Here is a 72,089-nt window from a genome sequence, read left to right on the forward strand (position 1 = left end):
TACACTCAGTCAGTCCAAGAAGTCTTTCCCATACCCCACACCTACAATCCTGGTCAACTTCAGTATTTAATGTTTAAAGCTGTGTCAATTTAATACATAAAAATTATACCTTGTTATTTTAATTTGGACATCTTTGAATATTTGTCATGATAAATATTTTCTTGTTTATTGGTGGTATTTTTTTCTATATTTGAATTATATGAGTGAAATTAATGTGATTTAAAATCCTAAAGACTGTAAGTTGTGCAGCTCTGCACTGATTTTTCAATTCTTTACACTTTTCTAATTTAAACTGTTCTTATTAATGCACACAAGTCAGATCTGCATTGCATGAACATCTTTTTCATTAGAAATAGAGTAGCCATTTCTATCTAACCTTAACTGTTCAGAATCTGTATTTTTTGCTTTAAACATAAAACCACAGGCCAAGTTTCCATTCTCATTTACCACTTCTCTACCTGAGTTGTCAGTTTCACTTCTGGTCTAAACTGAGGGTTAAGTGAGAGGGTACCTCATTAAATCAGTCTTTGGGCAAGGTCTGCATCAATTTATCTACTTTACTTATCTTTTTCAGTTTTTCATTTGAAAATAAATTTAAACCTAATACTGTTCAAAATGTGTTCTGGTATTTAAAAATAATCTTTTAGGATTAACAGTCTTTAAGGACAGTGGAAGAATTTCATTTGGGGATGCCAATGTGAATATTTCTTTAAGGAAATGTGACAATATTTAGGAAATAATCATCCAAATGGCAATTACATGAAATGACCTGTATATGGACTAAATACAGCTTTTCCCTAAACTTTGGAAAGGATTATAGAAAGTGATTTGACTTGTAATTTTCTTTTATCTAATAAGCTCTTTGGTGTTAGTACTTCATTCTTTGATTCAAAAAATATGTAAGTATGGGAGGATTGTAAACTCCATGAAGAAACAAGTTTTATTTCTACCTCTCTAAATCAGAAAGTCTAATAATGCTATATATATATAGTAGTTGATTGTGGGCACAAGCTATTGGTTTAACTTTTTAATCGGAAATTTTATTCTTATTTATATTTTTATTGTAATTGTTCATATATTTACATTTACAAATGCCATTTTATTCTGTATTTCTATTTACTATATTTTGTTTTCTCCTTTCTTGCATTCTGTCAAGTACTGGAGACTGAATATTAACAACAAGATTCAGCAGAAGCTCATTAGCTGCATTTGAACACTGTACTTCTGTATTTCTGTGAGTGTGTGTGTGTGAGAAAGAGAAAGAAATTTGTGAGTGACCGCAATATGCCTGTTTTACAACCCATCAATTACAATAAGGATCTATTAGTTATAATAACAAATATATCTGTCATAGTGCATTGTGTATATTAGACACTGTATATTCACAGTTTGATGTTTGAAATATCAACTGTTTTCAAGGAACTCCACAGGTCTATGACATAAAAGGCATAAATTTAAACCACTGGCCTATGATGGGATGAGGAATGAGTGACTTAACAGGTCAGGCCAAACTCCAGGATTGGTATCTCATTTCTGCTTTATTTTCTATACACCATGAAGTATCTCTGGAGAGGCTATACTTTACTAAATTTATATGGAGTACATTTTATGTTATACCAGAATTTGCAAATTTAGGAATTTGTGTAAATTTTGCAATCAACAGTTTTTAAACACTGTTTATGTTCTATAATGAAAAGAACAGAGTTGCTTGTTGAAGACTTTGGCACAGAAAATTTTTTAAAAATCAAGAATAATTTTCAGTCTGTGTATGATTTTTTGATACATAATATTTTATCTGATCTAAGAAATCATGAGAAAATCTATATTTTCTGCCTTGTATATAATTAAGAACAAATGGAGAGTGCATTTATAAATATAGATCATAAAGTATTCTAGCAAGGAAACCCTTTTTACATTTCATTCTGAACTAATAATAATATGGAAATGAAATCTTTCCAATCAGAATGATAGGAGCTACAGATATAAATGTTAAGTTTCTCATTAATATTAACAAATTAAATGCTCGTAGATGAAACCTAACTCTTGTTAACTAGGGAGTGATAAGAAACTAATTATTAAATCTTGATTAGTAAATAAGAAAAATCACCAAATGTCAGATTGATGATATCCTTTACTAAATCTGCAGAGCATTACAAAAATAATATGAACATTGTATCACAAATCCTTTTAATGGGTCATTTCAACTTAACCACATATGGCCAACACAAAATATCTCCACTGTAATTTTAAAGTGTTTTTGGATCTTAGAAATTTGGTACTCATATACACAAACTAAGAATTTTTTAATTTAATAATGTTTGCCAACAACAGAATATTTGCCCCCACTTGTAGATTAATAAAGGGACATTTTGTGTGAGTTTATATTTCATTCTGATTTAACCTGTCATAAACCTTCATTTTATTAACAATTAAAGCATTGTATATTTAAAGTAGATTTTTTTTCTTTGAATGTTGTGGGATACAATCTTAGGATGCAAGTCCTATTTTTCAAATACATTTAGGAAACATTACTCCACTAAGGCAAATGACAAAGATAACAAGTGACCAGAGTAACTCAGCCCAAGGTAGATTTTTACAGCTGCAATAGAAAATCAGGTCACTGGTATTGCTGTTTCTTCCTGTGCACTTACATGTAAAGTCTACTCATGGTTGTTTATTCATAGACTTGATAAAAACAAAGAATATTGACTCAAAGAAAATAACTTAAAATAATAACAGGCACACCAATCCATAACAATCTCTGTGGAAGACAAAATCCAGTAACCATTTACATGTGTTCTTTTAGTTACAGTTATCCTCCTTCTCTTCTCCAGATGGAACTTCTCTCTCCAATGGGACTGGAGGCCATCAGCTCGGTACCAGGCTACAGCAGTGGCTCTTTTAGAAGCAAATTTCTTTTGATACTGCTTGACTTTTGTGAATGAGCACTGCAGGGAAACTGAGGCTTACTGTTTTCTGCGGCACACACAGTTGACAAGTCATTTCTCACTTCTGAGAGCACCAGGGGGGAAATTGAAGGAGTCAAGATGAATCATTGAGGAAGATTTCTTTCACTCAGCTTCCCATCATACTGTGCATTTCTTCATCTATTTAAAAACTAACTTGTGACTCCTTAGTAATAGTCCACTCTCAGTCACGCACATAGCTTCCCTTTAAGACTGTTAGTCTCACCCACTGGATTCTCACTCAGAGGTGATTTTGGACTTGTTAGAGTGGACAAATTAAAGGATTGCGATGAATATCAGGTTAGTTTTTATCTTCTAATATGGCTCAAATGGAGTAAATGTGTGTTTGCAAATACGTGAGACTTGAGTATATCTATTTTAATTAATTATAAGTTATCAGACATCTTCTTTGCCAGGCTTTAGTGAGGAACTTTTCAGTGATAAGTTTGAGAAAAATTGCTTGAGAAATGCTGAAGAGATGACTATCTTTTGTTATTAAAATCATGGCAATTGCTTAAACAAATGACAACAAATAATACTAACCTGCAGTAATTCCCCTAGACATTTACTCTATTAAATTTTATTTTGTTTCTCTAGGTTTGCATATAACCATCAAATCATAATTGTGTTAAGGTGCCAGAATATTATTCTAGAAACTTGTGGAAGTAAGTGCTGATTTGTTCTATATTGACATTAAATTACCACAAGGTAGCTCTTAAAATAATAAAAATCTTGACAAGTAGTACATTTATGTCTATATTTCTACATGTACTTGTAGCTACATATTTATATAAATAGAATTTTTCCCTATTAAAAATGTGGAAATCCTATGGCTTAAGAATATGAAAAATGAGACACAACCAAATAATTTATAATAAACCTTTTAATGCTATTATAATGTAAATTGCCTTTCATACCAAAGGAATCCATATGTGACATAATAACACACCAACTCAATGAAGTTTTGAAATTTTTTCTACCAGAGTTAGGTTATCTGTAATATGTCTATATTTCCTTCCATCATTGGTACATTATGAGTATAAAATATAGTAAGATAGTCTTAAGGTATAAAGTTAGCATATCTATTTAAAGTTTTAAAAAGTACAATATATCTTTCTTCACTGTTATTTAATCTCAGCAAAAACTTAAGAGATGAAACAGAAGTAGACAGATTCTTAAAATTTGTTAAATTAGAGTGATTGTCATATGATACTCTGTTTAGAAATTTTTAAGCAACATTCAAAAATTAATAGTAGTTTTATATAGTAACCTTTTACTCAATATTTTTAAAAATTCATATTTATTAGTTTTACAATATCCTCGAGAATACTATAGACACAGATATTACCATCTACATTTAGATATAGGAGAGTAACACAATTTGCTCAATGTTCCAACAGTAAAGATGCAGTTAAACCTAATAATTCCGATTTTTCCTCATTTCTTAACAAATACCTTAGCTGATTGATTGGGCTATTTTTTTAAGGCAGCATTTCTCATAGACAATGATTTTCATGACTAGTAATAGTGCTTTATTTGTTTTTAAATTCTGCCTTCTATATTTTGTTTTTATTTAATCTTTAGAGATCTATTTGTTTAAATTCAGTTTTGAAATTTTTCCAATAAATTTTCTCATGATTTACAGTTTTTTTCTTGATCTGATAAATTATTAAAAGGCTGTTAGAATAACAAAACTAATTAATATTAATGTGTTGATAGAAATTAATGCAATATAGAAGAACACTTATATAAGGAAATTATATTTTCATTTAATGAAAGTTTAAAAGAAATAAACTAATTTATTAGCCAAAAGCTTTATTTTCAACTTCTAAATAAATTATAATATAAGAAGATACCCAATATTTGAGATGTCTTTTAATGTGAAAGTTACATAGGATCAACTTGAATTACCTAGTCTATGAAAAGATTCTAAGCTTTCTCTTCCTAATATTTAGAAGTGAAATAATAATAATTCATTTGGGTCAACAGTGGGGGTAAAAAAACAACCCACTTTCGTTTGCATCAAAAGTGTTTACAATAGCATGTTTGCTACTACAAATCCTTTTGTGGTTGCTGCTAATTATATGCTTTCCACTTCAAAGTCTTTCAAAGGAATATAGGTACAAATCAACTCAATAAACATTTATTGGGTGAAGGAATTCAAGAAGGTCTCTGGATTTGGAAAAAATGTATATAAAGTACCACTAAAATCTTCATTATGGATTCTTTTTACTTTAACTGAATACAAAGCACCCTGTCTTTCTATATTATTGGATCAAATCTAGAAATTATATACACAGAGCAAATGATGCTAAAGGGGATGGGTAGCATTAACATTTTAATTAAAATACAAAATGATAGTCCACACAAGCATTTAGCTAAGCATTTGATGACTTCCAATTATATTAGTAGTAACATTTTCATTTGATAACTAGGTAATTGGGTAAGTAAAAAACGTAATTAAAGCGAAGGCCTATCCTAATTTATAATGGCAATGAAAACAGAAAAGCATAGTAAAACACCATTTTAAAGTAGTTATAAACCATTACAATAAGATACATTTTGACCACTGCATATTATAAGGACGTTAAGGTCAAGCCTTGCTTTCTTGTTAAAATGCTCTAGAAGATCAGGTGATAAAGTCCCAAATCATAAACACAAAATGATTTTATCCTCATGAGCTTTTTGCCAGGCCAGCGTCATTGGGAATGGCATAGGGTAAAAGACAATGTTGGAAGGTGGTAAAGAATCACCACAAAAAGTTTTAAGAACCCTACTTCATTACAATCAGTTACAGAGCACAGTTATATTACATTGTTTGCTACCTGCATTGTCACCACATTTCTCACCCAGGGGACATGGGCAGAATCCTTTAAGCATAGTCCCATTCAGAGCCCAGTATGAAGGGTGGTGTGGATCTAGGCAGCCTGGTTCTTGAGAAAAGAAAAAGCTGGAATGTGCATTAATAATCTTGAAGAAAGGAACCGGTCCAGGCAGGGGCCATTGTCTCAGAGTTCAAGGACATGTAGGAGTTATATTTTTCCTGGTGAACATGATTGGCAAGGGTCAAATAAGGCCACTCAGCTAAAAATATAGCACATGGCCTAGTTATATCCGCAAACACTGGGACTTCTCAGTCTCCTCTTTAAAAATTAACTCTTCCTTGTATTTATGAAGAAATACAAATACCATCAGTAGTACTTTTACTCTTTCTTTGTTGTTGACATAAATTAACTTTCCAACCCCCCAAGAGAGCTTGGAACATCACAGTCCCTTTTAGAGTGACACAGACCTCTTCCTCCTTCTGGAAAAATCCTCTGCATGAATGACATTAGAGAGAGCCTTAGTGAGGTGACTATCGGAGGTCTCGGTGCTGCTCCCAAACTCATGGTTCTTCACGCAAGGGCATAAGCAGTGCAGGATGGCCCGGCGGACGTAGCTGTCAAAGATATAGTAAATGAAAGGATTGACACAGCTGTTGGCAAATGCCAAGGGCCCACTCACCTCCATTCCCAGCTGGAGAAAAGCTGAGGAAAAGGCGAGTTCTTGCTGCAACCCAGAGACAACAGCCAGGAGCTTGAAAGTATTAAACGGCAGCCAGGAAAAGACAAAGGCTGCCACCACAATAAAGATGATCTTCATGGATTTCCTCAGTTTTTTGTTATGCTTTCCTGACTGCTGGTAATGGGCACACAGTTTCCTTGTGATGCAACAGTAGCAGGCCATAATGCTCACCAAAGGAACAAAGAAGGTAAAAATTAAGGCCACCAGGGCCCAAGTCAGTTTAGTGGAAGTAGCCCTCTTCTCTGCACAGTATGGCTTACTGTCAATCAGGGTGAGCTCCCTGGACAGAAGAGTAGGCAACCCCAGAAGGCAGGAGATAAACCAGACACTGGCACAGACTCCATATGCACAGTCTTTCCTTCTGAATTTCCTGGATAGGGCTGGACACACAATGGTGACGTAGCGGTCAACACTCATGCAGGTGAGCAAGAAGACACTGCAGTGCATGTTGACTGAGATCATGTAGGAGCTGCCTTTGCACAGGAAAGAGCCTGTCCTCCACAGTCCTAAAGATGCTTCTTTATCCACCCAGAGAGGCAATGTGACAAGGAAAATGAAGTCAGAGGCAGCCAGGTTGATGATGAAGATGTCAATCAGTCTTCCACTGCCCTTTTTGAAGAACAGTGCACTCAGGAGGAGCAGGTTCCCCAACACTCCAATCAGGAACACAGCTGTGTAAAAGATGGGAAGGAAGACAGATGTATAAGGAACATGGGAGTGGGTCTCCTCAATTTCAGGATTTGGGCTTGTAGCATAGAAATAATCCAAATAAACAATGGTTGCTTCTGGATCCATCACTAAGATCAGGTGCCAAATCTGGTAAGTTTTCTTACCAGAAGTTTTTGTGTGAATTTTAGAAATCTCCAGGTGGCTTCTTTTATGTAATGCCTACCTCTTCTCTTCGAGCCTCTTAAAAGATCTTGGGACAAGTATAGGAACAATTAAAAAATGCAGTTTCTACCAATCCTCAGCAAGGGCCCACAAGAAACACCACCCTGATTGGTATTGGGTGGTTGTGGTTGTGGTTTTCTTTATTTGCATTTGCCCAGGAAACTGAGATGCTTTTTGACTTCTTTCTTCAAGATGTTCAGTTTATTTCTTTAAATCCAGAAATTAGGAAATGAATTAACTGTTTCCTCTCATGAACTTCAAAGATATCCTTTGCCTTTCTGACACTGAGAATCCTTTTGCTCTAGGCTGCTGTTTCAGATAGGATACTGTTTGACTTCTACAATTTAAACTGGATGATGACAAACATACACTTTTTATTTACATTGTTGGTGAAATGTGAAGAAAATAGTCTTTCATTGCATAAGGAATGAATTGAAAATTTCCTGAATCAGACTAGCCACACCTACGGCAAACAATGATTTCAAGTAGGGTATGAAATTCTTTCCATTTATTTGGCTCTTTCAGTTCATAAGTGATCCACTCATTCTGTTTAATTCAATAAGTTTTTTTATATGCCCAAACGGCTGGGATCACATGTGCATTTATCATTTTAAAAACTTTTCCATTACAATTAGCCCAGCAACTTGCACATAGTAGGTACTTTGGAAATGTTAGTTTATTTGAGTTGATTAGGGAAACTCTTGTTTCGTGATTCAGTATAATTAGCAAGGATCAATTCGTTGGTATTCAACTGCTGGCATTGTTGTTTATTTGCTTACAGATGCAGGTCTTTAAAAATCACAAACTGCTATTTTTATGCTGTCTGCTATTGTAATTCAACCAATGAAATCCTCTTCTTTATAGTTAACATCCTTGACTAAGGGACTTTCTCCCTATTAACCCTCAAATACCTATCCTTCATCAGACTCTAAATTCCCATTGATCTACCCCTCTGTCTTGCCAATAGATTTCAGCCCTGGGCAAGTTCACTATGGATTCAGTGTGACCAAAGAAAATGACAGCAAAATGTTCTTGGGGTGAAAGGGTTATACTCAATGTTATTTCCAGGTGGCAGGTCAGTCACTAAAATCCCATTCACTCGGAGCAAGTCTGCATGCAGCAAGCTGCTCTCTGCCTCTGGGCCCCTCCGTCCGCACAGCTGTCCTCTGGGCTTCTCAGCACAGCCGTCCTGCACAGCCGTCCTCGGGGTCTCTCTGCTCAGTCATCCCGCACAGCTGTCCTCTGGGCCTCTGTCCTTGGCGCTGCCACCACTCCAGCCTCTGCTCTGCTCTTCTGCAGCCTTGCAGCCCTGCCACTATTTTGCACCCAGAGCACTGGGTGGAGCTCTTTATATAGAGTCAACAGCCATGTATTGCCCACAGGTGTGCATCGAGCTAGTCAACCAGGGCCAATGAGAATCCTGGCTTCAGGAATTCTCATTTTATCCACACCCTCACCTTTATAGCAGTGATTTTTTCAGCCTGTGAGTCGAGTTTTCCTTATGTATGTCCACAAAAGAGTGAACTTCACTCTTGAAATTACTGACCAAGAAACAGACAGGCTTATATTAAATGACATTATAGTGGAGGTGCTAGGATAGGCACTATAAAAGGAAGGTTTGAGGTTCATTCAAAACACTTGAAAAACAGACTAATATTGAAAGGATCCTATCACATTTTTCTCTCATCTGTTCTCTTTTATATTGGGAAAACCATAGTAAAATATAACAAATTCTGTAACTGACTCCATTTATTTCAGTTCTTTACTGGCTTAAGTGGCTCAAGGACTCCTCTCTATTCTTCCCTCCATCTCATTTCACTGTCAAAATTACAGTTTTGGGTTGATATTACTATTGTATAGAACAATGTATGCCTATAGATGAAAACATCATTGTTAAATATCTGAAGTCCTTTCAATGGAATTTATTTCTTCTGTAATTAATATATTGGAAAGAGTAACCCTTCCTGCTATACTGGTTCTTTTCTATTCTTCCTCAGGGTGTTGTATTATCACCTCCATCTCAGGCATTAAGTCTAGGTTCAGGGAGGGATGAAGGACCCCCTGATCCAGGGCAGCCCCAGGAAGTCATTTGGGAATAGATTTATGGGCCTTGATAGGCCTTCTTCTGTGTCCCTTGATGCTCCATATTGTTTATGGGGGGCATATCTTTTGCTAAGCACAGGCTGCAGATGAGGAAACTAATACTTTGACATTGCTGGGATAGAAATCTTTCCAAATGTAGTAAGCCTTCATATTTAAGAGAATAATTCACTTTGTCAAATAGTTTGAAGTAGGACAATATTTACCTCAAAAGAATTGATAGGGTAAACATAGAATATTTAAACACTCTATATAGTGTATGTATCTGTGGATAAAATGAGAGTCCCTGTAGCCAGGATTCTCACCTGGCCCTGGTTGACTAGCTCACTGCACACCTATGGGTAATACATGGCTGTTGACTCCATATAAAGAGCTCCACCCAGTGCTCTGGGCGCAACACAGTGGCAGGGCTGCAAGGCTGCAGGAGAGCATAGCAGAGGCTGGAGTGGTGGCAGTGCCAAGGACAGAGGCCCAGAGGACCGCTGTGCGGGACGACTGTGCAGAGAGGCCCAGAGGATGCCTGTGTAGGTAGAGAGGCCCAGAGGATGGCTGTGCAGACAGAGGGGCCCAGAGGCAGAGACCAGCTTGTTGCATGCAGACTCGCTCTGAGTGAATGGGATTCTAGTGACTAACCTGCCACCTAAAAATAAACTTGGGTATAACCTTTCACCCCAAGAACATTTTGTTGTCAATTTCTTTGGTCACATGGAATCCATAGTGAACTTGCCCAGGGCTGAAACCCATTGGCAAGATAGTATCAATATCCATGTGTGTATTAAAGTACCAAATATGTACACATATATTTGATCATAAAGTATTGTGTATATATATGAGTGTAAAGTGTATATATATATATACATATAATTGTGAAGTAGATATATAATTGTAAAATACACATATATGACTGTAAAGTGTGTATGTATATATATTTATATACATATATATAATCTATTTACCTTTTTTGTAATTGTACTTTAATTGTACTACTGGAATTTTGCATCCTGCCACCAGTTCTTTCAGCATTTGAGAAGGTAAGGTAAATTCTGATCATGAGATATTAAGAATGTCTCAAAAATTTCAAATAAAACTATTATAATATGAAAAAGAATTCATGCTTATACTCTAGAAGAAAACATCTGGCCATGCATTTATTCTGTAAGCCTTAAATTTTCTTTCAGCATTCTAAAGTTGTTGGCATGCTGATGTAAACTATCTCAAATAAATCTGACTTCTTCAGTAAACTTTGAAGCAGCTGTAGACAAAATGATTTGCTTTGTCACACATAGTCACCTTAAAAAATGATGATTAGTGGTAGAATGCTGCAATGTGAATATATCCCTAACGGATCAACAGCATCTTGGTATTCAAGTTAGAAAACAAATTAAGCGTTTTGAGCCAAAAAAGAGAACAAATAGCATAGTACTGGGTTTTCAACAACTCAAAGATTATGAAGCTATTATTAGACAGAATCCACAATAAAAGCTGACTAGATCAAGTATGGGAGGTCATAGTTATAAATAAGCACAGCACAGTGGTTGTCTTTAGTACTTTGTGCTTTTATACAAACATGAGGATGCTGACAATAAAATAACCAATTACATAGACCAAAACACAAAACAATGTGGGGTACCATAAGCATATGGAAAGGCAATCTGAACAGGGTGATGACAGAAAAAGAGCAGAATGTAGATATTAGTAACTGAATGACAGCACGCATGCCACCTCTTATGAATTGTTTTCTTACAAAAAGATACACTCCATTTTTCTCCCACATCCCCAGCAGAGATCACTGCTTGCACCTGTGTTCTCTGAGCGTTTACAATACTGCTTATAAAGTACTCATTTCATTTCACGTTAGTTAGTTGTTTTGGTGTCTGACTTCCTGAGCTGATCGTGAAGGGAGAGACCATTCATTATCTCTTCACCAGTCTCTAGTTTACAGAAGTTATCCAACTAAAGTTCTGGAGTCTCAAAGTTTTGAACCTGTGGATGTCAGGCCACATTACCCGCTTAGACTCACCTGGGGGAGCTTAGTAAACTGTAGCTTCTGAACCTCATCCCCAGAACTATTGAATCAGAATCATTAGGAGTAGAGTCTCAGATTTTATATTTAAAGAGTATTCAAGGTAATTCTTACACCAAAGTATAGACTCAGAGTTCTAATTTATGTATCTTAACTAGCTTTATATGTTATGCTTTGCTATTATTTTGCCTTTTTAAAAAGTTCAGTAATCTTCTCTAAAATTGAGCTTCTTAGAAGTTTTCTAGCCTGTACCTCACAAAATTTTAGGAATTAATTTAGGTTACTAGGCCCTCCCTATTCTGCATCCCAATTCCTGAGATATGTTCGGAATTGGGTCAGATGTTGAAGATGGAGAGGGAGTGAGGTTTTGTCCACTGCGGCATCTGTTTAAGTGAATCTATTACCATCTGTCATATAGTCACAGCCGTGACTTGCAGCAGCTGCTTCACAGATGGGATGACAATTTTCTATGAGAAAAACCACCCCAACTGGCATTATACTAGTTCTGCTTCTTTCCTATCAACCATTCTGGACCCTATGCTAGATAGGGATTCATCAGATTGTGCGTCCGCTGGTAAGTCCCAGAATAAATGGCAAAGATTATAAAGCAAACATTTGTTTTTCATTAATCTTATCAATCAGAATGGTTATATATTCATTAGAAATAAACACTCCCATCCGTTTCTTACTTGAGTAACAAAGTGTATAACATTTAAACAGTCCAGTTTAAGAGAACTGTTCATATACTAAAAGTTAATGATTTTTTTAAAATTCTGACAGCTAGTTGGAGAGTTTAGTGCAATATAATGTAATACATTGTGCCAAATTAAGTGGGCTGTATGTGCTGTTATCAGGGTCCTTCCCCATTTCATTTATTGGATTATTTCCATTGGTACTCCATATTTATACAGACAGCAGTGATGTTACCATTTAAGGTATACTGTAGGTTTCTTCATAATGGTTGATTTAATCTGGACTTAGGTTGTACATTATAAAAATTGTGTTTATTTATATTGGTGTTATTAGTACCTGGAATAGTGTCTGGCATACAATAGGCAGTCAATAAATGTAGATCTGGCCTGAGTTATGCTTGAATTTTGAGTCATTTCCAATGAACAGGGCCTTTTCATAAACTTCTTGGGCAGCTTCTATTTTCCATGATTACTGTTTATCACTGAAACAGCAAAGGTCTGTGTTGCTGTAGCTTTTCTTATCAAAATGCATAGAACCTTCCACCTTTCCCTTTGTCCATCTGTATTTCACACTCTGTCTTCTTGTACACTGTCTAGACCGGAGGTGTAGGATACATGAATTCCTCAGTGTACCTTTAACATTATGGATTTATGACAACCATATTTGGAGTTATATTTTTCTTCTTCGAGCAGAATTATGAATCATAAAATTTTAGAGCTTCAAGTGATAGTGATCATCTAGTACAACCATTTTATGAATGAAGACACTGGGGCTCAGGGGTCATTTAGCAATGACTCATATTGATCATTTTAAAATAAAAGATAATTATATTTAAACTTCTCATCTGCATGTGGTCCATTCAGTCTCCTTCAGAAATATGGACATCTAAACAACTATGGTTTGTTACTCTGTGCAGCATTTCACAGGAAATGCTAAAAGGAAAGAGCCATTTTGGATAAACGTTTTTATCTGCCTTGTCCTTCATTAATTTTCCCTTATTCTTTAGTGAATTGGTGTGAGGAAATTCAATGATCGATACTGTTTTTGAGGATGGTCATTGATTGGAACCCAGAGCATGTATGTTTTCCTATTTTTCTCCTTTTAGTACTCCAGAGTCCATAAGGAAAATACCAGGACAAAACTATGAGAAAACATAATGTAGATATACCTTGCTTAACACAATTTTAAGTTCTTAAAAATGTGCAATTAAAAAATAATATTTAAACACATCATGGCACTTGGTATTGAAATAAATTCTTGCATGAAGTGTTGTTTTGTAAGCACATATAATAAGTTACAATATCTGATATCTAGATTTTCAGTTTTAGGGTTTATTTAAAATGTAATGTAATTATAACAGCTTCCTAATGAAACTAGAACCATCTTTAACAAATGAGGTCAGAGGACGAGTTCCACTAGATTTCATAATCTGTACATGGTGGCACAAAATCATCTTTAACATTTGTGAAATGTCAGGCCAACTACTGTTTCCCAAACAACAGAGTAAGAAATGGAAGAAAATTTAACTCCATTTATTTATTAAGGATTTATTTTGCCTACCCACACAACTATTAAGCAAGCATAGAAAACGCCCAAGATAATGGAGATAAGTTGAAATACGGTTGTGTGCTTGGAGATATGTGTGTGATGAGGTGGTTCAAGTCCTCTTTGCTAAGTGGGCAGGATGATCATAACTTCAAACAGGCAGTTGTCTAATGTCACAAAGCAAGTCAGCTCACCCCAATATTCAAGCTTGATAAGCCAGTTAATCACCCTGGGCTCAGTTCCCTTGTCTGTAAATTGAGGTGGTCTCTTCCTCTCCCTTTTTTCAACTTTCTTTTTAGCTGGGTTTATTTACTATGTGACTTCGCAGGAGAGGCATTTCTGAAGGTAGGGGATTAGCAATCAAAGCCAATGTATTTAGGAGTCATATTGCATAGTAAAAATTTGCCTGTGCACCTCCACCACTTTCTCTAATTGGTGCCTTTGACAAAGTTTTCCTTTACAGGTATTCTACTGGAAATCCAGTCTTTAATATAATATTTGGCTATTACCTTATTTTATTAATGTACTAGATATGGATATCAGTTCACCAACTCTGGCTAATAAATATAACTACAGATAGAAAACAGACATCATTCCTTCAATCTGTCAGGGTGGTAGAAATTTAATTTCAACTTGGGGCTTCACCCTTTCACCTGGGTAGTAGTTATGGTCCAAGGCACTTGGGGATGGGATAGGATTTGAGAGCCCTTATAGTCCTGGGTCTTCTGTCTCTGTAGATACCTCTTGAGAAACCCATTACTTGCTAGTTCCTGACCTTATGCAAGTATCCATACACATCATTGCTAAAATATCCCTGCTTCCTGTCTATGAATTTTTGTGCAATACTTGAGGGCTTAGAATCATTCTGTGTCACAGAGTCATCTGCATTCTCCAAGGCTGTCCATGACCTTTCTTACTTAAGGCAATGTTCTCCAAAATTCAGTCTTTTTCATAAACTTTTTTTTATTCATGTTCTTTGACATATCATCAGTATTATTATTAACTTAATATTTTTATTTAGCTAACTGAAATTTATTTTAAAAGGAAATTTTGCTACAATAAATAAGAAACTAGCATCATTTGCCACAAAGAGAAAGTAGACACAAACATAAATTATATAAAACCCAATGTCATTACATTGTAGATGTAATCAATCAAGTCACATCCTTCTTAGGCTAAACTTAAGCAATAAACCAGAAAGAGTTTCTGCTCCAATGGAAGTGCGGCTGTGAGGAGTGAAATAAATAGGTTAGTATTTCAAAAGTATAATCAGTCTCATTGCTGTTCACATATTTAGAGATAAGTTGGGGAGACAGGGAGAACACTGGACTGGAAGATCTGAGTTACACATGTCACAGTCGGTGACCAGCGGTGACTGGAGACAAGTCGACCTTGTGGACTTTCATACCTTCCACTATAACAGGTAAGAACCCAGAAGCCCAGACTTCAGTTTCGCGCACCGATTGCCCACCGGAGCTGAACTACAACCCCCACAATGCGCCGCGCGGCGCGCCTGGCTGCTTTCCGCCGTCTCCCGCAGTTTTCCCTGTGTCCCTCCTACAACTCCCACAAAGCCCCTCGGTCCGGGGCCTAGGCCCGGCCTTGGGTGGACGCGGAGGCGGAGGCGCGGGAGTTGTGGAGGGGGCAGGCTCTGCAGGGAAGTGCGTCAGAAGAGGCGCGAGCAGAGTAGGGTGCTGTGGTCTGAGCTTGAGGGCGAAGCCGGCGAATTAGGAGGATGGGCGGTGAGTGAGCGGGGTCGCAGTCGTTGGGCAGGGGTCGCATAGCCGTTGGGAGATTCCAGCTGTGTGAAGCGGTACCCGCCCCTTGTACAGCTGCGGCTGGCAGTTCTGAGGGGCGGTCTGCGGAGGGTCTGTTTCTCTCCGCCGAGTGGTCCGGGGAGGGGCCTGGCCGGGTACCTGGGGCTCCAGGCCGAGGGCTGCGCGAGACTGCTTGGCCCCAGTCCGGATTTTCCTCGACGCCCCTCGTTCCCGTGGTGCGTCCAGCGAGGCGACAGCGCCAGGCTCCCGGCCTGTGCGAACATGTTCCCGGTGCCGGGACCTTTTAAGGTCATTGGAGAACACCAGGATGAAAGAGGATTAAAAAGGATAAAAATACAAAAACAACTTCGGGAGTTATTGTTATCACTGTGTAATTGCCCTGATCTCTCCTCAGTCACTTCCCATTTTCCAAACTCGGCAACCCCAGTTTGCGAGTGTTTTCGTGCGCCTTTGTGAGGTGTTTGGCGCCGTCATGGTGTATATTTGCAGTATTTGACTCAGCTTGTTCCGCCTTGAGTCATTTAACCGCGGCCATTTACTATTGCCTTTGAGCCCTGTCCACGCCTTAGAAGTGTACATATTTTGCTTAATTCAGTTTTCATTCTGGTTGAGATGGGATCATTTAATTTGCAGATGAGGAGGTTCAAAAGTATAAGTTAGAGGCAGATTTCTAGCATTATTATGTTATTGTGCTCTTTGCACCTGGATCAGCCTTTCTCTCAGGGTTAACAAACATCGTCAACAATGCCTTCCAAGTAGCTCCTATTAATTTTGTTTTAGAAGGTTTCCCTCTAAAAAGGAAACTGGGAGGAGCTGAGTTCCTCTGCTTCCTTTTTCCTAGGTTCTTTTCACACTCAAACCCAGAACACTAATGCGCTGCAGCTTGTATAAAAATTAAGTCTGTGATTAAAAATTAATGCACAGTATATTGCTGACTCTGGGCATGTCTGTTTGTATCTGTAACGTGTATGTCCATTTCAGTGTTGTCTGTTTTAGTGTGCAGGTGATAGACTAGAGAACAAGACCTCTGTCTCCGTAGCATCCTGGGTATGTGAGCAATCAATAAGTACTTTTGTGATAATGAGTTTTGTTTTGAACTTAAGAATGTGCTTGCTTTTTTTTTTCTTTTTTTCCAATTTCTTTAAAGGGCTAAGGGATGGGAAATAGGGTAAAGGGTGATTTTGATATACTTACTTTCAAAATAATCTATGTTTGTCCTTGAAGTCTAACTTTTCTTATTTCTTCAACTTTAAACAGAGCAGTCTGAATGCCAGAATGGATAACCGTTTTGCTACAGCATTTGTAATTGCTTGTGTGCTGAGCCTCATTTCCACCATCTACATGGCAGCCTCAATTGGTACAGACTTCTGGTATGAATATCGAAGTCCAGTTCAAGAAAATTCCAGTGATTTGAACAAAAGCATCTGGAGCGACTTTGCTAGTGATGAGGCAGATGAAAAGACTTACAATGATGCCCTTTTCAGATATAATGGCACAGTGGGATTGTGGAGACGGTGTATCACTATACCCCAAAACACATATTGGTATAGCCCACCAGAAAGGACAGGTATTTCTCTTATTTTAACTTGTCTCCTTTATCTACTCAATAATAGATAAAGTGATGTGACAATGGTCCCAAGTATTTATAAGCAGATTTCTGGGTTCTTTCTCCCTGTGAAGAAATAAATCTTAATGTGTCTCTTCTCTCCCATCTTGTCTCCCCAGCTTCCATGACTTACTATGGTACTCATTAATATTGTTTTGATGAGTAACTGTCCTTATTTTAGGAAGGCCAATTTAAATCTTTGTTCTTATTTACCCATTCATTAAAATTATTTTTATTAATCTCACATGTCATGAGGAAATAATTAGAAAAGTACATTGGGCCATTTTAAATACATGGTAACTGATAAAAGGACTTGTATCCAAAATCAAGTCAACAGATTTGAATTTATAGTCTATGTGTTAACTGTGTTTTAATAGATAATTTCATTTTCCCCTTGAATCTTAGAAGATATAATTTGACCAGCTCTACATTTAAGTCTGCATATTTGAGGCTGTTACAACAATTTTGATAGAATTTGTAGGTGAAAATACAGAAGCTGAAAAAAAAATAACACACACACACATATATCCATATATGTAGGATTGGCTCAGTTTTATTTTTCAAGCATTTTTGACATTTAAAATTTAAATTTCTAGTTATTAAAATGAAAGTTTTAGAGCTCTTAGGAACAACTTTACAATTTGTTTCTATTTATGACTACTGTTGGGGTTCAGTGGGAAGCACTGTATTCAAATCACAGCACAACAGGGTTGAGTTACATACAGCGAAAGAATGATAGTTGTATTTATATGTGGAGAAAAGTTTGGAAAGGAGGGGGATGTTGGTTAAAATTAATTCTAAAATGTCTAGTTCTACATAGGAAATCCTACACTTGATATTTACATCCTACCAGTCATTTCTCATTCATTCAACAAGTTAATAGCTTGGAGTATATCAGGGAAAAAAATAAGTAAACATCCTTACTCCTAAGGAGCTAACATTCTAAGGGCTGATAGGCAATAAACGGAATAAATTAGTATGGTAGTATAAAACAATGCATAATTACTCAGTATGTTAGAAGATGACATGTGCTATGAAAAAATACAGCAAAATAAAGAGGATTTGGAAATAAGTAGGGAAGGGGATATTGGTGGGCATAATACGTTTGATCAATGTATAAGCAGGATAGGCTTCAACAAGATAAAGACTTGATAAAAGTGAGAGAATTGGCCATATGGGTAATTGCGGAGGCAGGGAGACTCATTTAGGTTGGAAGGCACAACTTTACTGCAAAGACCCTATGGTGGAAGCACACCTGAAATATTCCAAGGCCAGCAAGAAAGCCACTGGGTGAGAATGGAGGAAGATGCGGAGAGTTGGGTATGCTGTCAGAAGTGTACTCTGGAGTGGAAATAGGGCAAGTCTTCTGGGATTCTTGGTATAATGAAGACTGGTTTTTACTCTGAATGTGATGAAGCTATTGAGGAGATTTGAGCAGAGGAGGTATGAGCTAGTTACTTAGGCTGATGTGTTGAAGACAGGTGGTAGGCAAAGGTGGAAGCCAGGAAAGTAGTTAGGGGGCTATTATTCAGGTGAGATGATTGTGACTCAGACCGGATGTAGCACTCAGCAATGACTGGATTCTAGATATATTTTGAAGGTAGAGACTGGTTTATTTCCTGATGTGATGTATATGGGCAAGAATGGCTCTAAAGTTTCTGGTCTGAGAAAGTAGTAGGATGGAATTGTCATTACCTATGAGGAAGATGGCTGGTAGAGTAGTTTTGGGGGAGATCAAAGTTCCTATTTATTTCTGTTTTTGTGCCTTCCTCTTCCTAGTCTTATCTATTCTCATTCATTTCTACCTTTTTTTTTTTTTTTTTTCCTTTCTTATGTCCATGTCTTAAGCCTGCTGCCAAGAACCAACCACTGGGTATTGATAAATACTACATGTCACTCAGAGCCAAAGAGATTGCTGTCTCTTCTGGGCATGTCTTTCTGTATCAGTTTTTATTCAAGAGAATAATTACTTAAAGAGATGTTTGTTAAATGTTTATAATTAAAACAACAAGTCATTGTTATTCTTTTTCCAGAATCATTTGATTTGGTCACAAAATGCATGAGTTTCACGCTAAATGACCAGTTCATGGAGAAATTTGTTGATCCTGGAAACCACAATAGTGGGATTGATCTGCTTCGGACATGTGAGTACTTTTATCCCAGCAGGACAGTTGGAGAAGAAGATAAATAATTTTATTTGTGTTTTGTTGAGCTCTGTTTAACTAATGCATCTGAACAAGATGAATTAGTACATTGTGTCAATTTTAAATAAGATCTCTAATGGTATCCCGATGAACTCTGTTCTGTTGATAACATATTTTAGAAATTGGATATATATTTAACCAGTTAGCCAATAGGAAGTTGAGAGAGGCAGCTAATACATTGGATAGCAGAATCCAAAGAGGAAATTTCATTGGGATAAAAAGTAATCGGGATAAATTCTTATAGTCAGTTGAGTTCAGATAGCGATATGAGAAAAAAAACTTGATTGCAGGCTTTTTATGAGTCAGCAGAGGGTCAGGCCTGCCCAAAGTGTTAATCCAGTCTTAGGTGGTAGTAACAAAAGTGTAGATGTCAAAAACAAATGAAGGTATTTATTAGGAGCATTCTAATCCTTAATGATCAGGCTATCCAAGAAATACTGTCCATAGATTTGGACCTGTTTCCAGGCTATAGGGACTTCCCAGATGTTGCCCATAAGAATAACTGTGTCATGAAAGGAACCCTTAAATAAATGGCACATAGTCAATTTTGTATTGCGAATGCATAGGAAGAAGTTTATTACTAACGGAATTTGAAGGGAAGTTAGCAGAAGACTTTCATGTAGTTCAGAAAGTAAAACCAGCACTAAACAGTAGAATTTGGCCTAGAGTTGATATTAATACATTGCTAATAATTTAAAAATAGAATGGAATGCTTTGTAAAGTTATCAGCTTTCTTCCCATGTTTAAAGGAATTGATGATAGTTAAAACTGCCATTTATTTAGTGCCTGGTATATACCATATCCTCCATTTTGTGCTTAATATTTTTTTAGTAAGTCTCTTAGAATCACTATTCATTTACTTATTATTCATTTCTTGATCTCCTAGAAGGTGTTAGATTTTTTTGTAGGTAGAGACAGAATGTGTTACTTCAAATGCTGGCTCTGCCATTTAACTGATACCACATACAAGTTATTTGTACTTCTTGCCTTAGTTTTCTTGTATACCAAATGGAGATGATAATAGCACCTGCTTCATAGGGATATTGGGAGGATTAGTACACAGCACATGCAGAGTAGTGTCTGACATATGGTGAGCTCTTAGTAACTATTAACTGTTTTGTCCTTTTACTTCTATCAGGACTGAGTTAACATCCTTTTAAACAATGTGCTTTAGAAAATAAACCTCAGTATCACAGTACTACTTCCCTGCTTTTGGGAAAAAGATCCAATTAGAATTTGAGAGAAACTGCCATTGTGAGAAAACTAAATCATGCTAACATTTCTTCTTTCTGTCTGCCTTTTAGATCTTTGGCGTTGCCAGTTCCTTTTACCTTTTGTTAGTGTTGGTTTGATGTGCTTTGGGGCTTTGATTGGACTTTGTGCTTGTATCTGCCGAAGCTTGTATCCCACGATTGCCACAGGCATTCTTCATCTCCTTGCAGGTGGGTCTTGTCATGGTACTTAATTTTATCTTCCTGTCTCCTTAGGAACCAAAGAGTTTTAATTCTTAAGCATTCACATAGTACTGCCCTGCCATGGTGCCTGAAAAGCTCTTGCTGTGCTCTTACCTAGCTGTGTTTTGTTTTCCTCCAAGGTCTGTGTACACTGGGCTCAGTGAGTTGTTATGTTGCTGGAATTGAACTGCTCCATCAGAGACTAGAGCTGCCGGAGAATGTGTCTGGTGAATTTGGATGGTCCTTCTGCTTGGCTTGTGTCTCAGCTCCCTTACAGTTCATGGCTTCTGCTCTCTTCATCTGGGCTGCTCATACCAACCGCAAAGAATACACCTTAATGAAGGCATATCGTGTGGCATGAGTTGGGAGGCTTCCTGCTTTACAATTGCCATTTTTATTATTTTTTAACATTAATATTTTCCCTTGTCTACTCCCAGTTGTTTTTAACTTTTTTTTTTGTGTGTGTGAATATGCCATTTTATCCTGAAAATCCATTTTAGTTTTTCACACAGTTGTTTCTTAATACCACTAAAATTTACATGGATTATTCTCAGTAATTCCATGTTTCAGACAAACTAATGTAGGTTCAGAGTCCAGACAGAAATTTGTAGACACTTGGCACAAATTTGTGAAAGAAAATTGGTAGGGGGAAATTGACCCCAAACAAATTCTGCTGTTTGTTAGACATTTCAATAGAGTAACTTTGTCGTTCAACTGGAAACTCTTTAGTTTCATTGTCAAAAGTTATGTTCACTTTGCTGTTGTAGTTAGCCAGTCAGCCGTGGGTGTTAGTGCTATTTTCAAAGGTTTAAGCTTTATAAAATAGGGAAATTACCTAAGATCTTTTTCCCGAAATGTTGGCATATAGCATTATCTGAGGTGAAATATGGCAGCTGTTTATCTGCATGTGTCTGTCTACAAGAAAGGAAGTGAAAAATACAGCACTTAACTTAAAATTTTAACTTTGAACGGCAAAAAGTCCAATTCAGCAAGACAAGACGATTAACCTTATTTTACTTCTTTTTTTTTAACCTTCTGTGACTAGGACTTTCAATACCACCAAACCATTTTGGATTTTTGTTCCTTCCGTCTTCTTACATCAAGTTTATTAAAAGAATGCTTTTTCTTTCTTTTTAACACTACATCGGGGTCACAGAGTAAAATTCTCCAACTATTTATTCCAGCTAAGTACCATAAAGAAGGTTCCACCAAAATGACCCTCCAGAGCTAGGAAAACTGCCACAAGACCTAAAACTTTGGCTGGTCATTTACTTCCAACTATGGTCTTTATTTCTTGTGGTGAAATGATGTGCCTTTCCTTGCCTAAACCCTTTCCTGGTGTATATCAACATCATTTAACATCTTTCAATTCACTAATTTTTTAAATAAATATGTCTATAAACATTGAACTTAGAAAAATCTTATTTATTTATTCCATTACTGTAGCACTTAGCAGATTTTTTAAAAATGTAACAGTAATTTCTTACAATATCATAAATCTGTCTTTTTTTAAAAAATAAAAAATGAGAAGAGACTCAGAATTGTGTATAGTGTCTGAGTTGATGTAAATTTCCATACCTTAGGATGAAATACAGGATTCTGAATGAGCGTCTCTGTGTTCTCTGTGGAAAATACATTGTTGCCTGGGTTTGTTTTATCTTATAAAAAATGTGGGAGCCCCATGCAAATAAGAGACTCTTATGTTTCCGAGTTTTAAAACATTTTCAAAGTACTGTTGTGATCCCTATGTATCACACAGTATGACTAGTTTTTTCATAAAGTAATGACTGGATGTTTGTGTTCTGTATTAAAGGAAAAGACAAGTTAGCTTGTGACTGAAAGCCAGTGTTACCGTGCAGTCAATTATTGCCTATGAAATGGCTGGTCACTCCATTTTCCACTGTTTCCTAACTATTGAAGGGTCACTGCCTTTCAGCACTTTCTGTGGAAGGTAGGAAAACTAAGTGAATGAACTCAAAACAGTGTCGGGAATGGGATTTAACAATTATTGACCAACATGACATTTTCGTATTGGGAAGTTGTGTATTTTAAACTGTATCCCTGCCTCTTATCACCCCAAAGTTATCTGTGACTGTTCATCTAAGATCAGTTTTTAATGTGTACTGTGGAAACTCAGGATTGGACTTTTTTGTTAGAGCCTCCCCAGTAGCATCCTTAGATATGGAAAGCTAGCGTCCTAAGCCCCAGTGCTGAATTTGTGTTCTAGTTGGTACTTCAGGCACATTTCCAAGTAGCTGAGATTATCCTTTCCAGCAGACTTTTTCTTGGAAATACATACAGCCACATTGTTTCATTTGATGTGAAAATTACAGTGTTCCAGCTGCTTCATGATTCCAATCAGAACCATTTGAATACTATTTGACCATTTTGATTAATACATAAATCAGTGGCAAGTAAAGTCCTATTAATTTCTTTCCACCTAATTTTTGAAAGGAACACCCAAAGTATATTAATTTTCAGACTTCAGAATGAGTTTCATGGTAACTTACAAAGCATGTTTTAGTGTGAGTTAAATTATGTGAGTAAATATCTTCTATATCCTTTTTTAGCAAAAGACTTAAGAGTTTCTTAGGAATAGCCATAAAAACAGTAAAAGTTTATTTTAAAAAGGCACAATCATTCTAGAATTTATTCCATTAACACTGCATACCTACTGTCATGATATGCCAGGGTCTCAAGAATTTAATCTACTGTGTTAAAGGTTTACCTGCTGTGTGTGTGTGTGTTGGGGCGGGGGGGGGGGGTAGAGTAGGTAAGTCACACGTGAACTGATTTAGTCACACCAGTGAGAATGACCATATGACTGATCAATTTAGAGTTTGTTTTTTCATTCCAGAGAAGTCACCAAATTGCAGATCAGCACTTGAAACTCATTATATAGATCCAGTCATCTTCGATTAACTATAAAATATATGTGAGGGGATTTTAAAATTTAACCCTCATGTAAGCTTCCACTAGAAATGAAAACAATCTACCTTTATAGACTTTTAACCTGATTTTGCCAGTTGCCACACTTCCCAAAGTTTCCTAGCAGCTAAAGGAACAGGTAATGGGTGCATTTCTGAAGATGCCAATTATTTTACAAAGTTGGTGCAGCTCTATGCCGGCACAGATGGGTGGAGTTTTTTGTCCTTCTTTCAGCCTTTTATTCATAAGGCAATGATGATTCACACCTTGAAAAGAGAATAAAACGAACACATCTGCGTATACGAATTCTTTTTCTGTTGCTCATCAGATATTCCAACACACTTGTAATGATACATTTTTCCTTTAGATCAAATTATGTGCCAGTGTCCTGCAAATTCACTGTGTGAAAATTCTAAATTGCAAAAAGAATAAATTAGAATGATTATTTGCTCCAAGGAAGTTACCAAAAGAATAATTTAAATCTTCTTCACTGTTAAAATTTCTACCAGCAAATTAGTACATTATTTGATATTAACATTTATACACTTTCAGCAAATTTATATAAAGCAAGATCCAATTTGCATTACTTTCTACCTTTGCAGACTTAAAAATATGAAATCAGGAAAGATAATTCTCTTCCTGTTTTGTCTTTACCTTTTAAAATATTTGAGTTATTGGGTGATGCATCACCTTTCATTTTCTAACTCAGTGTCCTGGATGTGAACTTCACCTCACCTTTCCTGCAATCTTTCTGCCCCTCCCAGTCTTCTAGGCTACTGTTCTTATTTTTCTCTGTTCAGTTTGTATTGTCATTGGTATGTTCAGAAGCAATTTTGACTCCCTTTTCCTGTAAACTCCTATGGCACCTTTCTTTACCAGCCTTAGCCTTATTTTCATAGACTGCTATCCAATGTTCTTATTCTCATTCTCAAGATACCAAGGCTGTTCAAAACTATTAAGTGACTCTGTTTTAAAAACTATACTGTTTGATGTTAGCTGCTTGCCAATTTTAGCAATCTCTTACTGTTGATTTATTACTTCCTACCACACATTTTCCAAATCTCTACAAAAGGTAGTTGTTGGAAACAAACCCTTATTCCTCCTTGACTTCCTGGAAGGAGCTCATGTTCTCTATAAAGAGGCGATATTGGAATGAACCCCCAGATTCTCCATTCTTATTTGCTCCTCCCTACAGAAGATGAATGTATTACCTGATGGGAGAAATTTCTGTGATCATGGATCCAGCAAAAGCAGCAAAGTTATGCATGGTGGTTAAGTATCCAGCTTAGAGAAAAATACTAAATTTGTAATCCCAGGTTTGTCACTTAGCCTTTCTAAGCCCCATTTTTCCCATTGGTGAAATTATCCTACCTGCCTCAGAGAGTTTGCAATGTCGATTATAAATTGTTCAGTATAAAGTATCTCCTCAAAAAATGTTAGTCATGACTGGCTTGATTAAGAGGAGATGGGTTTATTTGTCTTGTTTTTCAGATTCCACATATAAGTAAAAGCATATGGTATCCCCCTTTCTCTGACTTATAAAACAAACAAAATGGAAATAGATTTATACACACAGAGAATGGCCAGTTAGTTATCCATGGGATTGGATGCATGAAATAGGTGAATGTAGAGAGGTACAGGCTTCAAATTATAATTTGGTCACAGGGATGGAAGTATAGCATAGGGGAATGTAGGTCATAATATGGAAATATCTTTGTGTGGTGACAGATGGTAACTATCATGGTGAGCATTTAATGATATATGTAATTGATGAATCACTAAGTTGTTCATCTGAAACCAATATAATATTGTATATAAACTATATTCCAATAAATGAATAAAGAAATAGGGGATGGGGTAACAGAACCTAGAAAGCAGTGACTCTCAGCCTAGGCTGCATGTTGGAATTGCCTGGACAACTTTAAAAGATACTTGTGTCCTAGAGATTCCGATATAGTTGTTCTGGACTGTGGCCAGGTCACTATGATTTTTAAACCTTTCCAAGTGATTCCAGTGGGTAGTTATGTTTGAAAACTATTTTTGAAAGCCACGCTTAAAAGGAAGAAATAGAATTCTCTCTTTTAGGCATATTGTTAGAAAGAGGGCTTTTGGGTAAACAGACCTGGTACACTGCCTTCTTTCTAGAAGCCATTTCTTCATGTGCTGTGCTCTGCTGCTGACTACTGGGTCTTTGAGATGGGTCTCAATCCGTCATCCCAGTGCTGACTGAAGGTAAGGATGAAGGGTCTGCCTGCAGACCCAATGTACTCCAGTGGCTGATCCTAAGGTTCAGATTTGGAGGAGGTAATAGGAAGCATTATTTGTTTTGGCTTCTTTCCAAATTACTTTCTCTAATCTAGGACTTCCAGTTCATAGTGATTAGGCCTTCATAGAGAAAATGAACACTTTGGCCCTTCTGCTTATCAGGTCATTTCATTCCTACTCTTGGTCCTAACCAGGAAGGACAGAGGCATGAGTGATTGACATTAACCTCTATATAAGCCAGAAATGCTTAGAATGAACATATGAAATGAGGATAAAATAGTATCTGCCTTGATAGGTTATTGTGAGGTTTAAATAAGAAGGAACACAGATCCTGAAATATGAGAGCTCAACCAATGTTAGGTATGATTATTTGAAGTCCAAGCCGGCACATGGGAGGAGGCAGCCTTTGCCTGGCCTGTGTGATTGAGCTCAGTACATGCGGCAGCTGGAGAGGTGGTGTGATTGATGCATTTAGAGCTTGTGCTATATTACTGGGGAGAGTCTAGTTTCCAGTCGAGGTTCATTTCAAAATAGACAGAGCCTCATTACATGGTCTTTTTTTCTGTAACTCAAGATGGAAAAATTTTCTGAAACTTGTGTTTTTATCCTTTTTCTTAAACAGGACTACATTAGTGTGGAATTTGGGGTTTTTCAATGATTTGCTAAGCATTAGCTGGTGTTCTAAGATTAGCTGCATCAAAAAACTGTTTTTATCTTATTTAACTTGGATCCAGATCCACAGAGGGAATGGGAAGAACTTGAATTCCTGAGGCTTGTTCTCAGTCTCCTGAAATCCCACATCTGATGCAGTTTGAATGGTTGGTTCAAGTGCTGAAGATGGCAGATTTCAGGCACACACACTATAGGTCCAACTATTGGATAGTATTCATAATTGCTTATGATAAGTTGCAGAGTGGCAACATTTCTTGTTGCCCTGGACTTACAGGAGTATTCAAAGATATGAGAGAGAAGAAATTTTCTAAAAATCTTCTAGAAAGAGTTCACAAACACTTGGGGCTAAAACTTTTCTCAGGAATTATTTAGAACTAGATACAACACTGTTAAGGAAGTTTGATGAAGTTGGTGTATCCCTACATATATTTAAACTATGAAGTAAAGTTCTATAATGAAATCAGGGCATTGTTAGATAAAGTTACAAATTTAATAGACAAATGGAGGGGAGCTTGAATACTTTAATGGTTATCAAAATGAAGATGTCTCTTATTTCAAAGGTGTATTCATTAAGAGGTCACTTTTCATCAAGAGGAAATTTTATCATACATTTCCAGTCAGACCCTGGTCCCAAAGCACTCTGATCAATATTATGTAATTCTCTCTTGATTACTAAGACAGTGTTCATCTTGATTAATATATGTTTAATCAACAATTTATTTCCTTTGAAGGAAATTAGACTCTTAATTCAATGAATAATTTCTATGGTCTCCTACATTATGCCTGATAGTTACTTATTTATCAACCATCTTTTAATTTTGTCCCATTACTTGTAGAATAGTTCCCAAGCTCCTTAAATGGACTTACACTCTCTCCAGCAATTTCTATATTTCCATCTCAGTGACTTCTGAGTTTTTTTCAGTGGCCCATGCCTATAGCAGTTAACTCTATAGTTCATTGCTCATCCTCCTATTGAGAGCTGGGTTCTCTGTCCCCTTCTCTTGAATCTGAGCTGCTTTTATTGCTTTGACCAATAGAGTTTGGATGACGTGATACAGTGAAGTCGCAAAAGGCTGTGTGACTTCAGACCAGTTCTTCTGAAACACTTGATTTTAGAATACTCAGTTTGTGGGATGCTTTCTCTTAGAATCCAGCTGCCATGCTGTGGGTCCCAGGCCACATGAAGAGGTCCTGTGTAGGTGCTACAGTTGAAATCCCAAGCCAAGCTCCCAGCTGACAGCTAAGATCAACTTCCAGCCATGTGCATCAACCATCTTGGATGTCTAGTCCTGTTGCTCCTTCAGATGACTCCAGCCCAACCTCTCTGTGATTATAACCCTGTGACACTACAATTAAGAACCACCTAACTGAGCCCAGTCACCATACAGAACTATAAGAGACAATAATAAATTGTTGTTTTATGTGCTATATTTTGGGGTAATTTTTTACACAGTTATAGTATCAAGGACAATACCCCTTCCAACCATATGCTTTCAGAAGTTGTTTTTTTCTCTTCCTGAATGGCTGTTTTTGATACCTTCCTCCACCACTTAAAAAAAAAAAAATCTAACTCCTGTTTATTTTCTAATCAAAACTTAATATTTACTTCTTCAGCAAAGTTTCCCATGACTGTCTACCTTGGGTTAGTTATCCCTCTAATTTTTTCATAGCAATCTGAAGTTTTTCAATGTGGCAGATATTGAAGTCCAGGCTTGACAGTGACTTTATTTGTCATTACTCCTTTTAAACTCTGTGGATCCATTCTGCCCATACCTTAATAAAATCTAAGGTAGGCTTTCGGGTCACTTTATAATTAACAAAGGGACATGAAATAGTTCAGTAGTTTTTGAGAGGGACATGAAATAGTTCAGTCCGGTCTGAAAATCCCACTGTAGGCCAGTTAGTGAAATATTAAAACTAAAATGCATTCAGAATTAAACTGCCTTCTCTCTGATCTTGGGTATGCCTCTAGCTATGAGGCCTACAATAGGGGAGAAGATTTGGTCAGCTTTTTCCCTCTGTCCCAGTCACTTGCTCCTACATGGATAGTGTCTGTTTCTGACCCCTCTGTGGTCAAACCCTGGGAAAAGTAGATTAGGGAAAAGTACAGTTTTATGTGGCTGGTGCAGTCGTCATCTGCCTTTGGAGCTGCAGAGGGCCCATCCACAACTGCTAGCTCTTTCTTTTGAAGACCATTGTGAGGAGTTTCTTAGAGACCCTCCCTCTGCAGATATTCAGACTTCAGTTCTTTTAACAAGTGAAATCTATGTCTCTCCTTCAGCTGTCTGCTTACTGTTATCCCCTCAATCACTGGGTTCCTGGCAGGCTGGTTCCTATCTGTTGGGATAATATTGCTCTCAAGTTGTTCAGTTCCTTTTAGTAGGACCCCAGCTCAGCTTCTTCTGTGGGGAAAACATTTAGCCCCCAAGAAACAAGAATGGCTAATGGATACCAAGAAACAACAACAGTTAGGTCTCTCCCAACTCCATCTGGGGTGTTGCTGCTTCACTGCTTCAGGCCCAACCAGCCAAGCCCTTTCATCAATAAACTTATCCAGAGTGAATCAGATATTCTCCCACAGGTTTCTCAAACTCCAGTGGGCACATGTCTTAGTGCATTCTGGCTTTGCAGAGTGAGGGAAGGCAAGCCTCCTCTTCCTACAATGTGTGGGACAGAGATGTCTCTCCTGATTCTTCAAACTCTGATTAATCCCCAAGGCCTGTATAGATCCTTAAGGGGAGTGATGAACTAAAAGTCACCAGGTCAGTTTTTCGACCACCTTCTGTAAATCCTGCATAGGGATCTAACATCTCAATTTGGAATGTGGACTTTCTGATAAAACTAAACTGAAACAACAATATAAATTATATTTAAATCCTGTTAAGCATTATTAAATGGTAGTAATTTGTGCTTAAAATCTTCTTCCTCCCCTGGACTACTTAAAACCCATCAGAGCAAAAGTCTTTCCTCTCTCCCTTCCTTCCTCCCTTCTTCCCTTGCTTCCTTGTACTACCACTAGAAACACAGAAACATAAATAATTTTCTTTAATATGGAAGCATAACACATTTCATTTTTGAGTCCATGAATAGTACCCCTTATCAATCAGTCACACTCTAAACTTGCTCATATGGCAGGGAAGATAAAAATCTATTCATCATGTTTGTCTCAACAAGCCAATAGTGGAATATGTCATTGCTATAGAGATGGAGAAAGATTTCAAGTAGGAGAATAGTTTGGAGCACCTTCAATTATATTACTTTGTCTACTCAGTCTACACAGTTATCTTCCAGGGATGAATAAATCAATTTTCCCTGCCCTATTGTCCCCAGTTGTGGTAATCTCAAATAACTCTTTACTTTGTGTTTTCAGATTTATTGCAAACAAGCTAAATGTGTCTCCCCCAGCTCCCTTTGCAGATGACATACCAGTAAGTTCAGGTGCCTGCACTTAGATGCCCTGACCTGCCTACTGTCACAGCCCAAAGGCAGTCCTTTTCTCATGTTCTCTCTCTGGTTATTTGAAGAACTGGTTCCACACAGATGCATATCTCTGTGTGAAACAAAGTTTTAAAAAATTCCCAGTAGTTTTTTCTCCTAACAGAAAGTTTTGGATTTTTATCTGTTTTCCTTCATATTATATGTGTTCTCTTATCCTTCTCTTCTAAAGGGAGTATTGAAGAAAATACCTTTGTAAGTAATATCAGTATATAATGGTTCATCTCTCCCAAATCAGCAAACTAACTTGATAATACACTCTTTGCCACATTAACATTTGGCTATTTGGCTTTCCTTCCTTTGTGAAAGAGGACTGCCTTTCTTGTTAATACATTAAATAGGACTAACTAGTTTTGTTGTCTCTGTCTCCTGGGATTGATATTAATTCACCAACCTAAACAAAACATAAAATTATAATACAAAGAGATAAAGATAATTTAAACTAACTGGAATAGTTCATTGTTAATAAAAGGAAAACATATTTCCTTAATATGAATTATATTGACTGTTCTGCCATATTTCTGTCAAGTTTATTCCTGTATCTCCTGCCCAATAAAACTGAAATAAAATGATTTTTTAAAAAAAGGATGTGCAGCTCAACAGTGAATTATCTACTGAAAAAGATTTGCCTTTTAAAAATGAATATATTTAGCTTACTTATTTACTGTTAGTTCTTTTTGCTTTTTAAATGACCTACTATATATGAGACTATAAATCAAAGAATTAGTAAATTATCCGTCCTGGGCATTTTTGGTCATTTCTCTCCTTTTTAATGTTTTCACTCTAAGTGTGAACTGAGACAGTCAGAAATTGTTCAAATAAGCATATTTTATAGTTTATAGTAGCAACTTGGTAAATGTTTTTACTGCAGGTAAGTATTGAGATATTGATATAGGATGAGAGGCAGTATTAAAATTGCAAGATTACACAATAAAATAAATGTGCAGAGAGGCTGGGCAGGTGATAAAAAGCACTAATTGTTGCCAGACCTCCTAGGTTTTCAAAAGGACTTAAAATTTGCTTTTGTAAATATTCTCCTGATTTTGAAATCTTGGAAATTGATTTTTAAAAAGGGCTATTCTGCACTATATGTGCTAAATAAACAATTCTGTGGAATCCCTGTGATGATCTTTCGTGATGTGAACATTGAGAATGTGGGCTTTGTAATTAGCCTGGGGTTCAGGTCACAAATGCTACTGCAGGACTTTGATTAAGTGACTCAACTGTACTGGGCTACATTTTCTTACCTGTCACATTTAGATAATTGTATCTCTCTCATTTTATTTTGGCTTACTTGGGGGGATAGAAGTTAGAAAACATTTGAGGAGCCCAGACTGCAGAGCCAGAGTCACTTAGAGTTCACTACTTTACTTCTTGTTTTAAAACAGCCATCTTACATTTATCTAGGGCAAAACAAATTTTATAAAGAACAAGTGAGTTAAGCAGTCCTTAACATTTCTCCCTCCAAACTCAGCCCATGAAGTGCCCTCCCTCCTGCCCTATCATCCATCTCAATTCTTCCTAAACTCTTGAAAGTTGTGTAAGTTGTGATGGCCAACACAGTAGACCTCAATCCATATGCTCTTTTTACAGTGTCATGACACCCTTCGCATCAGTCTATGTCTCCTGTCTTTGAATGTGAGTAAAATGTTGTGATTGCCTCAATGAATGAAATATACAGGAAGTGCTGGTATGTGACTTCCAAAACTTGCCCCTTAAAATGCCCTGCCCTGCTGCCTCACTCTCCTGGAGCACTCATTCCTGGAGCTCAGGAACCATGCTGTAAGGAATCTCCTGTGTGTTTGTTTCCTAGGACAGCCATAACAAAATACCACAGAATGGGTGGCTTAAAACAACAGAAACTTATCATCCCACACATCTGGAGGCTAGAAGTTTGAAATTAAGGTGTAAGCAGGGCCATGCTCCCTTTGAAACCTGTACAGAAGAATCACTCCTTGTTTCTTCCTTGCTTCGGGTTATTTGATGGCACTCCTCGACCTTCCTTGGCTTGTAGCTATATTAGTGCAATTCTGTGTCCTCACATGGCATTCTCCCTGTATCTCTCTGTATCGTCCTCATGTCTGTCTCTGTGTCCAAACTCCCCCTTTTTATAAAGGACACCAGTAATATTGGGTAAGGGTCATTCTTTTCTTTTCTTTTCTTTTGGTATCATTAATCTACAATTACAGAAAGAACATTGTTTACTAGGTTCCCCCCTTCACCAAGTCCCACCCCCCATACCTCTTCACAGTCACTGTCCATCTGCTTAGTAAGATGCTGTAAAATCACTACTTGTCTTCTCTGTGTTGCACAGCCCTCCCCGTGTCCCCCAAGCACTATACATGCTAATTGTAATGCCCTCTTTCTTTTTCCCCGCCCTTATCCCTCCCTTCCCACCCATCGTCCCCAGTCCCTTTCCCTTTGGTAACTTTTAGTCCATTATTGGGTTCTGTGATTCTGCTGCTGTTTTGTTCCTTCAGTTTTCCTTTGTTCTTATACTCCACATATGAGTGAAATCATTTGGTACTTGCCCTTCTCTGCTTGGCTTATTTCACTGAGCATAATACCCTCTAGTTCCATCCATGTTGTTGTGAATGGTAGGATCTGTTTTTTTCTTATGGTTGCACAATATTCCATTGTGTATATATACCACATCTTCTTTATCCATTCATCTACTGATGGACATTTAGGTTGCTTCCATATCTTGACTATTGTAAAAAGTGTGGCGATAAACATAGGGGTGCATCTGTCTTTTTCGAACTGGAGTGCTGCATTCTTAGGGTAAATTCCTAGAAGTGGAATTCCTGGGTCAAATGGTATTTCTATTTTGAGCATTTTGAGGAACCTCCATACTGCTTTCCACAATGGTTGAACTAGTTTACATTCCCACCAGCAGTGTAGGAGGGTTACTCTTTCTCCATAACCTCACCAACATTTGTTGTTTGTCTTTTGGATGGCAGCCATCCTTACTGGTGTGAGGTGATATCTCATTGTGGTTTTAATTTGAATTTCTCTGATGATTAGCGATGTGGAGCATCTTTTCATGTGTCTGTTAGCCATCTGGATTTCTTCTTTAGAGAACTATCTATTCAGCTCCTCTGCCCATTTTTTAATTGGATTATTTGTTTTTTGTTTGTTGAGGCATGTGAGCTCTTTATATATTTTGGAAGGGTCATTCTTAATAATCTCATTTAACTTGTTTACCTATTTCCAAATTAGGTCACATTCCGAGGTACTGGGGGTTAGGAATTTTTAGGGGGCACAATTCAACCCATAGCACCAGTTTACAAGGAGACACCACATCTTGTCTGAGATTTCATCTAACAGGAGACTAGTCACACAAGTGAAGAATCCTTTGAGATGACTGCATCCCCAGCCATCATGGGACTCCAGCTACATGATACATACTGAGCAAGAACTGGCCTAGGTGAGAACAGTCAATTCCCCAAACCATGGGGGATAAGAATATAGTGATTGTTGTTGTTTTAAGTCACCAAAATTTTGGGATCATATAGCAATAAATAACCAGAGCATAAGTCATGGTGTGATGGTAAAGAAGTTTTCTTCCCAAGGGGCCATATCTTTTTTTTTTAATTTTTTTATTTTTGCTATCATTAATCTACAATTACATGAACACTATGTTTACCAGGCTCCCCCTGTCATCAAGTACCCCCCACACACCACTACAGTCACTGTCCATCAGCATAGCAAGATGCTGTATAATCACCACCTGTCTTCTCAGTGTTGTACAGCCCTCCCTGTATCCCCCCTACAAAACTATACTTGCTAATCGTAATGCCCTCTTTCTTTTTCCCTGCCCTTATTCCTCCCTTCCCACCCATCATCCCCAGTCCCTTTCCCTTTGGTAACTGTTAGTCCATTCTTGGGTTCTGTGATTATGCTGCTGTTTTGTAAAGTCACAACTATTTTTCAGATTGTATAGCTGAATCAGGCCTGATATACCTCCTGCCTAAGCCAGCTCTGGCATTTTTCAGGATGAACCTCCTCAAGTCTTATCCTTTTCCAATGCCTGCAGTTTCATTTCTTACCTTTTACAATAATTCTCTTATTCCCTGCCTGCAGCCATTAATACGTACCTTTCCTTTAGGTCCTGCCTTGGCATATATGGTGGCTATTCTCTTGCTACTTCTTGTAATTACATACTTTTCTCAAGTTTCTGTTATTTTGATGGACACAGAAGCCAAAAAAAGATTAGAATTTCAAATGTTTGGAACTAACATATCCTTCCTCAAAAATGCTTTGTTTTCTACCATAAGCATTGGAAATGGAAAGGAGCAAAATGCGTAAGTTGACATAATATGTTGTTACAGATGTTTTAACATTTACCTTTTACTTTTATCAAAGTCATTTGTATGTAGAATTTTGGAAATCAGATTATCTTACATGGCTTAAAATGGAAATTAGCATCTGCCTTTCCCAATTCTCAACCATTTTCAATTTCTGTAACTTTTCTCTGGATTTATTTTTATTTATTTATATTTTTGTATTTCCAAACAATATGCTAGCATTGCTATTTTAGTTTTTTGGTTTTATATATTTCTATTAAATGTCTTCCGCATAGGAGGAGTATATAGCTCTCTCATTGTACCATTCCTTCTGCTCAAAACATGCTCTTTCACTATCCTAATCCCTCAGTAAAATTGTATCACTATTTTGATTAGATCAATATGCAATATTTCTATTCACATTAATACATAATTTTCTCTCTCTCTCTCTCAAACTCATTATTTGAATGTTGGAGTTCTTGAATATAACCTGCCTGTCCCTTTTTCCTTAATTTTCAATCTTTTTGTTCTCTAAAATATTAGGTTAGCTTAATCTACTAACTCAAATTGGTTTTTAAAAAATTCTGCTATTTTAATTAAAAATTTTTACAGTCTTTTTGTATTCTGAATGTTCCTTTTACTTAGCTCAAGTCTTATATTTTGGATGCCATACCTTTTTCATTTCTTTGATGATATGAATTATAATTTTTGAAGTTTTCTTTTGTTACCTGATTTTTCTCTTTTTTTTTTAAAGTTCTTTTTTTCCCCTTATTTTCTCAGGAGAACTCTGGAAACTTCTAGATCCAGGGACTTTGTGGGGCTGACCTGTGCTGTCAAGGGTCTGTATTGTGGTGGATCTCTTCCTTTGCCAAATCTTTTTCCCCTCCCACAAGAGTTAGCCCCAAGGGCATCCCCTAAAATCCTGCCCTCTAAACTCCATCTCACAGCATTCTTCTTGGGAAATTCAACCTGGGACAATTAGTTTTGAGAGAGATGGGTTTGGCATAGAGGGGAGGGGACATGTATTTTTCATTCTTGGTCTGGCTCCAGGTCTGTACTGCATTTGGGCCCCTCAAAAGAGGTATGTGAGAGGCAGAAATGAAAGTTTATATGAAGTACCTGGTGAGACAGAGAGCAAAGGCTGAGGGAAAGTGTGCTTAAGGGGTGGCTCAAAGAGATTTTAATGAGAGCACATATAAGAAAAAAATGCTTGCTCATCATACCACTATTGGGATTATTTGTGAAAATATATTAGGATGAAGCATGAATTGTTGATATTCTGCTAGTTTTTGTTCTACAAAAAAAGAATTTCATATGGGTTAACCTAAATTAAGATTACTTCTCAAGAACAAATTCACTCTTTCAAGTTAATGATGGGTTTTTTAAAAAAAATTTTAATTAACATATAGTTGACGTTATAATATATATTAGTTTCAGGTGGACAACATAATGACTCTGCAATTATATACATTACAAAATGCTGACCACAAATGTAGTTACCACCTGTCACCATACAAAGTTATTAAAATTATTGACTATTCTCTATGCTGTGCATTTCATCTGCATGACTTATTTATTTTATAATTGCACCTCTTAATCCCTTTCTCCTATTTTGCCCATCCTTCCCACCCCTTTCCTGCTGGCAACCACCAGTTTGTTCTCTGTGTTTATGAGTCTGTTTTTGTTGGACTTTGTTTGTTTACTTATTTTGTTTTTTAGTCCCATGTACAAGTGAAATCATATGGTATAAAGCCCCTTTGACAAATAGGACCAAGTAGAGTTATAACAATTCAAGAGTGAATAATAAAAGAAAATTCAATAGATAAGAATTTGTACAATAATGATTAAGATGAACCCTTGAGAAAATTGGTGAATCCTTTGGATATTTTACAAATTGTTCTAGTATTATTATTCATTTCTAATTATTTCTTGAATTCAAAAGTCAGTAAAGGTTGTATCTAGTTAAGATACTTTATTCCTCTGGAAAACAATACCAGGTGAAACACTGATACTTGATTGATTCTTTGTATAATTAGTATACATTTGTGATTATAAGAAAATCTTAGCTAGATTTGAGATAAAATATTTATGTCCCTAAGTTTTAGTTTTAGTTTTCAAAGTAAAGTCTTAAATCTCTTTTTTCCACTTCCATGAAGTATTGGTCAAAATTTTAAAAGGATTCATTTTAACAGATTTTTTTTCTCCCTATACTGTATGAAGCCTGTGTATAATTTTGTTTTTCTCAGTCACCATATCTGGTGCATTTCAGACAGCAACTTGTGCAGTTCAGATTTATTGCTTGAAGAGAGGGAGACCAGAGCACAATATCAATTTCACATAATTTTTTTCCCTAAACATATCTTTGAAAATCCAGAAAATAAATTGAAGAAGTCTCTCTTTTGAGGACTGTTCCAAAGTCAAAATTTATTCCTTATATAGTCGATTTGGGAAGTATTTACAATGATGTAAGGGCTAGGTATCACCTGAGAAATAAAGATTTAGTGAGTTGGGGGAAAAAGAGAGAAAGAAGGGAATAATTGGTGTTTGCTGAGATGGGGTTCTGTGACTTAAACTCCCAGGGGGTGTCCTGGGAATCAGATGGGAGGCAATCAAATGCCTATAGAAGTTTGGAGATCTATGGATGAAAGGCACCTCCCAATGGAACACATGAAAGCTTTTGACTCCTTCACTGAACCAGTACACTGTGCATCAGAAGTGCAGAAATGGTGCCCTTCAGATTTCTCTGGACTTTTTCTTCAACCAAGTACTGTGATATATCAGTTACCAAATACTGGTTTTTCTATCTCTTACATATTCTAGAAGGGGAGTCAAGAGGATTTACTCAGAATTTAGGAGAGAAAGAGCAAGAGGGACCAAGCCAGCAGACTTTAAACCTTGTGGACTTGACAAGTAGATGTCTTAGCAGAAATCATGTTTCCGTATCTAGTCTGGGGAGTAGACGTGAACACAGAAAGCAAAGTCTGATGAAGAGATAGATATCCAGAGGGTCAGACAAGATCAACCATCTTAGATGATGACTGTAACATGACATCTGCCTCTAATATCATAATATCAATCAAGTACCTACATGTTTAGATTCAACCAAGGAAGGATGGAGGTGGGGTTAGGCAAATCCTAAATTAATGGGGTTCAATTTTGAAACAACCAAGGAAATCTTGAAATGTCTCAATTTCAAATCTTGAAATGTTTGATTACATAAAATGAGCTAGATTAGATTTTTTATGGAGCTTACAAATAGAAACTAAGTGGTTAGGATTTTGTATTCATAAGTCAGGGAATTGGAAATACTGCACCTGTGTTCCCACTGCTTTTTCCAAGTAGATGCAACATGTTGATTTTCCATGTGAAGTCAGCCTCCACTGGCTGCAATCTGACAATCGTCTTCTGAGAATTTAGATGTGACCTCAGAACATCAAGAGAAGAAGTTGAAGAGGGAATTGTTCTTTTACCTGAGATGGTCCTCCTTTATCTAGAAGTTGTTGTTAAAATTATGGCAGTGTTCAATTGTTTAAGAAGATGGAAAATCTGGCATTTTGGGAACTGATACATCCCAGCACCTAGAGCAATGCTTCTACCTCAAATCTGTTTTGAATGAATAATTGGGGAATAATTCTTTCATTATGTTACATGAAATTATTCAGTTCTATTTAGGTTCCACAACTTCAGGTTTTGCAATGGTGAAAAGAAAAAAAAATAAATTATTCTAGAGAACCTACATACACAGTTCAATAATCATACTTTTTTTCATGTCTACATATAATATGGCAGTGCCCCCATTGTTGAACCCCTTCTTCACCTCTCAGAAAGGGAGATAGAGAAGTTAAGCCTAGCTCACAGACAACAAAGACTTTTCAAATCCTACATGATGTTTGACTACTTACCTGGAACTTTCTAGTATGGCATCTTTATTCATACTCATGCAGGAGTAAGATAACTACTCTTGAAAATTGACGTTCTTTGTTTAATTATTCTACTCTTTAGGAACTTCACCTTGGAAATATAATATTTATGATATTTCCTTTTATTTGACACTTTCATTTCCTTCACTACCTTTCTCCTAACTGCAATAATGTCCCCCCAAATGCTATTAAAACTGCCTCTTCAACATTTGCTTGCTTCAACTGTGTTGTTCACGGCTGTGAATGATTTCATTGTTGAAACGTTGTTAGCTTAACTAAAAGTTAAGCTCAAGACTGTTAAAGTGGGCTGGCTATAAATTTTAATAGAATTCTCCTTTATATTTTTAGTTGCTCGTTTGGTGTTTTTCTTTTGGGTGCTGATAACCCATGATGCTGATAGTCCTTGAGCTTGGCAAGATATTAAGTTGTTTCCTGAATGAATTCAAAGTTTGGTTTTGATTTCTATTATTTTGGGTAAAGGTTTAGCACAGTTTACTCCTATATATTTTTCTCCAAGACATATTGCTGCTTAAATTGATTGTACTGTGATATATTTTAGTATTTTACATATGATTTGTGCATTTCCCTTGTTCAGTTTCACTTGGAAGTTTTTTCTGCATTTAAATCACTTAGCTACAGTAGATGTAATTTGTTTCCAACTTTCTTGAGATTTTTTTTTCTTTAGAATTTTTCTCAGGACAGTTATTACTTCCTTATTTCGCAGGCTATAAATAAAAGGATTTAGTAAGGGAACTACTATTGTAAACAAAACAGCTGCTGGTATATCTTTATCCCCTTCTTCAAGCAAATTTGGTCTAATGTACATGAAAAAAAGAGATCCATAGAATAATGAAACAGACAAAAAGTGGGATGCACAGGTAGAAAAGGCTTTAACTCTTCCCTCTTTGGACTTCATTTTGAAAATAGTAAACAGAATATAGAGATAAGATATTAAGACACTGCCTATGGTAAAGACTTGAATTGAGCCTGAAAAAATAAATAGTACTAGTTCATTGAGATAAGGGTCAACATAGGAGAGTCTGTATAAAGGAAGGATATCACAATAGAAGTGGTTGATGTGATTGGATCCACAGAATGTTAACCTAAATAGAAGCCCTACATGAATCATGGAATGCAGGTTTCCAGCTATGTACGCCCCTGTGGTCATCTGAACACAGAGTTTCTTTGACATCATGGTGTGGTACTGCAGTGGACTGCATATGGCCACATAGCGGTCATAGGCCATTGCAGCCAGAAGAAAGCAATCTGCAGTTTCAACAGTGCAGAGAAAATAAAACTGTGCCATGCATTCATAGAGGGAGACCACTCTGTTCTCAGAAACGAAATTCTCTAACATTTTAGGAGTAATGGCACTGGCACAGCAAGAATCCACCAGAGCAAGATTGCCCAGGAAGATGTACATTGGTGTGTGAAGATGATGTGCTTTTGAAATCAACATTACCAGGCCGAGATTCCCCACCATGGTGATCAGATAGATGGTGAAGAATGCCACAAATAGAAAGGTCTTCAGCTCTGGGTGATCTGTAAATCCTGTGAGGATAAACTCATTTTTCATGGTATGATTTTCTTCAGCCATTCCTGACTTCTCTGTTGAGAAAAAAATTTTGGAGAACTGAAGTACTAATTTATAATATGCCCAATTCAACTCCTGAGCTCTCTCTGGCCTAGAAGGAGGAGGAATACCTTCCATAATGCTTTCATATGTTATGTGGATGTTTGTACGTGCTCAGTTCTGGGTAAAAATCAATCTCCTGAAGCTATTGCCTTTTCAGCTACTCATTTAACTCATTTTCAGCATATTTTCAAGAAAGACATCAGATTGAATGAATAAAGATGACTTTTGAAATCTTGAGAGGAATAGTCAAGGAATATTCAACTTCTCTATCTGAGTTACATAAAGGTGATTCATAATTTAAGTGTCAGCAATTGTCAAATAATTTCAATGACTGTATATGAAATGATTAATAATGATGCTTAAGAGACTATTTTCATTTGGATACTCTTAGCGGTTTACTATCTCCAGTGTTAGTGGAATATACTGTTGAAAATAAAATACTTTAGGCAAAAGGAGGGCTATTGGTCTTTATACCTCTGGGGATTGGGGAGGGAAAGTGATACAGATGGAAGCAGGGAAGAGAGAGAGAAAGGAGGGGAAAGAAAAAAAAGTCTATATTAAAAACCTCCCAGGTCATTTACAATGTCATTTATGTATGCAATGTAAAGTTATTCATGTGTGTACTTGCATAAAGAAATTTAAAAGAATTTAACGCTATCAAAATAAATTGGAGAAGTCTTAAGTGTTAAAAATTGATAAATTCAATTGTATAACTATACATCAAATACATCATGAGTAAAATCAAATGTCAAACATGAACTAGGAAATTACTGCAATAAATATGATGTTTCTATAGTTTTATTCTATGAACAGCTTATATAAACCAGGAGATATAATCTCTAAAAAATAAAGGACAGGAGCAGAAAAATCTCAAAAGAAATACAATCTAACAAATTAAAAATATTTGACTTCATTACTAATCAGAGAGATGTCGTTTGAAACAGTTATGTAGGCATATTTATTTTTTCTATCAAAATAGCAAGATTTTTTAAAGAAGGAAATGATCATAGTTCCTGAAATACAGTGAAATGGGGTGCTTGTTGTATTTCTGATACAGGTATAAATTTGTGTAATTATTGAAAAATAATTTGGTAACAGATTAAGAGAACTCTTAAATATTTATACTTAAGACTAGTAACCATGAATATAGCAGAAAGAAATAATTAGAGCCTCAGGTGAAGATTTACATGTAATCACGCCCATTGTAATGTTATTTATAATGGAAAAATTCAAAACACTTCAAAGGTAAACATTTGGCTAATATGATTAAGCAAATGTGAATTATCCATTCAATATTGTGCAATCATTAAAAAGGATGTTTACTTAAAATATTTAATGTAATGATAAAAGAATAATAAAAATTATGTAAGAAGTAAACTATAAAGTTTTGTGTACAGCATAAGCCTAATTTTGCAAATAAATACTTAAATACACATGTAAAGAAAAGGCAGCACAGCAACAACATCAAAATGTTAACACTAGTTTTCTCTGCGCAATGGAAATTTGAAGTCACTTCTTTCTTCTTTATAGTTTCCTCTATTTCAAAATCTCATAAATAATACATTTTTAAGCAATGCAATTTTTTTATTAGATAAATAAAATGACAAACTCTTAGGTCTGTTATGTTTTCTAACTTGATTGCATCACAATAATCATTGAGATCCAACTAATGTTTTCTGCAATTCACAATTCTATAGTAGATGACATCACAATAGATATACTGAGGAAGTAAATATCTACTCCATCCCAATGATAATGACACTCACAGTTATAAATAATAACAGTTTTCTGACAATATTGCATATACCTCAAACCATTTAAGAATGTATTCTCATCTTATGATAATACAGGTCTTTCGCATGTCAAGTGTTTCCATGATACTCTAAAATTCTATCATACTCGCATTTACTAAACTTTCAGTATACTTTAAACATTTCAATTATCTATCCTTTAGATTTTTTTCTATAGACCAAGAGTTCCAATGTGTTGGAGAATGCTTTATTTTAAACTACCTTCATTTATTTTAGTTAATTAAAGAATCATTTATTCAATGACCGGGTATTTATTAAATTCCTGCTCTGTGCTACATACTTTCCTAGGAGATCAGCTGATCTTCCCGGACATTTCCACATTGATAGTTTTCTGGATATTCATTGGCCATAACTACACTCTGTTTTCCAGGAACAGAGGGAAATCATTTTGGAGAGATGTAGGAAGATCTCTTTCCTTATGGTTTCCAGAAATTATTACTAACTTAAATCTCTGACAATTTTGGACTGATCCCTTTACAAACAATATTTTTAAATGAGCACCTGAAATCTATATAATTTGAATTATTATTTTCATTGAATGCCTGACTCTTGGCAACCTAAAGTTTAAAGGTGAACTTTTAAAATCTATGCAATTTGAATAATATTTTTCATTAAGCTGATTTACCCTTGCCAGCTTGAAGTCACAAGACATAAAAGATTTCCTTCAGTTTTCCCAGTTAACTAAAATTAATCAGACAGAAATAAGTTTCACATTAATATTTTATTTCTTTTAGAAGCAAAAGAGAAAGTAGAAACCTCCATTAAATTATATCAGGAGTTTAAAAGACTGGTTTGAAACAACACTCCTTCCTCATAAGATTTGTTTAGTACATAGGGAATATCTAACACAAAAACTTTAGACACCATTTCATTGTATGGGCTATAATCCATTTTGTCTGTTGAGTTCTAAGTCATACAGTAAACTACATTATTCAAAGAAGTTTCAAAAACTGCTAATGTTTTCTGTTATTCTGCAAAAGTGGGCCTTTTATTTTTTATTTTGGATGAATTTAGGCAACTCTTGAATTTAGAACTGATAGAAATGACTTATAGTCATTTGTTTAGTTCTTATATTAAAGGGAAGACTTTAAGGAACTTAAAAAATTGAACAATAAGACTCATAAAGAAAAACCTTAAAGAAATTAATGCTTTGTAGGTGAATATTTCTAGAAAAAAATTAAAAATTTTCTCACCTGAATTTCCCTGATAAGAGTTTTATAAATTCTGGTTGGTTGCCTGAGGTTGATTTTTAAAACAGATTGAGAAATAAAACTCTATCCTCATGATTATTTAGAAGAATATTTCTATCAACAGGCCAGTGATATATATGTCATTGGTAGAAAATGGTTCAAGTATTTAAAATAATTCTAAGGGGATTTACTTGGCATTGACATCAGAGTATAGCCTGGGAGACCTAATCTCCTAAACACTACAAACATACTAAATTGGAATAATTAAATGTATCCTTTTGAGACCTAGAGTAAGGCAAACACATATTTTAATACAAATTTTAAAGGCTATGTTTTGATTTTAAGTCATTTGAGTTTATATGTTTATCTTTATCATCAGTCTGAATGTAAAATCCTAAGTAGGAAGAAAAAATTCCCACTAGATTGGTCATAGATGTAGGAACTGAGCTAGGATTTTTTTCCTTAGAAGGAAGATGTTGTGTGAGTAGAGGTTGGAAAGTAGCACCTTTCCCTTCTCTTTTAAAAGTCAATATGTAATTTCTAGAATTTCCCCTGAAATTATATTCATAATGTATTTAGTTTTATATTTTAGTTACTTATATTTTAGTTAGTTATTAAACTTTAATATTTTCTTGTAGATCCAGACGCAGCTTCTCAAAAGGCTTTCCTAAAAATGCTCCCTTATTTAGGACTCTAACATCATACAGTGTAATAATCCCCATTGCTCAATTTCAATTTGTTTGGTTAATGACTAATCTTGAATATCCTAACTTTTCATCATTTGAGCTCAGTTTATCTCCATATACTGCATTCCTCATGTGCCTTCCCTAAGCCAAATCCTTCTTTCTTTGGTTGTCTGAAAAAGACACTCAAGTTCTTTATTTTGTGCTTTTTGCCATATCTGTATTACCTTTAACGCTTCCTTCCATCTACCAAATGCTATCCTTCCCTTAATAGTCAGACCAAGGTCTAACTTCTCCGAGACAAACCCTGAGTTCTTCCTAACCTCCCAAGCTCTTGTTACTCATATAACACCTCTCAAGTCTCAATACTTGCCTTCTGTGGTCCTCTGGGAGTTCATGTTAACTCTGGTTCCTCTCAGCTTGACTCTGACCCCACGGATATCAGGATCATGCATATTTCTGAGGGGTACCCTAAGGAGACAACCAAGAATAAGAGAGAAAAAAAAATCTCTCCCTTGAAATTTAAATTCTAGAGCAATGTGATTATTTCAGGTGAAGATTACTTTCCTACAATGAATCAGGACCCAGTCTGAGTTCCTACAGCACCATGGGAGAACGTTCTCCTATCCTGAAAGCTTGTGAAGACTCGCTGGGGAAGAGACGTTATCAAAGGAACTGAGGAAGAATGGTGAACATTCTCTTAGCTCACTATTCCACTCTTAATCATGAAACAATGTGGGGTCGATGAGATTCATGGAGTCAGTGAAAAGGATCATGTAGTTCATTTCTTGTTATTCTGATTTTCTTACAAATTTATAAAAAATTTTATGCTTACTTAAAAAGTTTGTCAAGTCCTTATGTTCAGTACCACAAACAGCTGCTGTTTATTACCTCATTTATTCATACATTCATGAAATACTGTATGGGGCCTACTGTGAGCCATCACAATTATTGATTCTGTTCTCACGGAGTTCACTTTCTAATGAGAAGTGTTGAGAGGATGTATTAGTTTCCTATTGCTATTCCTATTGCTGCTGTAGCAAACTGCCACAGACTCAGTAGCTTTAAATAACACCCATTTATCTTCCCCCAGTTCTGGAGTTTAGAAGTCCTAAATGAGTCTCACTGAGCTAAAATTAAGGTGTGAACATCTTTTCTGGAGACTGTAGGAGAGAACTCATTTCCTTGCCCTTTTCAGCGTCTAGAGTCTGTCTACATCCTTTGGCTCATGGCCCCATTCTATCTTCAAAGCCTGAAATGGACAGTTAAGTCCTCACATTGTATCATTCTAATTCTGACTTTCTCTGCTTCTATTTTCAATATCTAAAAAATTATGTTGACCACTTGGATTATCCAGGATTATTCAAATCCCTCCTGCTATGTAATACAGTGTATTCACAATTTCTGAAGATTGTGTTAAGAGAGAAGATATCTTTGGAGGGGCCATTATTCTACCTAACAAACCAGAGTTTTCTAAATTGGGGAAATGTCATTACCTTATTTACATTTTTAAAAGGAAAAATACACCAATTTTTCAGAAACTTGATCATGAAGAATAAGGGCGGAGGTGGGGAGACCAGCAAGGAGGAGTGTGTAGTAGTTCAGAGTTAGGATGATAGTAGTGGACATGGAGAAATGCAGATGGATTTGGGTTATGTTTTGGAAGATGAGTCAAAAGCGTTTGTTGATGATATGGATTTGAGTTGAAGGTGTGAGTGGGTAAAAAGGGTGAGCAACGAAAATGCTTCAAATTTTGCCTCGAGCATCTGAGGGGACGATGGTAAAATTTATTGGACTGAAGGAGACTGGAGGATGAATTCTTGCTAGGTGGGCGAGTGGAGCCAGAAATATGAGTTTTACACTATCTGTGTTATGTTTGAGGTGCTAATCAGTTATCTAAATGGAGGGCAAACAGGTAATTGAATAAAAAAGACAAGGCTGGGGAATGAGTCATCAGCATATATACTGAAATCCTTGGAACTGAATGAGATCATATAGGGAGAGTAGGAAGGCAGAAAAGAGAAGACTGACTTGAAAAGAGCCCTCTGGGACTCTGTGGTTTAGATCAGACCAGATTATCTAGCATACAGAATGCCTGATGGAAGTAGAATGCAGTGGTGTAAAAATTACAGGAAGTATCCTGAAAAGATGAGGTCAGAATGCCAAATCAAGGAGCTTACCTTTTATTTAATAGGCCCTGAATAAATTTGTCAAGGGACTGACTATATCAAATCTGAGTTTCAGGAAAACAGTTCTGTATGACTCACTGTTTTATTCTTTATGCTTCGTTTTGCATGTTGACATGGCATAGACGACAAATTAATCAACACACTTTTCAGGGTCCCCTATGTACCATCTAAGATTAAAGCTGTGGAACAAAGATGATGTCAAGATTTTCACTAAAAGAAAAAAACCAAGGCAATCAAGAAGACCTCACATTTAATGTGATGAATGTTGTTTGTTTTTCTGGTCATTTCTGACTCATTCATTGATCAATAGTCAACAGTGCTTATTACAATGCCAAACACAATGCTAGTAAGCAGTAGTGATTCAAAGTGTGTAAGGCCTAATCCCTGTTTGCTATGACTTCTCAATGTATTGGGGAAGGAGTCAAGTAAACAATTAATTAGAATGCAAAGTGATAGAAGAATCTATAGTACAGCAATACATTCAGAACTGTGGGAGAACAGACAGACTGGAATGACTTAGTTGGCTTGGGGTGTTAAAAAAAGCTTTCAGTTAAGAAAATTGTCTTTTTAATAATAAAATAACACTCTGATTTGGCAGGAGAGAGCCAGTCTCCACATGGGAAGAGCAAATCTCCACAGAACCTCCTTTTCTCAGATTTTCACTTTCCCCCTGGAGAAGCAGTCACACTGTGGCCCAAACCATGATGGCCACAGAAGGAATTGCTTTCCCATTCACTCTGTCCCAAAGGACTTCCTGCAGCACAGAGATGAAGAGCGATCACTTGCACACGCCTTGACAAGACTTAGAGACAACCACTGGGAAACAAAATGTAGTAATATACAACTAGAAGAGTTGCTTTCAACCCTTTCTTCCCCCTGAGAAAGCAAGTTGGCAGATCATGTGGACTGTGACATGCTCCTATGGGCTGCCTCAGGTAGTGAGCAGTTGCCCAGTGGTTTGCTGTGATTTCTCTTAATTTTTTCTTGTTCAAGATAGTATATTGTAATGCAAAGAAGTGAGAAAGGTTTTATTGAGATAATCTATAATTCATTCTAGTTATATTAAAAACATAAATCATATGAAACTCTGGTACTTTTAGAAACACATTAATTGCAATGCGTCTCATGACTGATTAGGACGGATCAGGGTGTTGAAATAGTCTGAAGGCTGTTGATCTTGATAATCTGGTTTATACTGGTGAGTTGCTTATGTTGTACTTATGATTCCTTAGAGCAAAGCCTCCTTAACTATCTCCAAGTCTGCCTCAGAGAGGCAGATGGTGTCTTTTCCCAGTAACCTGGAAGTTCAGGCATGGTTCAGCCCTGGGAGATCTATTTCCAAGAATGTGAGAGACAGAAGATCAAGTAAGAGCTTCAATCCTGACTTCTTTGTCTGGGAGATCAGCTGTCCCCCCATGTGATTGACACTAGGAGTGCCCAAACCTTCAGGGAGCTTCCAACCTTAACCACAAGGATATAGCTACATCCTCAACAGAACAATCCTATTTAAAAATCTTACAATTAGGCTCAGAATCTTTAGAAGAAACACAAAAACACAAAACAATAAACAATATGAGGTGTTTTATTACAGGTTATTCAGGAGAGGATTTGACCTTGGCCTTGAAAGATATGTAGGTACTTTTTCAGCAGAGAAGGGTTGGAAAATGAATACTGTGTATATGAGGCATGAAACCTTATGAAGTGTTGGAGAAATGGACAAGTAGTCCCCAGTCTGGCTGGAGTGTGGGTGTATTAGAGAACCTGATCCTCATAATTACGTTTTTAGGTAGATTACTCCATGGTTGATGCAGTTTTGACATCCTCTTTCTAAAATAAACATTGAATGTATCACCTCTTTATAATCAAGTCATTGCCCAGGAGAAGTTGTAAAGTCATTCACTACATATAAGACAGGATCTCTGAATTTGTTGTTGTCAAAGTCAGAAGACTTCCTAAAACAAATGTAGGAATTAAAAGATAGAAAATGGTAGACTATGTTGTCCTGAATAGAGAATTCCTTCCCTCCTTCCTTCCAGTCTATTTTTCATGCTTTAACTGGTTAGCTGGGGGAGGTTAGCATGAATTAATACTATTCAGTGAAATTTTTAGTAAGACTGAATGCCCTCACTGGAGACTTCATTAAAAGTTTGGCCCTTAGAGATTGGAAATTGGATAAGTTCCATGACAGCACGTAAGTTTTGTTTCGTTTGCAAATAATGCACAATGGACATTATTAGGAAATAGGGATTTCTGGTAAAGGTACATTAATGTGACAGAATGAGAAGAGAGTTTGTACTGAGAGAGCCCTTTGGGCCAGAGACATCATTAACAAGAAGGGCTGAGTTTATCCTTCAAGGATTACACTTTCATGGTACAATGCAAAAAACCCTAGAAAATCTCTCCAGAAGGCTGATAACTAATCCTTGTATTAAAGAAAATGACAACAATCCAATGTCAGGCAACTCACCCTAGTGCCCTGTCCCCAGATAGTCTATAACAAGTTTTCTTTCACAAAGCAACTACATTTTCAGCTTTAAAATGGTGTGGCTTTTCTAGTGAAGGACCTTGATGGTGCTATTAGCCTGAACTTCTAGCACCATCAAATTACAATAATTTAGTCAACAAATGTTTTTTGCCCTCTTTCTTGTGTAAAATATTGTGAGGGCTTCTAACTAAAAAAGCACTCAATTACAGTGAAAATGGCTGTTTTTAATGAAAACTCAAGCCTTTTGCAAATACAACTTACTTCCCAAAACAAAACATCAAAGATGAAATTTCACCTTCCAGGAGACAATAATGATTCTCAATAAATGTGGCTTCTTTATCCAACAGTATCTTCAGTATTTTCTAGTCTGGAGCTAAAAATAAAAAAAGTACCTTTAAATTGTATTGTTTGAAGTATTTTCGTGCTTTATATCAGAATGTCTTATTTACATTTATACAGATATGAATATCAATATTTGGAAATATTTATGTAATTGATATATTGATATTATCAATCTTGATGACTAAGATAGCTGTCAAGCTTGAGGTGAAAGAAAGAAAAAGAAGTGACATTTGGTCCTTGTTTTTGGAAAACTATAGTTTTTTTCTTCTGTATCTTGTTTGTTTTTACTTTGTTCCTTATTAGTGTGAGGGGGTTCTCCCTTACTCCTCAGTTACCAGGGACCTTTAAGCCCTCAGAATCTGAGCTCACAGAAGGAGCTTGATGTAAAGTTGAGATATAACACATGTGTAATACAGTATAAAAATATTATGTGTACAGTCCAATGAATTTTTACCTACTTATGTCTGTGTATTGTAATCATCATGGAGATCAACCTTAGTGTTATTTCATTTCTCCTAAGTGGGTAACATGAACTCTGGAATACCTTCTGCAGCACTTTTCCTCATTTTGTTTCTCCTTCTCTTTCATCTCACTTTCCTTTCCTTTTGCCCTGATCCCATCTCTATGTCTATCCCTACTGCTGCCATCTCCTTATTTGCTCCACACCTCTGTCTACTTAGAGCAGCTCCGTCTGGTTCCATTCTCCCCTTTGTTCTCCTGTCTAGTCTCATTTCTACTTGTGTAAGTGTATGTGGACCTTCCTTGGCTCATTACAGGTGGTTGCTTGACCTCCTCACTCACTGCTCTAGAATAGAGCTCTGAATGGGCCTGGAATCAAAGCTGTCCAGGGAGAGTAAAGAGGGATGACTATGACTGGCCATTTCAAAGCCTTCAGTGTTTGGGGGAAAGAGGCTGGTTCCTCTTTTAATGAATGAACAGTACACCTGACTCAAGCTGGTTTTCAAACCAGAGGATCAGGTGCCAAGACAAGCCAACCTGACTCTGGATATGTCAATCTGACACTAGTATAAAAACAGTAAGTAAAGGTAGCTTTATGAACAGAAAATACTATAAGATTCTCTACCTTTTTGTGAATTTATTTATCAAAATGAAAAGATTTTGTTATAAAATTGCTATTTTTACATATGCATAAAGAAAAAAGTGAAACAAAGAAGACAAAAATGTATGAAAGGAAATTTTAATTTAAAAAATATGGACACTTGGTGGCTCCCTAAAATAACTACTATTACCACTTCAACGTATATCCTACGAGAATTACTTCTCATATTTCTTTAGGAAAGTGGAATCATATTAGAAAGAGTGTTTTAATTTAACAATATTAAAATAGAACTGTCTCTACCAACAAGCAAAAATCTACCTCAAAATTAAATGCCTGGTATGAGAAACACCTGGGTGTCCCAGGCACAGGGGGGCCCTTCCTCTCAGACTTGTCTGTGAGAGGTCTGGCTCAGGCCACCTATCAGGAAAACCCCAGTCCTTGTGGACGCCTCCCTCTCCATCGCTACAGAGTCACAGCGCAGGGGAACCTCACTGCAGGGACCCGGCCAGGTGCAGGGGCCGTGGGTGGGGGTGGGCCAGGCTCTGCAGGAGGCCGGACGCGGAGCGGGAACTGCGCACGCGCAGGGCTGGGAGCTGCCCCTCGAGCCGAACGCCCGGGGCTGGGCTGCAGGCCTCTGGCCCTGGCGCCAGGTGCCCGGGCCTCCCAGGCCTCCCGGGCCCTCTTCCATCGCACATCTTTGGGACCAGTTCCTCCCGGCAGCAGGGAGGTGTCTAGACTCTGTCTAGGAGACCACTGCTGCCTGTTCGCCAGCCCAGAAAGAACAGCCTCTGGTACACGTAAGGTATCGTTTTTCATTTTTTTTTTTTCAGTTTTATTGAGATACGTTTGATGTATGACATTGTGTAAGTTTAAGCTGTACAATGGGATGATCTGATATGCGTATGTATTGTGAAATGACTAGGACAGTCGTTTTAACACCTCCGTTACCTCACATAGTTGCTCTTTTTGTGTGTGGTGAAAACTAAAAATTTACTCTTACCAGCTTTCAAGTATAATAAGGCAGTCAGTCACCGTGCGGTATATTAGATCCTCAGAACATATTTATCTTATTACTAGAAGTTTATATCTTTCACCAACATCCTCCTGTGCCTCCCAGCCCCTGACAGCCACTTTCTACTATTCCTGTAAGTTCGGCTTTTTTAAATCCACAAATAAGTGACACTATACAGTAATTTCCTTTCTCTGATTTATCTCATTTAGCATAATGTCTTTAAAGTCCATCCATATTGTTTAAAATGGCAGGACTTCCTTCTGTTTATGGCTTAATAATATTCCCTTGTGTGTATGTTCTAACAGGTGTGAGGTGACTGCTCATTATGGCTTTGATTTTCATTTCCCTGCTGATTAGTGGTGTGGAGCATCTTTTCTACCTATTGTTCATTTACATGTCTTCGGAAAATTGTCTATTAAGGGCCTCTGCCCACTCTTTCATAGAGTCATTTGTTTTGTTTTCCTACTGAGTTGTATGAGTTCCTTGTATATTTTGGGTTTTAGCCCCTTAACAGACATATGAATTGTAAATATTTTCTCTCATTTCATTGGTTGCCTCTTCATTTTGTTAGTGGTTTCCTCTACTGTGCAGAAGCTTTTCAGTTTGATGTAGTCTCACCTGTTTATCTTTGTTTTTGCTGCTTTTGCTTTGGTGTCAAATCCAAAAAATCATCACCAAAAGTAATGTCAGGCAGCTTTTTCCCAATGTTTTCTTCTAGGAGTTTTATGGTTTCAGGTCTTATATTTCTTTAATCCATTTCCAATTAATTATTCCAGTGAATGATATAACATAGGGGTCCAATTTCATTCTTTTGCATGTGAATATCCAGTTTTTCCAGCACCATTTATTGAGAGACTATCCTTTCCCCATTGTGTATTCTTGGTGCCTGTGTCAAAAATCAGTCAACTTATATGTGTGGGTTTATTTCTGATTTTTGATTCTGTTCCATTGGTTTATGCACCTGTTTTTATGCCAGCCATAGTGCCTTAATTAGATTATTTTTGTGATAAAGTTTTAAATCATGAAGGTGGTTCTTCCAGCTTTGTTCTTCCTCAGAATTGTTTTGCCTACTAAGGATTTCTTGTGGTTCTATATAAATTTTAGGATTTTCTGTTTTATTGTGAAAAATGCCATTGAAATTTTTATAGGGATTACATTGAATTGATAAATTGAGTAGCATGGATATTTTAACAATATTAATTCTTCCAATCCATAAACATGGATAATTTTTCCATATATTTGCATCTTCAGTTTACTTCAAGAATGTTTTATGGTTTTCAATTTACAGCTTTTACCTCCTTGGCTAAACTTACTCCTATGTATTTTATTGCTTTGATATTATTATACATTATGTTCATTATTTCTTTCAGATACTTTGCTATTAATGTATAAAAATGCAATTGAATGTTTTTTATTTCTTTTTCTTGTTTAAGTTCTCTGGCTAGGACTTTTAGTATTATGTTGAATAGGAGTAGTGAGAGTGTAAGAATATCTTGTTCCTGATTTAGAGAAAAGACTTTCAACCTTTCACTATTGAGTATGACGTTAGATGTGAGTTTGTTGTATATGTCCTTGATTATGCTGAGATATGGCTCTTGTATTCTCAGTTTTTTGAGAGTTTTTATCATGAAAGGATGTTGAGTTTTGTCAAATGCTTTTTCTGCATCTATTGAATGATTGTATGCTTTTTTATCTTGCATTCTATTAATGTGCTGTATCACATATATTATTTGTGTTGTTGAGCCATCCTTGTATGCAGGATAAATCCCACTTGATCATGGTGTATGATCCTTTTATTGTGCTGTTGAATTTGGTTTGCTAGTATTTTGTTGAGAATTTTTGTATTTACATTCATCACAGATACTGGCCTGTAAGTTCTCTTTTCTTATAGTGTTTTTATCTGGCTTTGTTATCAGGGTAATACTGGTATTGTAAAATGAGTTTGGAAGTGTTCCCTCCTCTTCAATTATTTGGAAGAATTTGAGAACTATTTACATTGACTCTTCTTTTAAAATTTGGTAGAAATCACCAATGAAACTTTGTGGTCCTGGACTTTTCTTTTTGGGGAGTTTTTTGATGTTATGTGCTATTTTTAATCCATTCCCTTTTGATGGTTATATTGCTTAATTCCATTTCTCCCTGTTATGAATAAAATACAAAGTAATATCTATTTAACTATATCTTTGTTCTCTGGTCAGTTAGAAGTGAAATGTCTGAATCAAAGTGTATAAGCATTTCAGAGGCTTTTAATCTATTTACTAAATTGCCATACAGGATGACTGTATCAGTTTGGGAAAAGTCCCTGCTCTACTATACACCCAACAATTTGGCTATCTTCATCCTTAACTTTTGCCAAACCAATAGCTTTCTTTTCCCTCATCCCCCAAAAGTAAAATAGATAAAAACTCCAATGATGTTTTATTTTTCATAATTTAAATTTAAGTAAGTTAAACATATATTCTTAACTTACTGGGCATGTGTATGTCTTCTTTTTGGAATGTCCCTTAGTCCTTTTTTCTATTCAGATGTTTGCCTTTTTCATATAAATTTTAAGAGCTTTTTATAGATGAAAGGTGTTAATATTTTTCTTTCTCTTGTAAATGTCTTAAATATTTTTTCTTATATTATTACTTGGCTGTTGTCTCTGTTTTTGTAATCATATAGAAGTATTAATTATTTAAAGTTTTACATACTCATTGTAAGATGGTCTACTCAAGATAACTGTGACCTTGACCACTAGTTGTAAGAAAAAATTTAATTCAGGGAACAATTTCAAAGGTGCAAACGCAAAAAGTCAAACAGAATAGTAAGGTAACCCAGAGAGTACTAATGATGGGAGCCTTCTATAGGGAGGAGTGGTGGTAACAGAACCCCTTATTCTGGCCATATGTGGAGTTTTCCTTCAGGAGCTGGAATAACTGAGGAGATGCAGCTTGTGCTAGAGACACTGACTGTAGCTCTTCCAGAAAGTTGGGAGAAATACTGTGGTTTCTTTCTTCTCACTCTTCAGTTTCTTTCTTTTATTTATTAAGGTATTCTTGATGTACACTCTTATGAAGGTTTCACATGAAAAACATTGCGGTTACTACATTCACCCCTGTTATCATGTCCCCCCCATACCCGATTGCAGTCACTGCCCATCAGTGTAGTAAGATGCCACAGAGTCACTATTGGCCTTCTCTGTGCTACACTGTCTTCCCCCTGATCCTCCCCACACCATGTGTGCCAGTCATAATACCCCTGAATCCCTTTCTCCCTCCCTCCCCACCCACCCTCCCCCACCCCTCCTCTTTGGTAACTGCTAGTCTCTTCTTGGAGTCGCTGAGTCTACTGATGGACACTTAGGTTGCTTCCATTTCTTGGCTATTATAAATAGGGCTGTGATAAACATAGGGGTGCATATGTCTTTTTGAATCTGAGAAATTATATTCTTTGGATAAATTCCTAGGAGTGGAATTCCCCGGTGAAATTTTATTTCTATTTTTAGCTTTTTGAAGAACCTCCATATTGCTTTCCACAATGGTTTAATTAGCTTACATTCCCACCAGCAGTATAGGAGGGTTCCCATTTCTCTGCATCCTTGCCAGCATTTGTTGTCCTTATCTTTTCAATACTGGCCATCCTAACTGGTGTGAGCTGTTATCTCACTGTGAGTTTTATTTGCATTTCCCTGATAATTAGTGATGTAGAGCATCTTTCATGTGCCTGTTAGCCATCTGAATTTCTTCTTTGGAGAGTTGTCTGTTCATATCCTCCGTCCATTTTTTAATAGGGTTATTTGCTTTTTGGGTGTGGAGGCGTGTGAGTTCTTTATATATTTGGATGTTAACCCCTTGTCAAATATGTCATTTACAAATATATTCTCCTATACTGTAGGATGCTTTTTGTTCTGTTGATGCTGTCCTTTGCTTTACAGAAGCTTTTAAGTTTGATGTAGTCCGATGTGTCCATTTTTGCTTTTGTTTCCCTTGCTTGAGGAGATGCATTCAGAAAAAAGTTGCTCATGTTTACGTTCAGGAGATTTTTGCCTATGTTATCTCCTCAGAGTTTATGATTTCATGACTTACATTCAGGTCTTTGATCCATTTCAATTTTACTTTTGTGTATGGGGATAGACAATAATCCAGTTTTATTCTCTTACATGTAGCTGTCCAGTTTTGCCAACACCAGTTGTTGAAGATGCTGTCATTTCCCAATTGTATATCTGTGGCTCCTTTACTGTATATTAATTCACTATATATGCTTGGGTTTATATCTGGACTCTCTAGTCTGTTCCATTGGTCTATGGGTCTGTTCTTGTGCCAGTACCAAATTGTCTTGACTACTGTGGCTTTGGAGTAGAGCTTGAATTTGGGGAGTGTAATCCCCCCAGCTTTATTCTTCCTTCTCAGGATTGTTTTGGCTATTCAGCAGCTTTGTTGTTCCATATGAATTTTAGAATTATTTTCTCTAGTTCGTTGAAGAATGTTGTTGATATTTTGATAGGGGTTGCACTGACTCTGTAGATTGCTGTAGGCAGGATGGACATTTTGGCAATATTAATTCTTCCTATTCATGAGCATGGGATATGTTTCCATTTATTGGTATCTTCTTTAATTTCTCTCATGAGTGTCTTGTAGTTTTCAGTATATAGGTCTTTCACTTCCTTCATTAGGGTTATTCCTAGGGATTTTATTCTTTATGATGCAATTGTGAATGGAATTATTTTCCTGATTTCTCTTTCTGTTAGTTCATCATGAGTATATAGGTGTGCAACAGATTTCTGTGTATTAATTTTGTATCCTGCAACTTTGCTGAATTCAGATATTAGATCTAGTAGCTTTGGAGTGGATTCTTTAGGGTTTTTTATGTACAATATCATGTCATTTGCAAACAGGGACAGTTTAACTTCTTCTTTACCAATCTGGATGCCTTTTATTTCTTTGTGTTGTCTGATTGCCATGGCATGGACCTCCAGGACTATGTTGAATAAAAATGGAGAGAGTGAGCATCCTTTTCCTCTTCCCCATCTAAAAGGAAAGGCTTTCAGCTTCTTGCTGTTAAATATGATGTTGACTGTGTGTTTGTCATATATGGCCTTTATTGTGTTGAGGTACTTGCCCTCTATACCTATTTTCTTGAGAGTTTTTATCATGAATGGATGTTGAATTTTGTCAAATGCTTTTTCAGCATCTGTGGAGGTGATCATGTGGTTTTTGTCCTTCTTTTTGTTGACGTGGTGAATGATGTTAATGGATTTTCTAATATTGTACCATCCTAGCATCCCTGGAATAAATCCTACTTATCATGATGGATGATCTTTTTGATGTGTTTTTTAATGCAGTTTGCTAATATTTTGTTGAGTATTTTTTTTTTGAGAGGGCATCTCTCATATTTATTGATCAAATGGTTGTTAACAACAATAAAATTCTGTATAGGGGGGTCAATGCTCAATGTACAATCATTAATCCATCTCAAGCCTAATTCTTGTCAGTCTACAATCTTCTGAAGCATAACGAACAAGTTCTTACATGGTGAACGAATTCTTACATAGTGAATAAATTCTTACATGGTGAACAGTACAAGGGCATTCATCACAGAAACTTTCGGTTTTGATCACGCATTATGAACTATAAACAATCAGGTCAAATATGAATATTCGTTTGATTTTTATACTTGATTTATATGTTGATCCCACATTTCTCCCTTTATTATTATTATTATTTTTATTTTTAATAAAATGCTGAAGTGGTAGGTAGATGCAAGGTAAAGGTAGAAAACATAGTTTAGTGCTGTAAGAGGGCCTATGGGCTAAGTATTAATCCAAGCTAGACAAGGGCAGCAAAACATCCACGGATGCAGAAGATTTCTCTCAAAACAGGGGGGGGGTGAGGTTCTGAGTCTCACCTCTGTTGATCCCCAATTTCTCACCTGATGGTCCCCCTGCGACTGTGCCTGTCTTAGGTTGTTCCTCCCTTGAGGAATCTTACCCGTCTCTGGCTAACCAGTCATCTTCCGGGGCCATACAGGGAGATGTAAAGTTGGTAAGTGAGAGAGAAGCCATATTGTTTGAAAAGGTTAGCTTTTTACTTCTTTGCAGATTTATGCCCAGTGACTTCTATGCCCAGCACTTGTCTCGAGGTATCTTTACCACCTGGAGGAATTATGATACTCGGTAAATTCGATATGAGGCACGAATTCTATTTAAGGGTTGTAATTAGGAAGGAAGAAGAAAAGCTATAGAGGTAGCATATGGAAGAAAACATGGGAGGATTGATTATTTCTTTGACATATCTTCTTGTAGAGTACCTTAAGCATGTATAGGTTTTAAACTACCAACTAATTTGCGCTCACATATTAACATAATAGGAATACGGTGACATAAACAAAGCAAATCTATAATTACCATCCATCTCCAGTGAAGCCAAGAAAACCATTTAGGCACCCTAGGCATTTGTGAAAATTTGTCTATGATATGATGGATGTTGTCCAACTGTACTTGAACAGTCTGAGAGAAATCAGACAAATTAAAGCAGCCCATTTCTGGGATCTGTTCACATCCCATATGTTCTTTTAACCATAGATAGTCTATAGTCATAAGATTTTGGAGTGCTACAACTTGCACCCCTCCCAACTCCTGGTTGAGTTCCAACAGTACAGATCCGGTCAAATTCATTGTCTCACTGTATGCACATGCCAGCCTAGACATCTCCCTCCTCATTCCAATGGCAAGTCCAGGAAATGGTGGGGTGGATGCAGCCACAACCGCAGCATTGCCCAGATCCCTGTGGAGGCTTTTTGATGATCATCCCCCTGGCACAAGTCCTCCAGAGAGTGCTGATGCCGGAAGCTCCTCCTCATATCGTATCTTAGTTCATTTTCTGGGTATCCAAGCTAGGCCTTGATCTCCTGCATAGAAACAAACAGACCCTTTGCCCACACTTTGACATGCCCTCTATACCACTGTGCAGAACTCATTGGAGGTCAGCACACAGGAGCTGCTTTTTTTTTTTTTTTTTAAGAGAAAGGAATATTATCAGAAAAGAGTACCTCCATAGCTGATCATCTGACACCCTTTAAGTGATCAACATTAAGGATATTAAAAGCATGCATTGATCTTTGGTTTACTAATAGTTTTATCCTATCAAGGAGTAATCCCCCTTTTCTTTCTTTCTTTCTTTTTTTTTTTATCTTTAATCTACACTTACATGAAGAATACTATGTTTACTATGCTCTCCCCTATATCAGATCCCCCCTAACAACCACGTTATGGTTACAGCTTAGCAAAATGTTGTAGAATCACTACTTGTCCTCTCTGTGTTGTACATCCCACCCTCCCCTTTCTCCCTCCCCCCCATGCATGCTAAACTTAATACCCCCCTTCTTCTTCCCCCTCCTTATCCCTCCCTGCCCACCCATCCTCCCCAGTTCCTTTCCCTCTGGTACCTGTTAGTCCATTTTTGGGTTCTGTAATTCCACTGCTGTTTTGTTCCTTCAGTTTTTCCTTTGTTCTTATACTCCTCAGATGAGTGAAATCATTTGGTATTTCTTTTTCTCCACTTGGCTTGTTTCACTGAGCATAATACTCTCCAGCTCCATCCATGTTGCTGCAAATGGTTGGATTTTTCCACTTCTTATGGCTGAGTAGTATTCCATTGTGTATATGTACCACATCTTCTTTATCCATTCATCTACCGATGGACATTTAGGTTGCTTCCAATTGTTGGTTATTGTAAATAGTGTTGCGATAAACATAGGGGTGCATCTGTCTTTCTCAAACTTGATTGCTGCATTCTTAGGGTAAATTCCTGGGAGTGGAATTCCTGGGTCAAATGGTAGGTCTGTTTTGAGCATTTTGATGAACCTCCATACTGCTTTCCACAATGGTTGAACTAATTTACATTCCCACCAGCAGTGTAGGAGGGTTCCCCTTTCTCCACAGCCCCGCCAACATTTGTTGTTGTTTGTCTTTTGGATGGCAGCTATCCTTACTGGTGTGAGGTGATACCTCATTGTAGTTTTAATTTGCATTTCTCTGATAATTAGCTATGTGGAGCATCTTTTCATGTGTCTGTTGGCCATCTATATTTCTTTTTTAGAGAACTGTCTGTTCAGTTCCTCTGCCCATTTTTTAATTGGGTTATTTGTTTTTTGTTTGTTGAGGGGTGTGAGCTCTTTATATATTCTGGATGTCAAGCCTTTATCGGATCTGTCATTTTCAAATATATTCTCCCATACTGTAGGGTTCCTTTTTGTTCTATTGATGGTGTCTTTCGCTGTACAGAAGCTTTCAGCTTAATGTAGTCCCACTTGCTCATTTTTGCTGTTGTTTTCCTTGCCCGGGGAGATATGTTCAAGAAGAGGTTACTCATGTTTATGTCTAAGAGGTTTTTGCCTATGTATTTTTCCAAGAGTTTAATGGTTTCATCACTTACATTCAGGTCTTTGATCCATTTTGAGTTTACCTTTGTATATGGGGTTAGACAATGGTCCAGTTTCATTCTCCTACATGTAGCTGTCCAGTTTTGCCAGCACCATCTGTTGAAGAGACTGTCATTTTGCCATTGTATGTCCATGTCTCCTTTATCAAATATTAATTGACTATATATGTTTGGGTTAATTTCTGGAGTCTCTGATCTGTTCCACTGGTCTGTGGCTCTGTTCTTGTGCCAGTACCAAATTGTCTTGATTACTATGGCTTTGTAGTAGAGCTGAAAGTTGGGGAGTGAGATCCCCCCTACTTTATTCTTCTTTTTCAGGATTGCTTTGGCTATTCGGGGTCTTTGGTGTTTCCATATGAATTTTTGAATTATTTGTTCCAATTCATTGAAAAATGTTGCTGATAATTTGAGAGGGATTGCATCAAATCTGTATATTGCTTTGGGCAGGATGGCCATTTTGACATTATTAATTCTTCCTAGCCATGAGCATGGGATGAGTTTCCATTTATTAGTGTCCCCTTTAATTTCTCTTAAGAGTGACTTGTAGTTTTCAGAGTATAAGTCTTTCACTTCTTTGGTTAGGTTTATTCCTAGGTATTTTATTCTTTTTGATGCAATGGTGAATGGAATTATTTTCCTGATTTCTCTTTCTATTGATTCATTGTTAGTGTATAGGAAAGTTACAGATTTCTGTGTGTTAATTTTGTATCCTGCAACTTTGCTGTATTCCGATATCAGTTCTAGTAGTTTTGGAGTGGAGTCTTTAGGGTTTTTTATGTACAGTATCATATCATCTGCAAATAGTGACAGTTTAACTTCTTCTTTACCAGTCTGGATTCCTTGTATTTCTTTGTTTTGTCTGATTGCCGTGGCTAGGACCTCCAGTACTATGTTAAATAACAGTGGGGAGAGTGGGCATCCCTGTCTTGTTCCCGATTTCAGAGGAAATGCTTTCAGCTTCTCGCTGTTCAGTATAATGCTGGCTGTGGGTTTATCATATATGGCCTTTATTATGTTGAGGTACTTGCCCTCTATTCCCATTTTGCTGAGAGTTTTTATCATGAATGGATGTTGAATTTTGTCAAATGCTTTTTCAGCATCTATGGAGATGATCATGTGGTTTTTGTCTTTCTTCTTGTTGATATGGGGGATGATGTTGATGGATTTTCGAATGTTGTACCATCCTTGCATCCCTGGGATGAATCCTACTTGGTCATGGTGTATGATCCTTTTGATATACTGTTGAATTCTGTTTGCTAATATTTTATTGAGTATTTTTGCATCTACATTCATCAGGGATATTGGTCTGTAATTTTCTTTTTTGGTGGGGTCTTTGCCTGGTGTTGGTATTAGGGTGATGTTGGCTTCATAGAATGAGTTTTGGAGTATTCCTTCTTCTTCTATTTTTTGGAACACTTTAAGGAGAATGGGTATTATGTCTTCTCTGTGTGTCTGATAAAATTCCGAGGTAAATCCGTCTGGCCCCGGGGTTTTGTTCTTGGGTAGTTTTTTGATTACAGTTTCAATTTCTTTGCTCGTAATTGGTTTGTTTAACTTTTGTGTTTCTTCCTTGGTCAGTCTTGGGAGGTTGTATTTTTCTAGGATGTTGTCCATTTCTTCTAAGTTTTCCAGCTTGTTGGCATATAGGTTTTCATAGTAGTCTTTAATAATTCTTTGTATTTCTGTGGAGTCTGTCGTGATTTTTCCATTCTCATTTCTGATTATGTTGATTTGTGTTGATTCTCTTTTTCTCTTAATAAGTTTGGCTAGAGGCTTATCTATTTTGTTTATTTTCTCAAAGAACCAGCTCTTGGTTTCCTTGATTTTTGCTATTGTTTTATTCTTCTCAATTTTGTTTATTTCTTCTCTGATCTTTATTATGTCCCTCCTTCTGCTGACTTTAGGCCTCATTTGTTCTTCTTTTTCCAGTTTCGATAATTGTGATGTTAGACTATTCATTTGGCATTGTTCTTCCTTCTTCACGTGTGCCTGGATTGCTATATACTTTCCTCTTAAGACTGCTTTCGCTGTGTCCCACAGAGGTTGGGGCTTTGTGTTGTTGTTGTCATTTGTTTCTATATATTCCTTGATCTGTATTTGGATTTGTTCATTGATCCATTGATTATTTAGTAGCATGTTGTTAAGCCTCCATGTGTTTGTGAGCCTTTTTGTTTTCTTTGTAGAATTTTTTCTACTTCTATACCTTTGTGGTCTGAAAGATTGGTTGGTAGAATTTCAATATTTTGGAATTTACTGAGGCTCTTTTTGTGAGCTAGTATGTGGTCTATTCTGGAGAATGTTCCATGTGCACTTGAGAAGAATGTATATCCTGTTGCTTTTGGATGTAGAGTTCTATAGATGTCTATTAGGTCCATCTGTTCTAGTGTGTTTTTCAGTGCCTGTGTGTCCTTACTTATTTTCTGCCTGGTGGATCTATCCTTTGGGGTGAGTGGTGTGTTGAAGTCTCCTAAAATGAATGCATTGCGGTCTATTTCCCTCTTTCGTTCTGTTAGTATTTGTTTCACATATGCTGCTGCTCCTGTATTGGGTGCATATATATTTAGAATGGTTATATCCTCTTGTTGGACTGAGCCCTTTATCATTATGTAGTATCCTTCTTTATCTCGTTACTTTCTTTGTTTTGAAGTCTATTTTGTCTGATATTAGTCCTGCAACCCCTGCTTTCTTCTCACTGTTGTTTGCCTGAAACATGTTTTTCCATTCCATGACTTTTAGTCTGTGCTTGTCTTTGGGTTTAAGGTGAGTTTCTTGTAAGCAGCGTATAGATGGGTCTTGCTTTTTTATCCATTCTATTACTCTGTGTATTTTGATTGGTGCATTAAGCCCATTTACATTTAGGGTGACTATTGAGAGATATGTACCTATTGCCATTGCAGGCTTTAGATTCGTGGTTACCAAAGGTTCAAGGTTAGCTTCTTTAGTATCTTACTGCCTAACTTAGCTCATTTATTGAGCTGTTATATACACTGTCTGGAGATTCTTTTCTTCTCTCCCTTCTTATTCCTCCTCCTCCATTCTTCATATGTTGTGTGTTTTGTTCTGTGCTCTTTTTAGGAGTGCTCCCATCTAGAGCAGTCCCTCTAGGATGTCCTGTAGAGGTGGTTTGTGGGAAGCAAATTCCCTCAGCTTTTGCTTGTCTGGGAATTGTTTAATCCCACCATCATATTTAAATGATAGTCGTGCTGGATACAGTATCCTTGGTTCAAGGCCCTTCTGTTTCACTGCATTAAGTATATGATGCCATTCTCTTCTGGCCTGTAGGGTTTCTGTCGAGAAGTCTGATGTTACCCTGATGAGTTTTCCTTTATAGGTGACCTTTTTCTCTCTAGCTGCCTTTAAAACTCTTTCCTTGTCCTTTATCCTTGCCATTTTAATTACTATGTGTCTTGGTGTTGTCCTTCTTGTATCCTTTCTGTTGGGGGTTCTGTGTAATTCCATGGTCTGTTCGATTTTTCCTTTCCCAGTTTGGGGAAGTTTTCAGCAATTATTTCTTCAAAGAGACTTACTATCCCTTTTCCTCTTTCTTCTTCTTCTGGTACCCCTATAATATGAATATTATTCCTTTTGGATTGGTCACATAGTTCTCTTAGTGTTGTTTCATTCCTGGAGATCCTTTTATCTCTCTCTATGTCAGGTTTTATACCTTCCTGTTCTCTGGCTTCTATTCCTTCAATGGCTTCTTTCATCTTATCCATTCCGCTTATAAATCCTTCCAGGGATTGTTTCACTTCTGTGATCTCCTTCCTGACATCTGTGATCTCCCTCTGGACTTCATCCCACTGCTCTTGCATTTTTCTCTGCATCTCATCCCATTGCTCTTGCATTTTTCTCTGCATTTCTGTCAGCATGTTCATGATTTTTATTTTGAATTCTTTTTCAGGAGGACTGGTTAGGTCTGTCTCCTTCTCAGGTGTTGTCTCTGTGATCTTTGTCTGCCTGTAGTTTTGCCTTTTCATGGTGATAGCGATAGTTTGCACAGCTGGTACGACTGACCGCTGGAAGAGCTTCCCTTCTTGTTGGTTTGTGGCCTTCCTCTCCTGGGAGAATAGTGACCTCTAGTGGCTTATGCTTGTCAGCTGTGCGCAGACAGGGCTTCTGCTACCTGCCCGTTTGCTATGGAGTTTATCTGTCCTGTTTCTGTGGGTGTGGCCTGGCTGGGGCTGCTCCTCCAAAATGGTGGAGCCCTGTTGGAGGGGGAGCGGCCAGGGGGCTATTTATCTCTGTAAGGGGCCTCTGTGCTCCCTGTTGACCAGGAGTTTAGAGTGCCCAGAGATCCCCAGATTCCCTGCCTCTGGTCTGAGTGTCCTGTCCTGCCCCTTTAAGACTTCAAAAATGCACTCTCCATATCAAAACAACAACTGCAACAATGAGAGAGTAAACAGAAAAAAAAAAAAAGGAAAAACACATGATTTTTTTGTTCTCAGGCACCGGTCCCAGGCACCCGCTCACTGGTCCTGCTGTCCTGCTTCCCTGGCACTGGGTTCCCTGTCCCCCTAAGACCTCCAAAAAGCACTTGCCAAAAAGAAAAAAAATGGGAGAAATGCGCGATTTTCTTTGTCCTCAGGCACCGGTCCCAGGCACCCGCCCACCAGTCTTGCTGCCCTGCCTTCCCGGTATTGGGGTCCCCATCCCTCCAAGGCTTCCAAAAAGCACTCGCTAAAAAGAAAAAAAAACAATAGGGGATAACGCGCGATTTTCTTTGTCCTCAGGCGCCGGCCCCAGCCTCCCTAGTATTGGCAAAAGCGCGTGATTTTCTTTGTCCCCAGGTGCCGGTCTCAGGCACCCACTCACCAGTCTTGCTGCCCTGTTTCACATGTATTGGGGTCCCTGTCCCTTTAAGGCTCCCAAAAAGCACTCGCCAAAAAGAGAAAAAAAAAAAAGGGGAAAAACACGCAATTTCCTCCATCCTCAGGTGCCGGTCTCAGGCACTCGCCCACCGGTCCCGCAGGGAAAAATGTGCGATATTCTTTGTCCTCAGGCGCCGGTCCAAGGCACCCGTTCACCAGTCCTGCTGCCCTGCCTCCCTAGCACCGGGGTCCCTGTCCCTTTAAGGCTTCCAAAAAGCACTCGCCAAAAAAAAACCCGCTGCGTTTTCTTTCCACCCCCTGGGAGCCGGGGGGAGGGGCGCTCGGGTCCCGCCAGGCCAGGGCTTGTATCTTACCCCCTTCGCAAGGCGCTGGGTTCCTGCAGGTGTGGATGTGGTCTGGATGTTGTCCTGTGTCCTCTGGTCTCTATTTTAGAAAGAGTTTTCTTTGTTATATTTTCATAGATCTATGTGTTTTTGGGAGGAGATTTCCACTGCTCTACTCACGCCGCCATCCTGGCTCTGCCTCCTTGTTGAGTATTTTTGCATCTATGTTCATCAGGGATATTGGTCTATAATTTTCTTTTTTGTGGTGTCTTTGCCTGGTTTTAGTATTAGGTTGATGCTGGCCTCACAGAATGAGTTTAGAAGTATTCCTTTCTCTTCTACTTTTTGGGAAACTTGAAGGAGAATGGTATTAGATCTTCACTAAATGTTTGATAAAATTCAGCAGTGAAGCCATATGGTCCAGCCATTTTGTTCTTAGGTAGGTTTTTGATTAGCAGTTCAATTTCATTGCTGATAATTGGTCTGTTCAGATTTTCTGTTTCTTCCTTGGTCAGCCTTGGAAGGTTGTATTTTTCTAGAAAGTTGTCCATTTCTTCTAGGTTTTCCATCTTGTTAGATTATAAGTTTTCATAGTATTCTCTAATAATTCTTTGTATTTCTGTGGTGTCCATAGTGATTTTTACTTTCTCATTTCTGATTCTGTTTATGTGTGTAGACTCTTTTTTTCTTGATAAGTTCTGGCTGTGGGTTTATCTATTTTGTTTATCTTCTCAAAGAACCAGCTCCTGGTTTCATTGATTCTGTGTATTGTTTTATTTTTCTCAATTTTATTTATTTCTGCTCTAATCTTTATTATCTCCCTCATTCTACTGACTTTGGGCCTCATTTATTCTTCTTTTTCTATTTTTGTTAATTGTGAGTTTAGATTGTTCATATGGGATTGTTCTTCTTTCCTGAGGTATACCTGTATTGTTGTATGCTTCCCTGTTAGCATGGCCTTCACTGCATCCCACAATTTTTGTGGTGTTGAATTATTTTTGTCATTTGTCTCCATGTATTGCTTGATCTCTGTTTTTATTTGCTTATTAGAACCATCAGTTATTTAGAAGCATGTTGTTAAGCCTCCATGGGTTTGTAGGCTTTTTCATTTTCTTTGCATAATTTGTTTCTTGTTTCATACCCTTGTGGTCTGAGAAGCTCATAAGTACAATTTCAATCTTTTTGAATTTACTGAGTCTCTTTTTATGGCCTAGTATATGATCTTTTCTTGAAAATGTTCCATGTGCACTTGAGAAGAATGTGTATCCTTTTGGGTGTAGAGTTCTGTAGATGTCTGTTAGGTCCATCTGGTCTAATGTGTTCTTCAATGCCTCTGTGTCCTTGTCCTGACCTGCAGGACTATCAACGGGGGTCGACGACCTGGAGGAGAGAATTGAAAAATAAAAAAGAATGGGGCAAGGGACACAAAGAACGACCAGCAAGACAGGAGGTCTGATCAAGCTGGCACAGTTTATTGTTTACAGGCTCAATTTATACAAGTAGCAAGTAAGGGGTGGGTCAGGAGATAATTGGACCTTAGGTGGTGCCAGCGGGGAGGTGTAGAAGGGTAATTGGGTTTTGGCGCCGGCGGGGACGGAGGACCGGGAAGAGAAGTGGGGAGTTTGCCATTTTGGGGGTGGGGGAGGTGTTTCTTGCTTAACAAAGGACAGAAAAGGCACATGCTGTGAGGTAGCCTAACCACTAACTCTGACTTAGAAATGCAAATGTTGCTAGGTAAATTAACCCCTAGCTCTAACCTAGAAGTTCACTAAATGTGCTTCTTAGTAATAGGGGAAAACTTGTTTCTAACGCGTGGATGGGTTCATTGTTGCTGACTTTACAGGAAAGACTTTACTCAAACGTTGCTGTTGTCTTAAGGCTTTTGTGACTGAGTCTGCCTGAAGGCCCACAGTTCTGCTCCCAACATGTCCTTACTTATTTTCTGTCTGGTTGATCTGTCCTTTGGCATGAGTGGAGTGTTGAAGTCTCTTAGAATGAATGCATTGCATTCTATTTTCCCTTTTAATTCTGTTAGTATTTGTTTCACATATGTAGGTGCCCCTGTGTTATAAAGGTTATATCCTCTTGTTGGTTGACCCCTTTATTGTTATGTAATGTCTGTCTTTGTCTCCTGTGACTTTCTTTCTTTTAAAGTATATTTTGTCTGATACAAGTACTAAAACAGCTGCTTTTTTCTCCCTATTAGTTGCATGAAATATCTTTTCCATTCTTTCACTTTTAGTTTGTGTATGTCTTTGGGTGTGAAGTGAGTCTTTTGTAGGCAGCATATAGTTGGGTCTTCTTTTTTATCCATTCAGTGACTCTATGTTTTTTGATTGGTTCATTCAGACCACTTACATTTATGGTGATTATCAATAGGTACGTACTTATTGCCACCTCAGGCTTTAGATTCGTGGTTACCAAAGATTCATGGGTAACTTCCTTACTATGTAAGAGTGTGACTTAACTCTCTTAGCACGCTATTACAAACACAATCCAAAGGTTCTTTTTTTCCCCTCTCCCTTTTTTCCTCCTCTATTTTTTATATATTAGGTATCATATTCTGTACTCTTTGTCCCTTTATATTACCTCTGGTGACAGCTATTTTTTTAAGTATTCCATGATTTCTCAAAGTGTTTTATCAAATATAAATCAGTGTTCTATAAGAGATGATATTTGTTCCCCAATATTGTGAAATTTTCCTCATAACATTTATTCCTTGTTTCTTATATTATAAATGAAAGGGTTTAATAAAGGAATCATTAGAGTATAAAATATAGCAACAGGTAGATCTTTATCTTCTTCCTTACCTGAATTTGGTTGAATGCATACAAAGAGAAGAGAACCATAGAACATTGAGGGAGAGAAAGTGGGATGTACAAGTAGATAAGGCTTTGCCTCTTCCCTCTTTGTATTTCATTAGAAAAATTGTGAAAAGAATTTAGAGATAAGAGATTAGGACTATAATAGACCTTGGAGAATATAGTAGGTCAGTGTCAATAATTATGACCCTTACAATTTGGAGTTAAAACTTTCCATCCAATTCTTAAGGGATTTTCCTGCAATGACATCAGTTTATTTCTGTGCAGAGGTTCAGTCCTCAAAACATATAAACTATGTGACAATAATTAAAGATGATTTGTGAGACAATGAGGACAAAGCAACTGATGTTCACTAAAGTTGCTGAGGTCATTTGATGATCATCTTGATGATTGTTATGTAACTGACTTCATTTTTGCAGTTGTGTTCATTGTTCTCTGTATAAAATATAAATAAGCAGAAAAGTCTCAGGTTAGGTAGACATCTTATTGGAGGAATTAATATGGGTCATGGAAGATGATGAAGGTTTAGAGAGGAGATTACCAGGTGAGGTAGGTTCAGCCAGGGTCATCAACTTTACCCTGTGAGTTGAATTTTTTCCCACATTCCGCAAAGTTCTTGTTGGGTTGGAAGCTTTGCTATTATTTGTCCAACATGGGAATTACTGAGATTCCTGTCCTTCCTTTTCACTGTACCCCAGGTGCCTCTGTCTTTTCCCTCCATTCCCCTAAGCAGTCTCTAGTATACTACATATTCATTTGTTAGTCCATTTATACTGATCACTCCATCCCCTCTGTCCCATACCATTTAGGCTTCAGAGGGAAAGAATTTGTCTGTCATGTTCATTCCTGCAATTTGAGCAACTTGATCAGTGTCTGACACTTTGTAGTACTGCAAACTTTTGTCAAAAGAATGAAAAAGAAATATACTACCCTGTTCAGGAATTCAAAATAGTCCCTCATTAGTTTTCAAGCCAAGTCCATTTTCCTTTTTTTGGTGATCCTGATGCTCCACAGTGTCTCTGTATTTTAACTATCACATTGCTTTCTTCCTGTCATCTCAGGGCGCTTGGCCATGTGCATCCCTTCCCCGTTCTTCTGCATACTTGCTTCAGTAAATTTGCTTGTGATGGTTTTCTTACATGAAACACTTTCTTCTCCCTGTCTTTTGATCCCAATCTTACTTATCCTTTAGGCCAAATATGATTTCCAGAGCTTTTAAGTCCTTTAAAGCAATTGATTTTTCCTTTTCCTGATCCACATGTTACTGACTAGCGTTTATAACACACTTGCTACTTTATCAAGTGTGACTTTTATGTCTTCATTGTAAAACCTTGACTCTCTTTAAGTCATCTTTCAGGTTCCTGACTACAAATTGAGCTAGGTCCTCAAAACATGCTTCACTGATTGCTAAAATGTCCATTCTGTTAAACTTTATCAGGTCTTACTAATGTAAAGGATATTGAAAAGATAGTGGGTAGAGTGAATACAGCATGTAAACATGATGATTTGAAGTTATTAGGTTTTACATATTGCTCCTGACAAGAAGCTCATAATCTATTGGGCAGAAAGATGCATTGCTAATTAGCACGTAGATTAGGCTGTGATATAAACAAGTGTAAACATATTATATATAATTATATAACAATTATATAATGAAGTGAAAGAAGTGAATGGTGACCTAGAGGAAGACAAAAAAGATTTCTCAATGGAAGTGTCATTTCAGACAAACGTTGCAGGATAGGTAGGATCATAATAAACAAAGTACATGAGGAAATGACGCAGCCTGATGGAAGTGCATGATAACGGCTTGAAAGCCAGACTGAATTAATAAATGAGTAAGCTTCAGCCACCCTGAAGCTTACTCATTCGTGATATATGACACAATTACTGGTAATATAAAGGGAAGGGAAAAATAGATAGGAAATTTTTCTATTAGAATCCTTCTCATTTTATTTTTGTAACTTCCAATTTTCTGAATCCTCTTTTTCAGTAAGGTCCCAAATAACTCTAAGTCTCAAATCTTAAAAACGTCTTAATATCTGCAGTTACACATAGAAGAAGAGCCTCACTTTCAAAGAAAGTGTACCAATTTGGCATTTCTACAGCATATCTGAGAAAGATAACTGTGGGTCAGTGTATTTAGGAAACTCAAGGAAAATGGTATGAGCCAAGGATTTTATACCTAGATAAGCTATAGTTTCCAATGAGCACATGTACAAAGAATCAAGGACATAGAATATAATTTTTAGGATGTCACACTTTTGTTCCAAGGCAGGAAATGTCCAAGGTTAGTCTAGATTCTTGTACCAGAGAACAAAGAATCTACCAGAGACAACTGTGGCCGTATCAGAAAGACTCAGGTACCATCTTGGAATTTTTGAGTTGAGTTCCTAAGCACCAAATTTGAGATAATTTTGACATAGAAATTAATAATAATTATAATGATTTAAGCAGATGCAACATAGTATCTATAAGTTCATAATGTAATTTTTTTAAGTTAGTGATATTCATAAGATTTTAGGAAAACAGCTTATTCTGAAAACTAGCAAGTAGGTTATTTTATTGTACTTTTTATATGTGAAATGTATCTAATTTTTCTCTTGCCTTTGTCTGCACTGGAGAAATAAAGCTTTGAATCTTTAAAGTGAATGAAAGAGAGAAGGCAGCAAGGGCTGAAATGAGGGTGGAAATGGAGGACAGAAGAGTAGCAGGGAAGGGAGGGGAGGGGAGGAAAGCAGAGGAGAAGGATGGAAAAGGAAAGGAAAAAGGGAAAAGAGCCACACAGGCAGGAGGAAAAAACAAACTATCATTCCTATGTAGAAAAATGATTGTTCAAAAATATTTGTATAATATTTATTGTGAGATTTTATAATGCCAGTGATAATGAAAGCTTCTAAAAGTTTCCAAAGAAAAACCAAAAGGAATGTAAAGCAGAATGATATGCAATTTCTCAAAAGCAGCACAGCTTGCTAGAATATAAAGGAAGAAGGCCTTCAACATCCAGAAGGAAAAGTATTTCAAATCCAGACTTCTGTAGAAGCCAAAATAAGTTTCATGCGTGAGGAAAGAACAGACGCAAACAAGATTTCTGAGCAAAATGAGAAAATGAGCCATGAAGAGGATAGAGAGCTCAGAAACAGAGGGTTTAACACAGAAATTCAGCAAAGGGAAGTCTCAGCTGGACAGTCTCAGCAACCTCTCCAGACTGGAACAGGTGGATGGAGGACACCAAGACACCAAGAATATCTCTAGGGTAAAAAAAAGAACAAAAGATTCTTTAATACAGCTGAGTTTTTAAGGAAGACATTGGATAAACGTTGGATAAACACGAGGGATCCAACTAAACAAATGCAAGGAAAACATCTTATAAACTTTAAAAAATATCCCACAAAGTCCTACAGAAAAGGAAATATAATTCTGGTACACTAGTTGTCTCAGCAGTGGAAAATACTTGTATGTCCTTAATAAAAACTGATTTCAAGTAATCGAAAATCGTGATATACCATCAAGGATGAGAGAATTGGGAAGATGTTAAATAAATATATGTATAAATATTCACTTACCATAACACAAAGTTGATTAATATGTCTATCACTGATATTAAGAAATGTGAAGTTAAATTTACAGAGCAGTTATTCAAAAAATACACTAGGAAGTGGTTGTAGCTGAAATATGTAGGTCATGGTGGGCAGAAGACTATAGGTTTTGGGGTGAAACATTTGGTACTATTTAAAAAATTGGTTTATGAATAAAAATTAAACAGGAACCAAAGGAACAAGAGCAAAGGAGACCAGTCTGAAGCTAGTGATGTTCTTCAGGTGAGCGAGGTTGGCACTCTGGTATTTTGAGAAGGTAGTGTAAACAGAGAGGTGTGGGCACATTTCAGATATATTTCAGATACAGAGTTGACAGATCTTTTGGACGTTTGAATGTGATAGCAGAGGGAGATGGGGGATTACCCCCAATGTGTTCCTTGTCCACCTAATTGGAGGAGGCTACCATAAAAATGGAGAACAGGGAAACCTTTCAAGAATTTCTTTTGATCATGATAAATTTGGGATGTCTTTGAAAAATTCAAGTAACGATGACCTACTAGGCAGTTGGATAGAGGCATCTAGAGATTAGCAGAGATGTAAGACCTGGAAATATTCATTCTGGCCAGTCTTCACACTGATGATATTAAAAGCCATAAAAAAGATGGAGTTACATGGAAAAAACAATAGAGAACGTTATATGTGAACCTCACAGGATCCTAACATTTGGACTATAGGTAGAGGCAGAAGTGTCTTGCCAATCATTTAATTGATTTTTGAAATGTGTTAATTCTCTACTTGAATATAAATGTAGGGACTGGGACTGTCATGCTTTTTTTATGCAGACTAGATGGACTAGAAATAGACCTGTCACTATATGCATGTGTGCTTGAGTGCATGATTGTATATGAACCAAAGGGAGGCATAAGAAATCAGTGAGTAAGGTAAGAGTTAGGTGATAAATGCCTTTGGAATGACTAGTCAGCCATAAAAATTCAAATTTTAATTGTCACTAGACAACATTCTAAAATGAATCCCAGTTGAGCAGAAGTGCTATGTAAAAAATGTAACTATAGAAAAAGAAGACATAAAAATTATGTTTCCAATTTGTCTCTGAATGAGCGAGGACTTGTACATTTTAACACAAATGAAAAAAAAACAGTTAACCTAGAACCATTCAACTACACAACCCTTTCTTTCTTGGCATGTGATACTTGGCATGTGTTGTATGGGAGTTCACTTGGATAATTTCATTTGTCCTTGGATATATCACTACACATAATTAGACATCGTTTTCTTTAAGAACTTTGAAGACTTTGTTTTAGCATCTTTCAAGAAACAGTATTATTACTTATATTCACCAT

At 37.0% G+C, this 72,089-nt stretch overlaps 3 protein-coding genes across 6 annotated transcripts; 1 reads left to right on the forward strand and 2 right to left on the reverse strand.

The window, feature by feature from the left end:
- Positions 1–3,852: 3,852 nt before the first annotated feature.
- Positions 3,853–7,428, reverse strand: GPR15 (G protein-coupled receptor 15). Its single transcript, XM_017672730.3, has one exon. It carries the CDS (start codon positions 7,323–7,325, stop codon positions 6,243–6,245), a length of 1,083 nt encoding a protein of 360 aa, XP_017528219.1. The 5' UTR covers positions 7,326–7,428; the 3' UTR covers positions 3,853–6,242.
- Positions 7,429–15,365: 7,937 nt separating this feature from the next.
- CLDND1 (claudin domain containing 1) lies at positions 15,366–28,117 on the forward strand. 4 transcript variants are annotated; one of them, XM_017672734.3, is made up of 6 exons: positions 15,417–15,524; positions 16,564–16,607; positions 16,818–17,127; positions 19,200–19,310; positions 20,675–20,812; positions 27,837–28,117. In XM_017672734.3, exons 1-6 carry the CDS (start codon positions 15,518–15,520, stop codon positions 27,899–27,901), a joined length of 675 nt encoding a protein of 224 aa, XP_017528223.1. In that variant the 5' UTR covers positions 15,417–15,517; the 3' UTR covers positions 27,902–28,117. The 4 variants fall into 4 exon arrangements, with proteins under 4 accessions (XP_017528221.1, XP_017528223.1, XP_017528220.1 ...); XM_017672731.3 differs by lacking the exon at positions 27,837–28,117 and adding an exon at positions 20,965–22,365 and having other exon boundaries at positions 15,424–15,524; XM_073231780.1 differs by lacking the exon at positions 27,837–28,117 and adding an exon at positions 20,965–22,365 and having other exon boundaries at positions 15,428–15,524; positions 16,542–16,607.
- Positions 28,118–36,682: 8,565 nt separating this feature from the next.
- On the reverse strand, positions 36,683–39,987 carry LOC108404906 (olfactory receptor 5K1). Its single transcript, XM_037008344.2, has one exon. The coding sequence runs from the start codon at positions 39,985–39,987 to the stop codon at positions 39,016–39,018; it is 972 nt and encodes a 323-aa protein (XP_036864239.1). The 3' UTR covers positions 36,683–39,015.
- Positions 39,988–72,089: the final 32,102 nt, after the last annotated feature.

Source organism: Manis javanica, chromosome 3 (genome assembly GCF_040802235.1).
Source record: "Manis javanica isolate MJ-LG chromosome 3, MJ_LKY, whole genome shotgun sequence".
Taxonomy (NCBI): Eukaryota; Metazoa; Chordata; class Mammalia; order Pholidota; family Manidae; genus Manis; species Manis javanica.

What these genes read in the sequence shown, in the direction of transcription:
- GPR15 (XM_017672730.3), bottom strand. Translation starts at nt 7,325, where the DNA reads ATGGATCCAGAAGCAACCATTGTTTATTTGGATTATTTCTATGCTACA.
- CLDND1 (XM_017672731.3), top strand. An exon ending in TAGCCCACCAGAAAGGACAG is followed by an intron (nt 17,128 to 19,199) that starts GTATTTCTCTTA and finishes TTCTTTTTCCAG; the next exon opens with AATCATTTGATTTGGTCACA. An exon ending in GATTGATCTGCTTCGGACAT is followed by an intron (nt 19,311 to 20,674) that starts GTGAGTACTTTT and finishes TCTGCCTTTTAG; the next exon opens with ATCTTTGGCGTTGCCAGTTC.
- LOC108404906 (XM_037008344.2), bottom strand. Translation starts at nt 39,987, where the DNA reads ATGGCTGAAGAAAATCATACCATGAAAAATGAGTTTATCCTCACAGGA.